Raw genomic sequence first — 72,089 nt, forward strand, 5'->3', positions numbered from 1 at the left:
TGCATCGTCTTGGAGAAAGCGGAGCCATGTAGCCGGATATTGCACCTCGCTGATCCCTACCTCGTAAGGTCCATCTAAATATATGGTCTTGGCCAGTTTTGTTCTATAGTTCCATATTTTATTGTTTGGATAGATGTGGGACGATGCGTTGCTGGGGAGCGTTATATAAAAACCACTATTTCTCTTATTCATTCTCTCTCTCTCTCGTCTTCACCCTTAGTTAGTTATGTCTCTTTTGAGAGTTTAACTCTTTCTCCCTGCTTTTTGAATCCCTCTTTTCTCACTACATTATATATCCACGACGTCTTTTGCAGCTACCCATGTATTAAATTTTTCAGGCCAGCCCACCCATTTAACCAGCATTTTTTTTCCACGTTTGGCCAATATTTTCTCTATTTTATAGGGTTTGTTTTTATTTATGATTACAGGCTGCAACTCTTTATGATAAAACGATCCTCTCACAACCTCCCCAGCCAGGTCACACAATTTCTATACAGTAGGCACCGTGGACAGTCGCTCTTTGATGGTGAAATATTCATCCGTGAAAGTTTGCTTATAGCCTTTGCTAAACAATCCTCTGTGCTTTGAAATTCTAACTGTGTCGCCCACGTTGAATCTAGCACGGGTTGTTTCAACCTGTGGCTGGTACAGCGTTTTACGCACCAGCCTCTCATTGTTTTTATCCACACTAGCGGGTGTTCTTTTTATTGACCTGTGATATGAATTATTATATGCTAGGACCATATCATCAATACAGTCAATGTATCTCTGTGAATTGACAGCTGTCAAATAACGCCACATTTTGCTCTTCAGCGTGCGGTTAAAACGTTCGACCACACTGGCTTGAGTCTCATTCATGGTAGAGAAATGTTTAATGTTATATTCTTTCATCAGCGTCTTAAAGTGTTTATTATAAAATTCTCCCCCGTAGTCCGTTTGTAGCTTTACAGGTACACGTCCTTCAGATAATATGTCCCTGAATGCCTTGGTGACAGCAAGGCCCGATTTTGTCTTAAGGCATCTGACCCATGCATACTTTGAAAACACATCGATACATGTCAAAAGATATCTAATATCATCATTTGCAGATGAGTATTCGCTCATGTCGACGATGTCTGCTTGAAACTGTTTATCAATACCGGGGACCAACACTCTTCTTCTGCTAAAATTCTTAAATGCAGGGGCATGTAGAGTATACGCGTCTTGGGAAATTAGAAATTTTTTAACATCAGATAATGCAGGACTTACTCCTGTTTGCTCCTTCACGGCTTCACGAAGCTTGTTAATACCGGCTAAGCTTCCAGGATTGGCCGGATCATAATATATTTTATCCATCAATCGTTCCATGGTGGGTGTCGATAAAACAATAATGCTTTTCTTCTCAGTACTTGATTTTTATTCATATAAACACTAGGTATACTGTCGTGCAATGATATGAATATGGAAAAACTCAGAATGATTTAATGACGAAAACATACAGCTTGTTTATAAAATTCTTGATATAGAATGAAAACATACAACTTGTTGAAGTTTTAATACAGAATGATTTAATGATGATGATGAAAAAACATACAGGTTTGATGAAGTTTATAAAACTCGATACAGAATGATGAAAACATGCAGCTTGTTGTTGAAGTTTATAAAACTCTTGATACAGAATGATGAAAACATGCAGCTTGTTGAAGTGGGTCAATCATTGATACAGAATGAATTAATCATGATGATGGTCATAATGGTGTTTTTTAAAAACAGACAAAGAATGCTGTATTATCACTCACTCACTCACTCATGACCGGGCCTCCATGTATCGACAAGTACAGCCAGCTGTTTCTGTCGGTTAGTTTTGTCGACCATCCATATTGGCTCTATGGCGCTACGGTTTTTCTCAGATTTTAAGGTGTGCAAGATGACTTCAGCTGCTCCTCGAATTCTAGCATCGTCAGCCTCGATGCCACCAGACTTGAGGAATGCAGAAAGAGCAGGAATAAAGCGCTCCGTCCACAATCTCCTCAGCAGTAGGCCGAAGCGTCTCGCCAGGAACCCCGTGGGGAATTCCCACAAACAGTCGTGGCCATCCTGAGACGGGGCATCTATCTCGCACGCGTAGCACCATTCTTCACGGTCTTCCCAGCACAGCCCAAGCGCTCGAGATGCCAGATGTTGAATGGCAGTTTGGAGCAGCTCCACAAAGGCATCGTCTGGGTTTCCGGGTTCATCGGCCATTTTTTCTGGTGTTGTGTTTCCGGGGTGAGTGGGCATGTCTTCATCAGTACTTCCGGGTTGACCATAGGTGGCTTTGTACAGTTGTAGTCGTTCTGATGCTGTCAGCGGTCCGTCGATTTCTGGTTTTTTGACAAAAATACACTCTGTCAAGTCATAGAATGGTGATTGAAAAAAAAATACCAGATACGTACATACATGCATGCATACAAGCAAACAAACACATCGTCACATACCGTAGAGCATTACAGCGTCTGTTCCGCTGCTGCTTGATTCGGAGCCATGTTGTCACCAGTTTCAGAATCATTAAAAGATAAACGCCTTCTAACACCTTCAAATTCCCTACCGACATTGTCCTGCATGATCGCATCGTCAATCTCCCTAAACACCCCCTGCATGCCCACCCAATCGCACCACTGAATGAACATCCACTCTGTGAAATACCGAGAACAGGCGATGTGAGTCACGGGGTACGGGTGGTCTGGACGTTCTGAGTTCAGGTCTTCAGCGGAGATGCGTGTACGGTCACTGCAGACTCTTAAAAATATAAACTCATCAGGCGGAGCCTCATATCGGTCTGCTAACACCCTGTACAGGCCAGGACCGTCAATGCTCGGCCATTGCATCACATAGACACAATCATCCCACACTTTACAATTCAGGTCCCTGCACACCACATCACGAAACAGCCACCAGTCTCTCACACCCATCTTGTGAGAACGCCCGAGACCCCATTCCTCCTCACTTGCAACCTCTATCGCCCACATCTGCACCACCCCCCCACTATATTTTACCTTATAGTTGTACCCCCCACCCCCTTCGTATAGACGCTCACACGGGGGCGCTTGCTCCCCCACCACACGTCTATGTTCAACGTTGTATGCAGCCGGAGCTGGAGGTGTCTGGCCCTCATAAGACATACCTAACTTCCCTCCACGACCCGCACCGCGGCAGTACAATGTGAACTCGCTGGCACTGCTGTCTCCTGAGCTGGAACCATAACCCCCCGAACCGCTACCCACGCCACTGCTGCTGCTGGTGCTGCTGCTGCTGCGGCTGCTGCTGGGGCTACTGGGGTCGCTATCACCGGACCTCGGCGTATCGTAGCTGTAGGTATCTCTTGTCACATCCATCGTCGATGTTGACACGTCTAGTGAGATTCACACTATGACCAGAGCATCAATATCCCTTATGTACTGACCCAGGTCACTCCCCTTTCACCCTATACGTCACACACACCCACTCACAGCAAAACGAACTTTTACTTATCTTTAAAAAACACTCGCATTACTGCATCGTTATAGGTAACACCCTTCAGTCCTCCCTAATATTTTTTATTTTAAAATAAAAACTACACCCATTATTATCATGGGAGGCTACTTTTATTTATTTATTATTAAGGGAACATCATTTATTAGATTGACACCCTTTATTGGGCGTAGGCTATATTTAATAGGGTATTAAATATACTCATTTTAAACTACACCCATTATTAATATGGGAGGCTACTTTTATTTATTTATTATTAAGGGAGCATCATTTATTAGGGTTGAAACCCTTTATTGGGCGTAGGCTATATTTAATAGGGTATTAAATACACTCATTTTAAACTACACCCTTTATTAATATGGGAGGCAACTTTTATTTACTTATTTATTAAGGGAGCCATCATTTATTAGGGGTAACGCCTTTAATTGGGCGTAGGCTATATTTTTAATAGGGAAACACCCTTTATTATGGGAGGGGCCCTTAATTATTAACTTCATATCAAATTATAGATCTTATCAGCAAAAGGGACCAGTATATTACTACTATCATGGACTCAAGACTTGAATTTTAACAGCCACATTAAATCGATAACATCGTCAGCATTTTACCATCTCAAAAACATTGCCAGAGTCAAAGGGATCATCTGTAAACCAGACTTGGAAAGACTCATCCATGCTTTTATCTCTAGCAGGTTAGATTACTGTAACGGCCTGTTCACGGGGCTCTCAAAACGAGCTGTAAGGCAGCTACAGTACATTCAGAACGCTGCTGCTCGGGTCCTGACTAGAACCAGGAAGTACAACCACATTACTCCTGTTCTCAGATCTCTGCACTGGCTTCCTGTCTCTCAGAGAATAGACTTCAAAACAGCACTGCTTGTGTATAAGTCTCTTCATGGCTCAGGACCACATTACATCTCTGACATGTTGATGCCATATGAACCATCTCAAACTCTGAGAACATCAGGGACATGCCTTCTGCTCATGCCCAGAGTCAGGACAAAACAGGGAGAAGCAGCGTTTCAGTTATATGCAGCTAAAACCTGGAATAGTCTTCCTGATGATGTTAGACAAGCCTCATCTCTGGCAATGTTTAAGTCCAAGCTAAAAACCTTTCTTTTTAGTGTGGCATATAACATATGACCAGACTAGCCCTGACAGTGTTTTATCCAAACCGATCTATCTGCACTCAGTTTCCTTGAATATTAATTTTTAACTTTTTATTATTATTTATTTTTTTCTTTTTTAAATCTGTCTTGTCACTACTTTTGTCCAGTTGGGGGAGACAATCGGACTCACGATCAGTACTCTAAGTTGATTAGGTTGGGAACCTTCGATCTAAAGCCAATTGGGTCAGGGACTCAAGGGTTAGGAACCCAGGCGCTTTAGTGTTATCCTTAGAGTACGGGTCTCAACAGCTGTAGACTTAAATAAGGGGTTTGGAACCTCCAGCTGTAGTCTACTCGATCCTAGACGTAAGAGTCCGGGACTCAGGATTGTCTCCGCAGATAGTCTGTGTTGAGGTACTTTTAGTCCATCAGGGATGGGACAAACTGAAAGTAGGGGACCCACAAATATGGGTCAGCGTGGTCCGATAGTCGATATCATAAGGGGCAAATATGGTGACAAAGTGGTGGCATGCCTTTTTATTTTTTATTCTTGCTTATGTATATTTAACTGTCTTTATTTAATTGTCTTTTATTTCTGTAAAGCACTTTGAATTACTCTGTGTATGAATTGTGCTATATAAATAAACTTGCCTTGCCTTTCCTTGCCTTGGAACAGGTTCCAGTTGATGTGGATGCCACAATTGTGAACTGGTAAAAAAAAAAAAAAAAAAGAATGTAAAGATGAACCTGGCAGGAACCCACGAAACTGAAATATGTAACTGAAGCAACATGCGTTATTTTTAAATACCCAGAAATGATGGACTGATTTTCATGTGTAGCTGGTGAAATTTTGGATGGAGAACAAAAGCTTGCAGGACATTTCAAATGCATGTTACGACAGAATTACCACTAAGCAGAGCTGTGTAGTGAGTAACTGTTAACTGCTGTGGTATGAAACTGTGATATGGCGATTCAGTCAAAACCAGGACTGCCAGAATGTTGGCAATGGCTTCCCTTTCTTCCTAGCTTCTCATCAGGGATTCGGTGTGTGACAGTGTGACCAATTCCTCCAAATCCTACATTAGAGCAGAGTTTCATGACACTATTTTGTGCCACTGACAGTTATTGCTGACCGTGGAAGTGACAAGATCTGACGTGAGCTCATTTCTCCAATGCCCCCCTTCAATCATTATCCAAATACAATCCATGAAAAATGTTGCTACAAGTATTGAAAAATGGGCTATCTATCATTATCATCATCATAATTATTCATTTTAGAAAATATGTTACTGAATAAATAATAGGATGTTCCATAACTATCTTCATGCCTAAAAGTGATGTTTTGATTATTATACTTGTGGTTTAGCCAGTTTTCTCACATTTACAGTATTACATTTACATTATTGCCAAGAAAGGAAACAGATTTGGTTTCAGAAAAAAGGGAAATGATGGAGACAGTGGTTTTCATTATTTTCTGTACAGTACATACAGTTTTATTTTTTATCTAGTTTATATCAATCATCAGTTATAAGTTTTTAGACTTCAATTCATACTGAGCACCACCACATGATGGTAATGGATTTTTAACAATAAATTCAGAGACCACTGTTTGATTAATTAATTCACCCTAAACATTGAATTCCATAGAATAGTCAAATTAATGGAGACCACGGCATGCCAGGAAAAAGGGAAATCATGTTTCAGGAATGCTTTAGAAAATAATTAGCTGGAATATGAGGTATACAGAAATACAAAAGGTCTCCTGTTAGGCTGGGCAGAATTGGGTTTGGTAGAGTTAGGTGATCATAGTGCTGGGTAATATGGCAAAGATATTATGATTTTCTTTCGATATTGATCAATATAGATAACTACTGATTCTGTCCTCATTCATGATAGTTTACATGTATGTTTACTAACCTCATGCTGCGCAGTTACGCAGATGGCCGCCCAAACTGAGCCCGGTTCTGCTGGAGGTTTTTTCTTCCGTTAAAGGGAGTTTCTCCTCTCCACTGTTGCCAAGTGCTTGCTCATAAGGGATTTGTTGGGTTTTTAGTTTTAGTTTTTGTAAAGTGCCTTGAGATGATTTGTGATTAGGCGCTATACAAATAAAATTGAATTGAATTGAATTGAATTGAATTATATCAGTGTAAAGCTGAACTTGGACTTGAACTTGAACAGAGTTCACGACATTCATTGACTTTAAGTCAAAAACATTTTTTCTTTACTATTCTAGGAATTTAGTAGAGAAAACTGCTAATCTAAAATTGCTCCTTCTTTTTGAGTTCACCTACGGTTAAGGTGTGAAAAATATAGAAATACAGGGATGATATAATTATATTGCAGATGTACAGTATATCAGATTGGCAGTTAACTTTGAAAATATTGTTCTGCACTTCATTAAATTTGTGAGGTCTATAAGTGCATCCATCCATTTACACTCATCTCTCTAGTGCTATTAGAAAGTCAGCAATATTAATCTCCAAAATGTGAGCCACAAGGTTGTTTACCAGTTATTTTTGGAATATGCTGAATGTTATTCTTCACTTAGTTTTTTGTCTCTGATAGCTGATACAGTTTGTTTACAGTTTATGGGCATGGTCTATGGAGTATTTGTGTGTTGGCCTGCTGGCATGGGATATTTTTAATGTTTTAAATCTGGCCAGGAATAATTAGGAGCTCTAAGGTGCTACTGTACTTTTACCTAAAGTGGGACTCAGTTAATTATTATCTCAAATCATCTCATCATAACTCCTTTTAGGCTGAAGAAGCTCATTTGCATTTGGCTAGTTCCCAGTGGTAGAAATTTAACAAATTGCCATGGCAACCCTTATACATTCTTAATGTACTGTAGCCTAAATCTGTGTCTCTTATTGGATCTTTAATCAAATTTTAATTAACAATCTACTCAATAATCTCTCTAATTAAGACTCAAAAAGTGTTTGCCATTCCTTACCTTTAATAGTGTTTTCCAAGCCTGTGTAATTTCATTGATCTAATTAAACTGAACAGGGAAACTACTATTGTTGCACTTGAAATTCAGGATTTCCCAATAGAATAACACATTTAATGCACTTATTTTAATATATTTTAAAATAATTTCAATGTAAATAGTGCACTTTATACACACACATATATATAAAAATTTCCCGTCTCACCCCTATGGGTGGTGTGTGTCTTCCTCAATCTCGGGTCCTCTACCAGAGGCCTGAGAGTTTGAGGGTTCTTCGCAGTATCTTAGCTGTTCCTAGCACTGCGCTCTTCTGGACTGAGATCTCTGATGTTGTTCCTGGGATCTGTTGGAGCCACTCTCCCAGTTTGGGGGTCACAGACCCGAGGGTGCCGATTACCACGGGGACCACTGTTGCCTTCACCTTCCACATCCTTTCTAGCTCTTCTTTAAGCCCTTGGTATTTCTCCAGCTTCTCATGTTCCTTCTTTCTGATGTTGCAGTCACTTGGGATCGCTACATCTACCACTACGGCTTTCTTCTGTTGTTTGTCCACCACTACTATGTCCGGTTGGTTAGCCATCACCTGTTTGTCGGTCTGTATCTGGAAGTCCCACAGGATCTTAGTTCGGTCATTCTCCCTCACCTTTGGAGGCGTGTCCCATTTTGACCTTGGGACCTCCAGCCCATACTCGTCACAGATGTTCCTGTACACTATGCCGGCCACTTGGTTATGGCGTTCCATGTACGCTCTGCCTGCTAGCATCTTACAACCTGCTGTTATGTGCTGGATTGTCTCAGGGGCATCTTTGCACAGCCTGCACCTGGGGTCCTGCCTGGTGCGGTAGACCCCGGCCTCTGTCGATCTTGTGCTCAGGGCCTGTTCTTGTGCTGCTACGATCAGTGCCTCTGTGCTGTCTTTCAGTCCAGCTTTTTCCAGCCACCGGTAGGACTTTTCGATATCAGCCACTTCTTGTATCTGTCGGTGGTACATGCCGTGCAGGGGTTTGTCCTGCCATGATGGTTCTTGCTCTTCTTCCTCTGCATCGGGCTTCTGTTGCCTGAGATATTCACTAAGTATTCCATCGCTTGGGGCCATCTTCCTGATGTACTCATGGATCTTGGTTGTTTCATCTTGGATGGTGGCTCTGACGCTCACCAGTCCCCGGCCTCCTTCCTTCCTCTTAGCATACAGTCTCAAGATGCTGGATTTGGGGTGAAGTCCTCCATGCATTGTGAAGAGCTTCCTTGTCTTGAAATCAGTGGCTTCTATGTCCTCTTTTGGCCAGGTTATTATGCCAGCGGGGTATCTGATGACCGGCAGGGCGTAGGTGTTGATGGCTTGGACCTTGTTCTTCCCATTTAGCTGACTTCTTAGGACTTGCGTTACTCTCTGTAGGTATTTGGCTGTGGCTGCTTTCCTTGCGGGTTTTTCTTGGTTCCCATTTGCCTGTGGGATTCCAAGGTACTTGTAGCTGTCCTCAACATCCGCTATGCTGCCTTCTGGGAGTTCAACTCCTTCAGTCCTGACAACCTTCCCTCTCTTTGTTATCATTCGACCACACTTGTCCAGTCCGAATGACATTCCAATGTCGTTGCTGTATATCCTGGTGGTGTGGATCAGTGAGTCGATGTCTCGCTCAGTCCTGGCATACAGCTTGATGTCATCCATGTACAGGAGGTGGCTGATGGTTGCCCCATTTCGCAGTCGGTATCCGAAGCCAGTCTTAGTGATGATCTGGCTGAGGGGGTTCAGGCCTATGCAGAACAGCAGCAGGGACAGAGCATCTCCTTGGTAGATGCCGCACTTGATGGAGACTTGTGCTATCGGCTTGAGGTTGGCTACTAGGGTTGTTTTCCACAGTCCCATTGAGTTCCTTATGAAGGTTCTTAGGGTCCTATTGATGTTGTACAGTTCCAGGCATTCCAGGATCCATGTGTGAGGCATTGAGTCGTAGGCTTTCTTGTAGTCAATCCAGGCAGTGCACAGGTTGGTCTGCCTGGTCTTACAGTCTCGAGCGACCGCTTTATCCACCAGTAGTTGGTGTTTTGCTCCCCTGGTGTCCTTACCCATTCCTTTCTGGGCCCCACTCATGTATTGAGCCATGTGCCTACTCATCTTAGCCGCTATGATGCCCGACAGAAGCTTCCATGTTGTGCAGAGGCAGGTTATTGGACGGTAGTTAGATGGGACTGCTCCCTTTTGGGGGTCCTTCAGGATCAGGACTGTCCTGCCTTCAGTTAGCCACTCTGGCTGGGTCATTTGAGCTGCCAGGCGCTCATGGAGGGCAGTTAGCTTCTTTAGCCAGTAGGTGTGGATCATGTCAGGCCCCGGTGCTGTCCAGCTCTTCATGTTTGAGACCCTTTCTCGGATATCTGCCGTTGCGATGGTTACTGGTTCCTGTTCAGGGAGGTTGCTGTGGTCTGCTCTCAGGTCTGCCAACCACTGGGCATTGGTGTTATGTGACGCCTCCCTCTCCCATATGTTTTTCCAGTATCGTTCAGTCTCCAGCCTTGGTGGGTCGGCCCTCGTGCTACTGCACTCCCACTGAGAGTACACCTTGGATGGTTTGGTGGAGAACATCCTGTTTATTCTCCGCGCTTCTATTTCTCTGGTGTACCTCTTCAGGCGTGTGGCCAGGGCTGTGAGTCGTTGTTTGGCAGTCTCCAGGGCCTCAGGTATGGACAGCCTGCTGTATTTCTTACCCAACTTCATCCCCCTTCTCTGCAGTTCTGATAGTTGGCTAACTTCTCTCCGTGTTGCCCTTATTTTTGCCTCTAACCTCCTTCTCCATGCAGGGTACTGCTCCTTGGTGGTGGAATGTATTTTGTGGCCAAGCATCTCAAGGATCACTGTTGCCGTGGTGTATATCAGATATATATATATATATATATATATATTTATATATATATAAAATATTATATATTTTAATATTAAATTTCCCTTCTCACCCCTATGGGTGGTGTGTGTGTGTGTGTGTCTTCCTCAATCTCGGGTCCTCTACCAGAGGCCTGGGAGTTTGAGGGTTCTTCGTAGTATCTTAGCTGTTCCTAGCACTGCGCTCTTCTGGTCTTGAGATCTCTGATGTTGTTCCTGGGATGTGTAGGAGCCACTCTCCCAGTTTGGGGGTCACAGCCCCGAGGGTGCCGACTGTTGTCTTCACCTTCCACATCTTTTCTAGCTCTTCTTTAAGCCCTTGGTATTTCTCCAGCTTCTCGTGTTCCTTCTTTCTGATGTTGCTATCACTTGGGATCGCTACATCTACCACTACGGCTTTCTTCTGCTGTTTGTCCAATTTTTTTTGGACAATTATTCCTTGGTTAGCCATCACCAGTTTGTCGGTCTGTATCTGGAAGTCCCACGGGATCTTAGCTCGGTCATTCTCCCTCACCTTTGGAGGTGTTTCCCATTTGACCTTGGGACCTCCAGCCCACACAGATGTTCCTGTACACTATGCCGGCCACTTGGTTATGGCATATATATATATATATATATATATACACAGTGGGTACGGAAAGTATTCAGACCCCTTTACATTTTTCACTCTTTGTGTCATTGCAGCCATTTGCCAAAATCAAAAAAGTTCATTTTATTTCTCATTAATGTACACTCAGCACCCCATCTTGACAGAAAAAAACAGAAATGTAGAAATTTTTGCAAATTTATTAAAAAAGAAAAACTGAAATATCACATGGTCATAAGTATTCAGACCCTTTGCAGTGACACTCATATTTAACTCACATGCTGTCCATTTCTTCTGATCCTCCTTGAGATGGTTCTGCTCCTTCATTGGTGTCCAGCTGTGTTTAATTAAACTGATTGGACTTGATTAGGAAAGGCACACACCTGTCTATATAAGACCTTACAGCTCACAATGCATGTCAGAGCAAATGAGAATCATGAGGTCGAAGGAACTGCTCTAGGAGCTCGGAGACAGAATTGTGGCAAGGCACAGATCTGGCCAAGGTTACAAAAGAATTTCTGCAGCACTCAAGGTTCCTAATAGTACAGTGGCCTCCATAATCCTCAATGGAAAAAGTTTGGGACGACCAGAACTCTTCCTAAACCTGGCCGTCCAGCCAAACTGAGCAATCGTGGGAGAAGAGCCTTGGTGAGAGAGGTAAAGAAGAACCCAAAGAGCACTGTGGCTGAGCTTCAGAGATGCAGTAGGGAGATGGGAGAAAGTTCCACAAAGTTAACTATCACTGCAGCCCTCCACCAGTCGGGGCTTTATGGCAGAGTGGCTCGACGGAAGCCTCTCCTCAGTGCAAGACACATGAAAGCCTGCATAGAGTTTGCCAAAAAACACATGAAGGACTCCCAGACTATGAGAAATAAGATTCTCTGGTCTGATGAGACCAAGATTGAACTTTTTGGCGTTAATTCTACGAGATATGTGTGGAGAAAACCAGGCACTGCTCATCACCTGCCCAATACAATCCCTACAGTGAAACATGGTGGTGGGAGCATCATGTTGTGGGGGTGTTTTTCAGCTGCAGGGACAGGACGACTGTTTGCAACTGAAGGAAAGATGAATGCGGCCAAGTCCAGAGATATCCTAGAAGAAAACCTCTTCCAGAGTGCTCAGGACCTCAGACTGGGCCGAAGGTTCACCTTTCAACAGGACAATGACCCTAAGCACACAGATAAAATAAAGGAGTGGCTTCGGAACAACTCTGTGACCGTTCTTGACTGGCCCAGCCAGAGCCCTGACCTAAACCCAATTGAGCATCTCTGGAGAGACCTGAAAATGGCTGTCCACCAACGTTCTTCTACTCAATACTGAGCACAGGGGTCTGAATACTTATGACCATGTGATATTTCAGTTTTTCTTTTTTAATAAATTTGCAAAAATTTCTACATTTCTGTTTTTTTCTGTCAAGATGGGGTGCTGATTGTACATTAATGAGAAATAAGATGAACTTTTTTGATTTTGGCAAATGGCTGCAATGACACAAAGAGTGAAAAATGTAAAAGGGTCTGAATACTTTCCGTACCCACTGTATATATATAGATAATTACATTTCTTTTTTTTTTTTTTAAAGATTATTTTTTCGGGCATTTTTGCCTTTATTGATAGGACAATGGAGAGACAGGAAATCAGGGAGAGAGCGAGGGAAGACATGCAGGTCATCTTATGACAGCCAAATGAATCCTATTCAGAAGATGATTAGTGTAGGGTGGACAAAACCACTCCTCTTACTAGCTTTTTCCAATTTGTCTTGTGTATTTTTGTTGTGCTTGAACTGAGAGGGTTGCGTCAGGAAGGGCATCTGGCATAAAAACACTTCTGCCAAATCAATCATGTGGATCAATTAATCACTGTGGTGACCTCTGACGTGAGCTGCGAAATGAAAATTTTCCGTGCTTGAACATTGGATAAATTTTGCTTGAAAATAAATTTTAAAAGTGTACCTGACAGCCTGTCTGTTAACCCTCAGGGATTGGCAAACGCGCCGGCGTATTATCTGGCTTCATCAGTAGTAATAGAATGTTTTGTTTTTTTTTTTTTTGTTTTTTTTATAGATAAGTAGTAGGTGTGGTCAAAAATGGGTGTTGTCAGATGATATCATAAACGGATAAAACAATTTTAACAACTACTCCTTTTTTTCGGCGTTATTATATGTAATTGGTTGCTGCTTACTGTGGGTGTTTCAAATGTGTGAATGACATTAAGTCTACCTTTTTAGGGTGTTGATAATTGTTATTGGTTGTAAGCAGTTGTGGTGGCATTTCTTGTTCAGTATATAAGAAATGATCTGTATGTCTGCCATAGCGAGACTCTATCTAGAGGTGTGAACGGCGGCAATGGTCGTGACAAGTGTTGCAAGCAGTGCCGGAAGTGTCATCAGAAGCGTCGACAGCTACGTTGACAGTGAGGTCAGTAGCAGCGGAGTCAGCAGTTATATTAGCACTAGCAGTAGCGGTTTGGGCAGCAGCAGCGTCTGCAGTGACGAGTGCAGGTGTGCGTGATGACATAGGCACGTTGGGTATAGACGAGTATCCAATGGTTCGCAGTTGCAGTGTCAGACGAGTGGTGCAAGGTATAGCACAGCCGTATGAAGGAGGTGGATAATTTAATTATAAGGTTAAATATTGTGATGGGACCGTGTCGATGTGTGTGGAGGAGTGTGGTTGGAAAGAGTGGGGTACTGGGGGGGCGCGCATAGGATGGCTGTGAAAGACTGGTGGCTGTTCCGTGATGTGAACTGCAATGATCTGGACTCTTGGGGATCGGATGACAGTGTTTATGTGACACAATGGGCCAGTAAGGCAAGGCAAATTTATTTATTCATACACTACGCAATTCAAAGTGCTTTACAAGGCATGTAATTACATTAAAAGCATGGAAAAGAGCATCTAAAAACAAAGACATTTAACATAAAATAAATTTAAATCAAATAAAGTAAATTAAAATAAGATGTAAAAGCATATTAAGAAAACAAGGATGAACAATTATTTGAAAGCAGCAGTAAAAAACAGTGTTTTCAGTCCTGATTTGAATGAGCTGACAGTTTGAGCAGACCTCAGGTGTTCAGGAAGTTTGTTCCACATAGTAACTGAATGCTGCTTCACTTTGTTTGGTTCTGGTTCTGGGAACACACAGTAGACCTGTCCCAGATGACCTGAGGGGTCCGGAAACCTCATAGGGAACTAATACATCTTGAATATATTTTGGTCCACAACCATTTAGCAATAAGATTTTAAAATCTATCCTTTGACTAACTGGAAGTCAGTGTAGTGTAGCATTCTGGATTAGCTGCAGCTGCCTGATTGACTTTTTACTAAGACCTGTAAACAAGCCATTACAATAACCTAACCTACTGAAGATAAATGCATGAACAAGTTTTTCTGCATCTTGTTTAGTCAGAAAACCTTTTATTCTAGCAGTGTTTTTCACATGGTAATAGGAAGATTTAGTGATGGATTTTATGTGGTTGTTAAAATTCAGGTCTGAGTCAGTGATTACACCAAGGTTTCTGGCTTGATTTGCAGTTTTCAATGACATGGAGTCAAGGTGAGCAATGACCTTTGACCTTTCATTTTTGGGCCCAAAAACAATCACTTCTGTCTTGTCTGTATTGAGCTGCAGAAAATTCTGGCACATCCATTCTTTGACTTGATTAATACACTCACATAATGAAATTAGAGGACTATAATCATGAGATGATACTGATATATAAAGTTGGGTGTCATCTGCATAGGTATGGTAGTCAGTGTTGTAGTATTCCATAATCTGAGCAAGGGGCAGCAGTAGCGGCAGTCCTGAGTTGTACACAATTGTCGCAGACCGATATGAAGCATGTCCTGATGAGTTCATATTCTTGAGAGTCTGTGAGTACCGTGAGCACATCACCGCAGAGCCCAGTCATCCCAAATGGCGCAAGCATCAGTACCCAGTGACTCATCGCGAATGCGCACCGTATATCAAAGAATGGGTCTTCATTCAATGGAGGGATTGGTTCGGGTTACAGTGGGTGTTTAGTAAGCTCGATAAAGCAATCAAGTAGTATAAAGGCAGAAATTTTGACGGTATTAGAAAACGTTTATGTTGTAACGGTATGCAAACTGATGACAATATGGCCGTGCCTCATGGCACGCATCAGAAGCCCTAACGCCAGTCGGTGTTAATTTGTGCGGATGTGTATATGAGCCATGAGTCTGTATATGTGTGTTTGGTGTATTTTAACGAGTATTCTGTGGCTTAACAATGCTTTATATTTCTGTGTATTTTTCAAAAACAAGAAATTAACAGTCCCCGTTCACTGGCCGAGCTGTGTCGCAGCATTATGACATCATCAGAGCGAGCCCGGTACGCAATCATGGACGCCCCACCCAGAGGCACAACCGAGAATACAGATGTACAACCTGAAAACAGCAGAAAATATGGATGCACAACTCAGAAGAAGTGTTTGTACAAATGATACAGATCGCCGTGGAACATCTGGCAGGCCGTGCATTAGTGCTGTGCTGGTTGGATAGAGACGATTGGTGCTACGCGTGTGCCATGGACTCACCATCCCAGGACAGGCACAGATACTTGTCGGGGTATCCATCAGACTTCCTGGCGAATCGCTTTGAGCTGCTTACTAGAAAACTTTGGACAGAGTGATTCATCCCTGCTCTTTCGTCATTCCTCCGGGCCAGCGAGATCGAGGCTGATGACGAAAAGATTCACGGGGCTGCTGAAGTGATTCTGCATTCGTTAAAATCTGTAGAAAGACACAATGCAATAGAGCCAATCTGGGCCTACGACAAAGCTGAAGAAGTGAAACGGCTCACTGTGCTGGTTGACGTGTGGAGGTCGGGGCAGGAGTAATAATGTTGCATTGTTTTTCCTGTTATTAAGAAATGTTTTACATATGTGAGGATTTTACAACAGAGCAAATGGTCACCAACTTAAACCAATGTGGGGGTTGAATGTTTGCTTGACCCTTTCATGGTATGTGGTTCTGTCTGTTTTATTGGTTTAGTGTTTTAGGGTAGAAGGTTGTAAATAACTGCCAACAATTTGTTTCTTTGATGGTAAGAAGACTGAAGATAGTACCTGAACAAACGTGGAGTCTGTTCAAGATTAGTCCACCCCTTTCTTGTCAAAATGTATATAAACTGGTCTTTTAACACAGACGGGAGAGGACTTTCTGCAAGAACGTCCTCTCCGGGCCCGTGATTAAACCTGAGATGATTCATCACACTTGTGGTTGTTTTCTGAGAATTAGCAACTCTCAAACTTAAAGAAATTTCTACCACAATTTGGCGACGAGGATGGGATGGACAGGCCACTGACCAGCGCCTGTTCTGGACCGAAGGAACCACCGGTGGTAAAATTTAAAAATGAAGGGAAAGTTCCGCTCCGACAAACGGAGGGCTGGAATCCCGCCTGAGGTCAGAACGGGTGGCGGACAGTGGATGCTCCATTCATTTGATAAGTGAGTACAGTGTTATGAATCATTTCTTGTGTATGCCTGTTAAGTGTTGATTTATGTTTTTGGTCTGTTTTTGGTCTGCGTCAAAATGAAAAATCCTAGGTGTGTGTGTTTGGTAATCACGTGATCTTTGTAATCCCTCCTGGTAGTGAGACCAGTGTGTCTGAGGACAGACGCCAGATGATGAAAAAATAATCCTAAAAAACAAAAAACGAAAAAGAAGGAAAAAAAAGAAACGAGAAAACCCCACTGGCTGAGGATTACAAACGTAAGTCTTCCTTCGGGAAGCCGTATGGTTTATTAAGGAAACGACCCGTACGTGGAAAACATAAAAAATTAAGACAGTACTGAAGAAGTAAGCTCTGATTGTTAATGAGAAGTACGATAATGTTGTTAATGTGAACTAAGCTGTTAAATGAGAAGTACACTATTGTTAATGAGAAATATGACAATGTTGTTAAATGATAAGTAAGCTATTGTTAATGAGAAGTACGCTATTGTCTATGAGGAGTAAGATGTTATTGTCTATAAGAAGTGAACTATTATTGTCTATAAGAACCACCTTAGAATTTGTCCCACATCATGAACTGGGCATATGAATGTGATGATAATGTCATACTGGTGACTCCTTCAGTGTCTTGTATGCACAATGTGTGTACAATAAGGGTACGTTGCTCGGAACGAATGTGTCATACAAACTACCTGGCTGGAGTGAGTCATCCAAAGTTAGTGTTTGCATGATAAGATCTGACCATACGATGAGATGGGAAGATCAGTGTGAATGAGAACTCTTGTGTGTGTGTTATAAGCCCAATGAAAGTGTCAGCACCAGCCCCAGTGCTAAATGATGGTAGAAAAATGGGTTAAAATGTGGTTATAGAATGTTGTTGAGAAGGAGAAGAGGAAGTGAAAGAAGGAAAACAAAGAAGGAAGAAATAAATTGGCACTCTTTTCAGGAGTGAGAAAGGGAGGCAGAAATAGAAGTAAGAAAAATCTGCTGCAGAATTAAGGGTAAAGTTAGAGAAGTGATGTCGAGGAGAATAAGAAGGACAAAAAGAAATGTAGGGTGAGAAAGTAGAAGTTATGTGTTACAGGTTCGTCAAACTCCGATGGGGACACATCAGACCCACAACACAGCACCACTGGGATCACAACAATTCACCGCTACAATGGACACCTTGGATGAAGCTGTGCGGACTGCAATTCCTCTGAGAGTCTGCTGGTTTCAGATTCATGATACTGGACAAAAGGGGGGTGAGTTTCCAGCTGATTATTGCACCCGCATGGGAACTGTATTCGCTGCACACTCCGGATAATGCGGCATACAGTCACCTGTGGAAAACTGCATTAATAAATATCTCAACCTGGCCCAAGGAGCTGTGTCATGATGTCATGTGTCGGCTGGGAAACAAAGACTGAAAAATGTATGGACACATGTCTTACACGCAGAAAGGAACCGAGAGGAGTCAGACATGGACCGGGTAAAAAAATAAAATTCTCCGCTCACCAGCAGGAAACTACACAACCTCGCAGAAGGAGCCTGCGATCTCGACAGAACAATGCAAGGAGATGTCAGGGAAATCAAGGATTTGTTCAGAATCAGCTTCAAAAAAAAGGACAGTTTCACACTTTAAAGGACATGGACACATATCCTATAACTGATGAAATACAATTGAATGATTAGACCTCAGGAAACCCATATGATGACAGTGCTATAGAAATACCCTGACTAATAATGTAATGTTTTTTTCCCTCTGATTGGTAATTATAATTGTGTTGACACTTTGTGTCAAAAGGGGGGAATGTGAGGATTTTACAACAGAGCAAATGGTCACCAACTTAAACCAATGTGGGGGTTGAATGTTTGCTTGACCCTTTCATGGTATGTGGTTCTGTCTGTTTTATTGGTTTAGTGTTTTAGGGTAGAAGGTTGTAAATAACTGCCAACAATTTGTTTCTTTGATGGTAAGAAGACTGAAGATAGTACCTGAACAAACGTGGAGTCTGTTCAAGATTAGTCCACCCCTTTCTTGTCAAAATGTATATAAACTGGTCTTTTAACACAGACGGGAGAGGACTTTCTGCAAGAACGTCCTCTCCGGGCCCGTGATTAAACCTGAGATGATTCATCACACTTGTGGTTGTTTTCTGAGAATTAGCAACTCTCAAACTTAAAGAAATTTCTACCACACATAGATGTTCTGAAGTAGCTGTATTCTTCTTTCTGTATCCATGTTAATGATTGTTTTAACTCCTCATCAAAACACTGAATGTATACATTTTTCCTGTTATTGTTATTATTATTAAACGGCATAGTATTAATAATTGTTGTTACACAGCTGTCCTGATGTAGCTGTATTTTTCTTTCTGTATTCATATTAATGATTGTTTTAAGCTCATAATCAACAAGTTGAATGCTTTCATTTTTCATACGTGCATACTAGTTTACCTAATGATCTATGTTTGTAGTTTTTGTGAATAAAAAACACGAATATTGAAAACAAAAGCACCATTGTTTTTATTGATACCCAACATGGAACACTTGATGGATAAAATATATTACGATCCAAAGATACACTTTGCATGCCCCAGCAATTAAGAATTTCATCAGGCGAAGGGTTCTGGTCTCTGGTATTAATAAACAGTTCCAAGCAGACCTCGTTGACATGAGCGAATACTCAGCGAAAACGAAAATGTCAGATACCTTTTAACATGTATTGATGTGTTTTCTAAATATGCGTGGGTCAGTGTTTTTAAGACAAGCAGTTATTGAAAGAATATAATATACATTTCTCTACACAGAACTAGACTAACTGAGTGGTTAGCACTGTTGCCTCACAGCAAGAAGGTCGTGGGTTCGCATCCCGGCCTTTCGGTGTGGAGTTTGCATGTTCTCCCTGTGCTTGCGTGGGTTTACTTCGGGTTCTCCGGTTTCCTCCCACAGTCCAAAAACATGCATGTTAGGTTGATTGGTGACTCTAAAATTGCCCGTAGGAGTGAGTGTGAGTGTGTGAGGTTGTCTGTCTTTGTGTGTCTATATGTGGCCCTGTGATGGACTGGTGACCTGTCCAGGGTGTACCCCTGCCTTCCACCTGAGAGAGAGCTGGGATAGGCTCCAGCAGATCCCCGTGACCCTGAGCCAGGAAAAGCGGGTACAGAAAATGGATGGATGGAACTAGACTAAAGCCAGCGTAGTGGAACAATTTAACCAGATGTTGAAAAGCCGGATGTGGTGTTATTTGACAGCTGTCACTTCATGTAGATGTATCGATAGTATCAATGATCTGGTCCATGCTTATAATAATTCATTTCATAGATCGATAAAGAGAACACCTATGAGCATGAATAAAAACAATGAGAAGGATATGTCTAAAACGCTGTACCAGACAGCCCCAAACCCTGGTCAGTTATAATATCAGCGACACTGTTAGGATTTCAAAGCAAATGTGTGTTTAGAAAAGGCTATAAGCAGACATATACAGATGAGGATTTCATTATAACAGAGCGGATGTTCACTATGCCTACAGTGCACAAATTTTGTGATTTAGCTGGCAAGGCTGTGAAAGGAACATTTTACCATAAAGACCTCCAGCCTGTGATTGTAGATAAAAACAAGCCATTTAAAATAGAGAAAATACTGGCCAAACGTGGGGAAAAAGTGTTGAAATGGTTAGGCTGGCCAGATAAATTTAATTCATGGGTGGCTGAAGAAAATGTTATGGATATATAATGAGCGAGTGAGAAAACAGGCGCATGCAGACTCAGGCCCACACACACGTACGCACAGGCACACACACACATACGCACACACACACAGATACAGATCAGTGTTGAAAAAAAGACGTTAAAAATTCCTGAGATAGGATTGTTAGATATATGAGAATCTAGATAGTGAGAAAGACGTTAAACCCCTGAAAAGAAAAGAGGATGAGCCGTTGGTGGACATATGAGCACATGGGCTAAAACCATGTGAGATGCAGGTCAACTGTCACACACATATGATAACAAATATAGCCAAGGTGCTGAGTCTGTTGCATCTGTGCTGAAGAAAAACATTAAATGTATGAGAGAATGAATAAGAAAAACAGATGGTTTTATATTACACTGCCCAGTAATGCGTCGGCCCACATTTATCCAAAGAATAAAATATGGAACTACAGAACACAATTAGCCAAGTCTATACATGTCGATGAGCCTTACGAGGTCAGAATCAGCAAGTTTCAGTATCCTTCTACATGGCTCAGCTTTCTACAAGTCGATGCAAAAATATGGATAAAAGACACCAGGAGTGACAAGACTGTTAAAATATCAATTCCCCTAGCCTACTATGATAGTGTGGACAGAATAGTCCAAGAATTGTGGACAACACTGTCAACACTATTTTTTCTGTGGCACATGCAGAAGAGCATTTCTTACAAACATTTTATTGACAAATATAGCTCTGATCTTACCCTCAAGGGTTTTGTGCTTTGTCAATGGAATCAGCCCTGTACTTGTACAACATCATTTTACCTGTGTCCAATAAGCAATTATGAGATACTTAAAATATTAATAATAAAAAGATATTCAGTGCATGAGTTTCATAGGGTGTTTTATTATTATTCACAATGAAAGAAAATAATCATTGTACACATTCATTATTTCAAATGAAAAATACATTCATCAGATCAAAAAATGTTTCATGCACATTCATAATGATAGACAATATCACAAAAAGCTATAAAAATTATTTCATATAAAGGCAGGGTGGTAAAACAATATTTCAAATACTATCAGTAGATTGAATACATTATTTTAAATACATTCACTAGTTTAAAAATGATTTTAAATACATTCAGTAGGTCTAAAATTATTTTAATGAAAAAAATCAGTATTGCACCCAGAATGCAGTGTTAGGGCTGTGTAGTGGTGCCCTCCTAGATCTACGTATACCTGCTGTAGGACTGATTTTCTTTACACCGGAGAAGGTAGGGTAATGTGAAGGACTAGAGTCAATGTCTACCAGATTTACAGTGGGTACGGAAAGTATTCAGACCCCTTTACATTTTTCACTCTTTGTGTCATTGCAGCCATTTGCCAAAATCAAAAAAGTTCATTTTATTTCTCATTAATGTACACTCAGCACCCCATCTTGACAGAAAAAAACAGACATGTAGAAATTTTTGGAAATTTATTAAAAAAGAAAAACTGAAATATCACATGGTCATAAGTATTCAGACCCTTTGCAGTGACACTCATATTTAACTCACATGCTGTCCATTTCTTCTGATCCTCCTTGAGATGGTTCTGCTCCTTCATTGGAGTCCAGCTGTGTTTAATTAAACTGATTGGACTTGATTAGGAAAGGCACACACCTGTCTATATAAGACCTTACAGCTCACAGTGCATGCCAGAGCAAATGAGAATCATGAGGTCGAAGGAACTGCCCAAGGAGCTCAGAGACAGAATTGTGGCAAGTCACAGATCTGGCCAAGGTTACAAAAGAATTTCTGCAGCACTCAAGGTTCCTAATAGTACAGTGGCCTCCATAATCCTCAAAGGAAAAAGTTTGGGACGACCAGAACTCTTCCTAAACCTGGCCTTCCAACCAAACTGAGCAATCGTGGGAGAAGAGCCTTGGTGAGAGAGGTAAAGAAGAACCCAAAGAGCACTGTGGCTGAGCTTCAGAGATGCAGTAGGGAGATGGGAGAAAGTTCCACAAAGTCAACTATCACTGCAGCCCTCCACCAGTCGGGGCTTTATGGCAGAGTGGCCCGACGGAAGCCTCTCCTCAGTGCAAGACACATGAAAGCCCACATAGAGTTTGCCAAAAAACACATGAAGGACTCCCAGACTATGAGAAATAAGATTCTCTGGTCTGATGAGACCAAGATTGAACTTTTTGGCGTTAATTGTAAGCCATATGTGTGGAGAAAACCAGGCACTGCTCATCACCTGCCCAATACAATCCCTACAGTGAAACATGGTGGTGGGAGCATCATGTTGTGGGGGTGTTTTTCAGCTGCAGGGACAGGACGACTGTTTGCAATTGAAGGAAAGATGAATGCGGCCAAGTACAGGGATATCCTGAAAGAAAACCTCTTCCAGAGTGCTCAGGACCTCAGACTGGGCCGAAGGTTCACCTTTCAACAGGACAATGACCCTAAGCACACAGATAAAATAAAGGAGTGGCTTCGGAACAACTCTGTGACCGTTCTTGACTGGCCCAGCCAGAGCCCTGACCTAAACCCAATTGAGCATCTCTGGAGAGACCTGAAAATGGCTGTCCACCAACGTTCACCATCCAACCTGACAGAACTGGAGAGGATCTGCAAGGAAGAATGGCAGAGGATCCCCAAATCCAGGTGTGAAAAACTTGTTGCATCATTCCCAAGAAGACTCATGGCTGTACTAGCTCAAAAGGGTGCTTCTACTCAATACTGAGCACAGGGTCTGAATACTTATGACCATGTGATATTTCAGTTTTTCTTTTTTAATAAATTTGCAAAAATTTCTACATTTCTGTTTTTTTCTGTCAAGATGGGGTGCTGAGTGTACATTAATGAGAAATAAAATGAACTTTTTTGATTTTGGCAAATGGCTGCAATGACACAAAGAGTGAAAAATTTAAAGGGGTCTGAATACTTTCCGTACCCACTGTATACTCTTCAATAACTGTACGGGCCTGAATGTTTGATACAGCCGATAATGGCACATTCAGGTTTGCCACTGTTTTTAAAAATTGAGTCCATCCCTGAGGTACCTGTCACATGGTGTGGTGCTGTAACTCTTTTAATTAAATCATACAGATGTGTATGATTGTCTGTTTGTTGATACTGATTTCACCCTGGTCCAACAATGATATCATCCCCCCAGCCCTAGACAGGGAAGACAAAATGTGTTCTGTATTTTTCCTCTGCCTTTTGGGCATATGATTCAACACATCCTCCACAAACAAATCTTTCACACTACCCTTGGCACCTGCATCAGCTGTAACCCCTGGTGAGGCCAGTAGAGACAATGTTAACACATCCTTTTCTCGCTTGCCCTGTTTCACCAGTAACAAATATGTAGAATGGCTGTGTACTTTTTAGCCTTCTCATGAACATCAATGTCTGGTAATTGTCGCACATGTGACATTGCGGAGGGGAAGATGGCGACGCGCACAGACACAGCGGCTCAGAGCTCACCTTTTCAGTGCTATGTTTGTGTGTTTTTATATGTCATTTTAATTTTTTCAACCACGGTCGGTCGGGCGAACAACTTCTACAGTTGACAAGACCTCCTGTTACTGGGATTACAGAATGAAGGGACTGTTACAACAAAGTTTCTTCACGACCACAACATACCAGCGGACAAAGCTAGAACACCAGGATCCCCGTGGTTTCTAATACCCGGAATCAATGGGAAGCGGCGGCAGCCTCATGACAGGAGGCAGAAATGAGGCCGCAGAGTGGGCCCGTGGGAGCGGCTGAGGACAACACCACACAAACCTCCGCTCCCCAGCCTTTTTCCTAAAACGCCAGATCAATTGTCAACAAAATGGACGAGCTGAGGCTTCAGCTGGTAGAAAACAGACTCAGCAGTGACTGCTGCGCTCTGATAATAACGGAGTCCTGGCTACACCCAGGAATACCTGACGCAGCCGTGGAGCTAACAGGCCGCATAATACACCGCCACGACAGAAACCAGCACTCACAAAAACAACAAGATGGGGGTCTCTGTATTTATATTAGCGAGAAATGGGCTAATAACACCAAAGCTGTAGACAGTCACTGTTCTCCAGACTTAGAATATCTGACAGTCAAATGCAGACCCTTTTTCCTTCCCCGTGAGTTTTCATCAGCTGTTTTTTTCACAGCAGTGTACATAATTCAATTCAATTCATTTCAGTTTTATTTGTATAGCGCCAAATCACAATACAAATCATTTCAAGGCACTTACTAAAACTAAACTAAAAACCCAATAAATCCCTTATGAGCAAGCACTTGGCGACAACCAACCCCACATTGGTTCAGTTTTTCCTTCTGTTAAAGGAAAAACTCCCTTTAACAGAAGAAAAAACCTCCAGCAGAACTGGGCTCAGTTTGGGCGTTCGTCTGCCTCGACCGGTTGGGGTGAGTGGATAGAGCAGAGAGAGAAGAACAGCAACAATAAACAACAAATAGACACTGCAGGTTGGTGGGGCCAGTAATTGCACATCAGCGATATACAGCTCCAGGACCAGGAACACCTGCAGAAGGTACAGAGAGAGAGAACAGAGATATATAATATGGTACTATGAGGTCTTTAAGGTATGAAGGAGCTTGATCATTTAGGGATTTGTATGTGAGAAGAAGGATTTTAAATTCTATTCTGTATTTTACAGGGAGCCAATAAAGAGAAGCTAATATAGGAGAAATATGATCTCTCTTGCTAGTTCCTGTCAGAACTCTGGCTGCAGCATTCTGGATTTACTAGAGGCTTTTTATGGAGATATTGGGACATCCAGATAGTAATGAGTTACAGTAATCTAGCCTTGAGGTAACAAATGCATGGACTAGTTTTTCTGCATCATTTTGAGACAGGATGTTCCTAATTTTGGCAATGTTGCGCAAGTGAAAGAAGGCAGTTCTAGAGATTTGTTTTATGTGTGAGTTAAAGGACATGTCCTGGTCAAAAATAACTCCAAGGTTTTTCACAGTAGTGCTGGAGGCCAGGGCTATGCCATCTAATGTAGCTATAATTTTAGAAAAGTTATTTCTGAGGTTTTTAGGCCCAAATACAATAACTTCTGTTTTCTCTGAATTTAAAAGTAGAAAGTTACTGGTCATCCAGGCCTTTATGTCAGTTAAGTATGCTTGAAGTCTGGTGAACTGGTTTATGTTAACAGGTTTAATAGATAGATACAACTGAGTGTCATCTGCATAGCAGTGGTAATTAATAGAGTGCTTCCTAATAATATTGCCTAAAGGAAGCATGTACAGGGTGAACAGAAATGGTCCTAGCACAGAGCTTTGTGGAACTCCATAAGTAACTTTTGTTCGTGTGGAAGGTTCATCATGGACATGAACAAACTGGAATCTGTCCGATAAGTAGGATTGGAACCATTTTAACGCTGTTCCTCTGATACAGTCACATCTCTCTGTAATAAGATGTTGTGGTCAATGGTGTCGAATGCAGCACTAAGGTCTAGGAGGACAAGCATAGAAAGGAGTCCATTATCTGAGGCTAAGAGAAGATCGTTAGTGACTTTGGATTGATTACTGCTGTCTTAAAGGCCTGTGGTACATAACCTGATACTAGAGATAAATTTACTAAGTCTAATAAAGATGAGTTAATTAATGGCAGAGTGTCTTTAAGCAGTCTAGTCGGGATGGGGTCTAAGAGACACGTTGATGATTTAGATGAAGCAACTACTGATGTAAATTCTGAAAGATCTATGGGAGAGAAGCAGTCTAAACATAACTGAGGTCTTACAGATGATTCAAGAGCTATTGTAGTAGAAGTTTAATTTAATAGTTGTGATTTTATTTGTAAAGAAACTCATAAATTCATCACTGCTGAGAGCTAAGGGAATACTGGGCTCGACAGAGCTGTGACTTTTTGTCAGCCTGGCTACAGTGCTGAAAAGAAACCTGGGATTGTTCTTATTTTCCTCTATTAACTCCAACAGTGTTCTCTGTCATTTCACGAAGTCTGACGCCTCACTCTCCCTCCCCCAGTATTCTATACATTAAGAATGGGATGCAGGGTCCCAAGTTTCTCCTTTGCTGATTGGTCCATGCTGAGGAATTTCCCAACTGCTGTCGTGTGTCTGCCAGCGACCCCCACTCCTTTGGCTAGAAACCCCCATTCCTTGGGTGTTGTCCCTGTATGTAAACAAACACTCACACAACACAAACAAAATCCTGCTGCCTATACAACTACTACTCTATAATATTCTACTTTTCTAAATTCCCTTTGATAGTATAACTTTAATCATCATACTATAATCTAAACTGATTCATTTATATTGCAACTAATTCATTCGTGTTGTAATCATCACAAAGGCCTTCATTAAATTCCAACAGTCCCCCTTTTGGTCTCCTGAGAGGAGACCAACTCTCTTGTCACAGGGTGCTCCAAATGCCGTGACCTCCTCGTCATCTGTCCTCCTTTGGGGTCAGCAGCGGCATATGAACTGCCGGGGTGTGGCTCTCTCCCCTGGTCTCTGATGACGTCCGTCTACACTCTGTTATCAAAACTTCCGGCTGCTGCAGTGTCTCTTTTTACACGGTGTGGACTGTCTAGGGAAGAACCAGACAGAGGTAACACATAAAATGGCATCCCCGATTGTATAAGAGCACAGGTTCCCCGCCAATCAGGTTGTGGCACTGGTCTCAATTGGTTTCCCCCACAATACCACCACAGGTCAGCATGTGCAGTAAAATGGTCAGTGAACCAGGAAGGGTCATAGCCTGCCCAGGAGTGGTCACATTGGTGGTAGAGTTGCACCAGTGGAGATCACCGACCTTTCTCCCTGAAGTGGAATTTCTCAAAAACAGGTATAATTAGTACTATAAAGTGTAAAGAAAGCTGGAGTAAGAGCAGTAATAGGTGGCATCAAATAATGTAAAGACATTGTTTACTGGCTGGAGGGCAGGTGGAAGTAAACAGCTGCCTGTTGGATCATTTTGTGTATTGAGTCTTATCAGTGTAACCTACATGTTTTAGTGACATAAATATACTCGTCTGCCCATGTTAGCTATTCCTGTCACACATTACCACAGTTAACCACTTTACAAAACATCAAACTGGACACTTTAAGTGTCATTGGCCCAAAAGATAAAAGTGGGCACATCATTAGCTCTCTTTGTCCTAGGTTTTGTTTTGGTGTTGTTCATTGCTTTACCTGGCTGTAGTAATTCCTTCTCAAGGGAGGAAAGGATACCAGGTCTTATCTCCATGGAGTTAAAAGCATTCTCCAGCTGTTGCAAACCCTTCTCAAAGAGAAACAAAATCAACATAACTGTGGTCAGCAATATGACAGTCAATATGCTTATTGTCAGTTCCACCCCACAAAATAATCTAGAGGGGTGCCAGGGTCGATATATTAGACCCTCCGTGGCAAAACGTACTTCTGAGCAGTCTTCTCCCCAGGTCACTCTACTCCTCACTCACTTAATTCCCCTGGGTGTGGTTGGTTTCTTCACTGGTTTGAGACGAGTGGTCCCTTTTGGTCCCACCCCCCTTTGTAGCCAGTCTTCACCACAGGTTCAGTTGGAGTTTAGAGTGAGTCCCTGCTGGTTTAACAGAATTACTCAGACAGTACTTTTACCTCTTTACAGTGTGTTAAATGAATCCAGGAAGGTCTTTTAACAATTCTCACAACCATGAGTGTAGACTGCAGTACTTGGTAAGGTCCTTCCCAGCACAGAGAACACCAATACTTCCTCTTGATGATTTTTACAAAGACCCATTCTCCTGGTTTCACTCTAGAGTCAGGTGCAGGCTCAGAACCCTCCTGTTGTGCATTAATACAACATTTATATTTTTCTTATTCAACATTTTGCCATGTGATCAGCAATGGTCTCAGTCATGTGAGCATCCTCCCTAATGAATGATTTTAACTCAGGAAGATGATAACACTGTTAGTGCATGTTGAATCCGAACTGAGTTCCTTAATTGAGAAAGAACACGCTGAATCAGAGACTAAATTAACCGGTTTATTATAAACAGAGATATCTCTGGAGATCAGCACTCTACAGTGAGTCTGTTCCTCAGCCTGTGCCTAGTGAGATCTACATAAAACAGGAAAAACAGTGGTTTACACAGACAAGAGCTGCTCCCTGGTTGAACTCTCCGTTCCCGCACTGGTTAAGGTCACTTCCTTATAAGGTAAAACTGACCAATTCCCTTAACAACAGCTATGCAGCAGGCGCACCCTATATCTGGGGGTCACAGTGTCTTACACAAAAAGGAGGTTACAGGGCGCGGCTGTTGTCTCTACATACCATACTTAATTCATACTAGCAGGACCTATACAACTTTATGCCTTAAATCCTATGTTCTATGAACCCCTTTTCTCAGGTAGTTGCTGCATTCCCACAAATCCCTCTTTTGGTCTCTACTAGAGACCAACTTTAGAAGAGGTACCTGGTAGAGGAACTTTGCTATCCCTCTTTTGATCTCTCCTAAGAGATCACAATCCCACGTAAAACAACTTAAACACCACAATGGCATATAAGTGCACTTCCGCTCGTTGGTTGGAGGCTTGGCACGCCCCTTGGTGGAGAGGAGCGCTAGTTCACCTCCTCCCTTGTCGATCTGTGGTAGCTTGTCGTTCCTCTCCTTTTCTTCGGGCTGAGGGTAGACTACCTCAGCACCTGACCCGCTCCTCGGGGATTATTCTGCCCCTTTGTGAGGAGAGTCCTTCTCTGCCTCGTCCAAGTCAGAGGTGTCTGTCAACAGATCCGTCCGGACCTGTTCCAGTGATCTTGTCGGCTCCTCTGTGGCCGCCCACTGCGACCAATGGAACCACGTATCACCTTTCCCTTGTAGTCTCACGGCATGTGACGTCCTTTCTGTGACCCTGAATGGTCCTGTCCACCTTGGCTCCGACCACTTCCGTTTGATGACCTTCAGCAAGACCCAGTCTGTCGGTGGTGGCGCAGGTTGATTGATCTCCATGCCCTCTCCAACCTGTCTGGCGAAAGCTGAAATGAGAGCTTGTAGGAAGTTAAAAGTTAGACTCTGATCGTCCCCTGGCTCCCTAGGTAGACGAGTAAATGGACCGGAAAAGGGTCTCCCTGTCTGGAGTTCATGAGGAGTGAAACCTGTGGATTGGTTAACAGAGCATCTAATTGACATAAGTGCAAGAGGTAAGGCATCAACCCAGTTCAATTTAGTCTGTGCACAGATTTTAGCCAATTTGGATTTCACCGTTTGGTACATTCTTTCCACTTTGCCCTGTGACTGTGGATGATACACAGTGCCAAATGAATTTTTCAGCCCCATTAGTGCCTCCACCTTCTGGAGGTCCTGATTTTTAAAATGTGTACCATTGTCAGACCTTATTTTTTCTGGAAAACCATGATTAGGAATGTAATGATTAATCAAACACTTGATAATAATTATAATAATAATACATTTTATTTCATGGCGCCTTTCAAAGTCTCAAGGTCACCTTACAGAGAGAAAAGGAAGCATACAGCATGAAGTACATAGAGTGCATTAAAACAACAGTAACAACAATGCATAAACAGAGGGCGAGAATGTAAAGGCAAAAGTGTGGAGTATCTAGGAAGTGGGCGAAGTACAGTAAAAGTAAATTGAAATACAGAAACCCAGATGACAGAACAACAAATATGAAACAGTATGAGACAATATGAAATAGGCAGAGGGTGGTAGAACATCACGGGCTGCTTTGAGAAGTTAAGAGTTAGGTGGAAAACGCTATACGGAACAGATATGTTTTGAGTGATGATTTAAAAGTTGATAAGTCCAGAGACGACCGGATGCAATGAGGGAGAATGTTCCAAAGGCGGGGCGCAGTGTGGCTGAAGGATCTAGCGCCCATGGTGGACAGGAGCGCTGTAGGGGTGCAGAGGAGAGTGGAACTGGAGGAGCGGAGAGTACGAGGCGGAGAATAGATATGAAGTAGTTCAGTGATGTATGGTGGGGCAATAGAGTGGAGGGCTTTGTAGGTGAGAAGGAGAATTTTATAGTTTATACAGAAGGACACAGGGAGCCAGTGAAGTTGTTTAAGGACAGGGGTGATATGATGTGAGGATGGAGTTCTGGTGATGATTCGGGCAGCAGAGTTCTGGACAAGTTGAAGTTTGCGAAGTGATTTGAGAGGTAGACCAGTGAGGAATGAGTTACAGTAATCCAAACAAGAGGTGACAAAGGCATTAATGAGTATGGCCGTGCTATCGGTGGTGAGTGAGGAACGGATGCGGTTTATGTTACGGAGATGGGAGTAGGCCGACCGGGTAGTGGTATTGATATGCTGAGTGAAGGAGAGAGTACCGTCTAGGATGACACCCAGGCTTTTAACTTCTGCATAACAGTGGAAATTGATGTTATGTTGCCTAAAGATATTTCTGAGAGGAAGGAGATAAATAATAAAGAGGAGGGGCCCCAGGACAGAGCCCTGAGGGACGCCACAACTGACAGTAGAGGGCTGGGAGTGGAAGTTCTGGAGATGGACGGACTGGTGCGGTCAGAGAGGTAGGAGGTGAACCATGAGAGGACCGATGGAGGCAAGGCGATGGAGGAGAATATTGTGTGAGATGGTGTCAAAAGCTGCAGTTAGGTCAAGGAGGATGAGGATGGAGACAAGGCCAGAGTCTGCGGCTACTAGAAGGTCGTTGGTGATTTTGACCAGGGAAGTTTCAGTGCTGTGAAGTTGGCGGAAGCCAGATTGAAAGTGTTCGTATAGGCTATTGGCGGAAAGGTGGGTATGGACCTGGTGGTGAACAACTTTTTCCAGAATTTTGGAGAGGAACGGGAGATTGGAGATAGGGCGGAAATTGTTAACCCTCTGGGGTCGACGAATGTGCCGGCGCGTTTTGACGCATCTTTTCCTGATAAGGCCGAAACAAACTTAAATTACTCCGTCAATTATGATCGTACAGATAAAAGAACTATATCATTCAAATCTGTAAAGGGTCTAGTTTTAGTGGTATACCATCATAATAACAACAAAACGTTGTGCTTTTTTTAAATAAAGAAAGCCAACAGGGTGCGCTCTCGGACTTTTCTGTCTCTGCCATTTCTCTTCACAGACGCGTAAATAAAACAACCAGAATCTCAGCGAATACTTGGCTCATAAAAATAAGAATTATATGGCCAGAAAGCTTGAAATGTTTTCTTTTGAGTGAAACAATTCAAGTCAAAAACAAATCATCACTTTTGATTTAATCCGTATGAACGTAAGGAGAAGTCCGTTTTTTCCTGTCTCACCTCATTACAGGTAATGCGGTCCCGCCTTGTACACTGTCCACTGTTCACATGTAAATAATCTCAGGTGAACCAGGTAAATATGTGCACACCCCTGAGAAATGACACAAAATATCAAACTTCATCATAGAATTTACTCACTTTTTCTGCGCATTTGGATGATGGCGCATTACGCACGTGAAGCGGAGCTCCTTACATTCCACACAGAGACAAATAGTTTAGCTTGTCCTCAGAGTAAAAACACTGATTTTAACTCAAATGAGGATCGTTTGGCTCCTCATTGTGTTGTATTGTGCTGCACTAATCCGTCCCATCAACATTGACTGAAAGGCTCATTATGCGCGTCTTTGTCTGGTCGTTCAGTGCGTCTTTTGTGTTCTCAGGTAAATCACATGACTATTAATCCTCAGACACACCCCCTTGCATATGGCCTTTCTGGACAAAAAGTGTCTTAGAAAATTTAAATCAGTGTATTGTTTACTGTGAATGTGTGAACAAGATGACTTTCACAACACTGTGAAGTAAACACTTTAGCCTACAACATGCAGGTCTCCAAAGTCTTGTGAACCAATGTTCTGTTTGTGTTTTATGGTCTTATTTCAGTGAGTAAAAAATAGTAGTTTTCACAAACCATGCATAAACACTTTTTTCTCAAAAACACAATCATGTATAAACTTGCTGCTCACATATTATTGTAGCCAATTTTGTGCTGATTACAGTGTTATCAGACTTTAGACATTAATATGTTTAAAAAACACTGAAAAAAGCACAAATGTCAGGACATGTCAAAATTTGTCCAGGCCCCAAAAAACCCCTCAGACCCCAGAGGGTTAAGGTCGGCAGGATTGAGACCAGGTTTTTTTCGAATTGGTGTGATGATGGCTGTCTTGAGTGATGGGAGTACGATGCCAGAACTTAGGGAAGTGTGAATAATGTGGGTAAGATGAGGAAGGAGAGAGGGGAGACAGAGCTTGATGAGGTTGGTTGGTAGGGGGTCAAGTTTGCAGGTTGAGGGTTTGGATTTGAGGATCAGGGAAGAGATAACCGTGGTGGGTGGAATGATAAAACTCGAAAGCAGGGAGGATACTGATAGACAGGGAAGGGTACAGTGGTGGCAGATGGGGGGAAATTGCTGGTGTATATTTTCGATTTTTGATGAGAAGAAATCCAGGAAGATATTGCACAAGGTGGTGGAGAGTGAGGGGAAGAGAGGAGTATCGGGAGAGCCCAGTAAATTTTTGACAGTGGAGAAGAGGGAACGCGTGGAGCCAGAGGCGAATACAATAAGAGAGGCATAGAAGTCAGATTTTGTTTGAGTAATGGTTTGCTTGTACTTCAGTATGTGGTTTAGGTATAAGTCCATGTGGGTGGATGAACCGGTTTTTTTGAAGAGACGTTCAAGGCGACGGGCTTGGGTTTTGAGGAGGCGGAGTTCGGGTGTGTACCATGGAGCAGAGTGCGTAAAGGATACAGATCTAGTTTTGAGTGGGACGGAGGTGTTGAGTAGATTTCGTAGCTAACGGTTGAAATTGGATAACATGTTGGAGAGGGACGGTGTGTAATTAGTACATGAAAGGTTGTTGAGAGCAGCAGTGAAGGAGGGGAGGGCGATGTTGTTTAAGTTACGGAAGGTGATGGTGCGGGAGAGGTGGGTTTTGAAGAGAGGTAGTTTGGAGTTAAAGCAGACTAGTTTGTGGTCGGAGAAGAAGGTGTCGAGGGTAGAACATGACTGAGCTGTGATGCCAGAGCAGCAGACTAAGTCGAGGGTGTGGCCTAGAGAATGTGTTGGGGAGGTGATGTATTGTTGGAGCCCAAAGCTGTCCAGACAGGAAATTAAGTCTTTTGTTGTGGTGTTGTTGGGATTGTCAAAGTGGATGTTAAAATAACCAAGAAGAATTATGTTGGCTGACAGAGAGATGAGGTCAGCTAAGAGGTCAGACAATTCGTCCAGGAAGGTCGGGTTAGGTTTTGGTGGGCGGTAGATAGTGGCCAAGAAGGTTGGTGTGTGACCATGAATACGTGCTATGAGAGCTTCAAAGGACTGGAAAGTGACAGTGGGGTGGATGGATATTTTGTATTTAAGGTTGTACAGTATGGCGAGGGCGCCACCGCGTCCCGAGAGGCGTGGATGGGTGAGATATGTGAAACCAGGAGGAATAGATTGATTAAGTTCAGTGAAGTCGTTGGGCTGCTGCCAGGTTTCAGTTAAGCACAGGATGTCGAGATTGTGTTTAAGAATAATGTCAAAGATGAGGGATGCTTTTTGAGAGAGGGAGCAAACATTAAGTAGCCCAAAATGAGTGTTATGGAAAGATGTAGAGTCCATGTATCTGGGGATGTTAGCTATCACAGCTGATCACAGATTTACTGTCTTCTTTCTTAGTAGGCCACGCCTCTGGCCACCCAGAGAATGCATCCACACATGTTAATATGTACCTGTATCCTATCCTATCCTGACAGAGGTTCCCATGTCTGTGAAGTCAATTATGATTTCCTTACCTGGTTTGCTAATTAGTGGATACCGACCTAGTTCTGGTCGCAGAGTAGGTCTGGGGTTGTACTTAGTACAGATCTCACAGCTCCTTAGCCAATCACGAGCCATGTCTTTCAGAAAGGGATGCCACCAATTTTCCAAATTTTTCATCATCTGTGCCACCCCCACATGTCCAACCCCATGTGCCTCCATCAGCGCTGTTCTCCTGACCCCCGGTGGAATTATGGGCCTCCCATCTGGCCCTCTCCACAGTCCACTTACCTCTGTTGCGCCCCTGGCCTTACAGAGAGTTCTCTCCTGTGGAGAGGCCCCCTTTTGGAGTCTGTGAATCTCTGACATGTCTATAGGCTCTCCTAGCTCTTTCTCTGCACTCAACACCATCAATTTCTCATGATAACCTGATTTTTCCTTCGCTGCTTGGTCCGCTGCCTGATTACCTTTGGCTGTCGGGCTGTGAGTGCTGTCATGTCCCCTGCATTTGATGATGGCAACTTCCTCTGGCTCTAGCAGTGCCGCTGCGAGCTCTCTCATTTCCTTCTCATGCTTGATGGGTTTGTTGGTGGCGGTGAGGAATCCTGCTCGTAGCCACTTTCCAAGTTCCACATGTACTGCTCCTGCTGCATAGGCCGAATCTGTGTAGATGTTGACTTTCTGTCCTTTACCAAATTTCAGGGCTTCTATCACTGCCACCACCTCAGCTCTTTGAGCGGACTGTTGTTCTTCCAGTCTTTCTGAGATTCTGGTTTCGTAGTTGCCCTCTACTTCCTCTATTACTGCATACGCCGCCTTCAGTCCTTCCTTCTCATCCCTGAAACAGCACCCATCTGTATATAGTTGTCGTGCTCCTGGAATTGGCGTTGCCCTCAGATCTGGTCTCACCTTTTCTTCCTTGGTAACCCTATCTGTGCATAGGTGTGGTTCCCCTATTCCTATGCTATCTGCCATGTTAATCCCTTCATGTGTGAATGTGATGTTAGGTGCTTCCAGGATTCTGCTCAGTCTCTGCTGCCTCAGTGAGGTAAAGGTGAATGTCTGTGAATTTACATACGCCACTATACTATGAGTGGTCAGCACCTGTAACGGATGCCCCATGACTATGTGTGCAGTTTTCTGTAGGATTTTTGCTACCCCTGCTGCGTGTCGAGTGCATGTGTGGTGTCTTTTCTCCATGCTGTCTAGCATTACGCTGATGTACATCAATACCTTCCTAGTCTCCCCCTTTTTTCTGAAACAGGACGCCGTTCGCAACTGCGTCCGTGAAAGAAACGTCGAGGAAGAATGGGAGGGTGACGTGGGGAGGGTCTGCCAACAATTTGTTTCTTTGATGGTAAGAAGACTGAAGATAGTACCTGAACAAACAATGTGGGGGTCTGTTCAGGATTAGTCCAAAGTACGGTATATAAACTGCTCTTGTAACACAGATGGCAGAGGACTTCTGCAAGGACGTCCTCTCCGGGCCCGTGATTAAACCTGAGATGATTCATCACACTTGTGGTTGTTTTCTGAGAATTAGCAACTCTCAAACTTAAAGAAATTTCTACCACATGGTCCGGCTCCCTCAGGGTTCCAGCTGCTCCCTCTATTTCCCTAACATCCATACTAGTAAGGCATCGCTGTATAACAGCCCTCAAATCTCCAAGAGCCAGTCTCTGGCCGGCCGTCTGACTGTCTAACTTACCCAGCTATAGGCCTCCCCCCTCAGCCACTGGGGGAAGCTGATCCACCAGGGCCTGGACGTCTCCTAGCCCATAAGGCCTGTACTTGTAGCCTCCACCTCCCGCCAAGAGAGGTGCTTGGAAGTGAGTACCCCCCACTGCTCCTTCTTCAGGGGGCTCGGGCTGATCACTCAACAGGTTAACCAAATCATCTGGACCCTCAAACTCATCCTCCCGGTTCCGCTTCGAGTAGGATCTTAACTTCGTCACATACTTCTCTCAGATCCCAAACTATCTCTCCTTACCATCTGTCTGCTCTCACCTGTTTGTCCTGGTGTCGACTTTTGCCCAGGCCTAGAGGACATATGCAGCTGTCCCTGTTCTATGACCAGGGTGGGATAGATACCTGGCGGGGGTGCCGATGGGGAAGGACACATGTAGGGAGGTGGACTACATGAGGATGGCCTTACCTTATTTTCTACCTCCTCCAACTTGGCTTTGTCTTTCTTTCTGTGTAAGTGGTCCGTACTCTGCCACCAGATGGCCATATTGGCCCACTGATCGGCCTTCGCCTCCAAACCCTTGGCTGCTTTCCTACGTTTACTTTTGTGTACAATGGAGGCCTTTTCGGCTGCTTCATGCGCCTCTCCCGCCAATTGGCGACATGCGGCCACTTTGTCCCACAGCCAGGTCGCCATCGATACCTGATCAGTGGATATCTTACCTTTCCTCCAGATCCAACAATATAGTTTTGTATTTATCCAATTCACCTTCAACATTCTTTTCTTTCACAAACAATTTCCCAGCCTTCAACATATTATCAATTTGCATAGCCAATGGTTGCCACTTGTTTTCCGGTCCCCACCTGTCATCTTTAATCTCTCTGTCATACTCCCCTTCCATGATGCCTTTCAAAGCCAGCCGATTTGTATGGAATACACCTGAGCAATCGGCCTGTGCAATGTAAGGTCTCAACAGCCAGTTAGCTGGTATGGAATTCACCCGAGTAACAGACCTCTGACGTTAACGGTCGCTTGTGTTATCACCGTTAGGTATCCGCAACCCGCCAAGACACTGTCGAGTTCCTTAATTGGGGACACTCTTCCAGGCACCGTATACCAATTATCAATAATAACCTGTTATTAAATTTATTCCTCCCCGACCTTATCACATATTATTCCCACAGGGACCTAGTTATCATTTATAATTAAGTTTACCACTGTGTTCTATAACCAAAGTATATTAAAATACTATCCCTAAGAATATGCTATAAAAAGCAGATATTAGTTTACTCTAGTTTCTGTTATTGCTGTAGGATATCGTGCTGATATCCTATATTCACCAGTGACCTCTACCCGGTCTCTGTTTTACACTCTGCGGTTCCCTTCACTCTTTTCGGGGGTCCTAAATTCCCCGGGACTGTGAACCCAGCTGCCACCCTGGCTCTGTCTCCCGTCGGTGATCGGTGGGGTTTGCCAACACCTAGGACAGTTCCTTATATTTACCCTTACAGTGCTTAATTTATATACCGCAGTCCAAGACTTAAAGTCCGTTTTAACCTCTTTTATCTCTGATTCAGGCAATATTGTGCTGAGACAGGTACATTTAACCAGTCCAGGGCAGTAATTTAGTCGTCTTAATTTTTTTCATGTTTTCCATGTATGGGTCGTTTCCTTAATAAACCATATGGCTTCCGCGAAGGAAGACTTACGTTTGTAAGGATTGTATGGATTATTTTTTGTCATCTGGCATCTGTCCCTCTAACTCACTGGTCTCATCACCAGGAGGGATTACAAAGATCACGTGATTACTACACACACACCTAGGCTTTTCTCTTCGACGCAGACCAAAAACATACCAAAAACATAAATTAACACTTAACAGACATACACAAGAAATGATTCATAACACTGTACCTATTAAATGAATGGAGCATCCACTGTCCGCCACCCGTTCTGACCTCAGGCAGGATCCAGACCTTCATTTGTCGGAGTGGAATTTTCCCTTCATTTTTAAATTTTACCACCCGCGGTTCCTTCGGTCTGTTGTAATCATCACACAGGCCTTAAATTCCGACAAAACGCTGCATGATCCATCATCTTAAATTCAAAAGTTATTAAAGAATGATCTGACAAAATAGGATGTTGGGGAAGAACTATTAAATGTTCAGTTTCGATGCCATAGGTCAGAACAAGATCAAGGGTGTGATTGAAACGGTGGGTTTGTTAACATTTTGAGTGAAACCAGTTGAATCTAATATTAAATTAAATGCAGTGCTGAAACTATTATTTTCAACATCTACATGAATGTTAAAATCTCCCACTATAATGACTTGATCTGAACTAAGCACTAAATCAGACAGGAAGTTAGGGAATTCAGTTAAAAACTCTGAGTTAGGGACAGGTGCACGGTACACAATGACAAGTAGAACTGGTTTTTGTGTTTTCCAGTTTGGATGTGAGAGACTAAGAGTGAGGCTCTCAAATGATTTATTATTAAACGTTCATTCTCAGAACAGTTGTAAGTTTGAGTGGAAGATTGCAACTACTCCTCCACCTCCAGCAAATTTTATGACTGAGGGGGGTTAATTCATTCGGACTGACATATTCATTCTGCTGTAGCCAGGTTTCAGTAAGACAGAGTAAGTCAATTTGGTGATCAGTTATCAAATCATTTACTAACAGAGCTTTAGATGAAAGTCTGACTGTTCTGTTTTTCTGTTTAATAAGAGGAGTGGTCTTAATTTTTATTAGGTTTTTATGAATAACTCCTCTTGTGTTAACTTCTGATTTATTTGATTTATATGTTCAAGGGGCAGACACAATCTCTATGTGTCTTGAGAGGGGCGACGGCTCTAAGGAAACTGCAGAGAGGCATTTTAGAGTCTCTGCGTCCCGGTCGCGCTCTGGATTGTCAGGCTTTAGGTTGGCTAATAAACTCGGCCAAATTTCTAGAGAGGAGAGCTGCACCTTTCAAAGAGGGATGGATGCCGTCTCTCGCTACCGGGTTTTCCCCAGAAAGTGGCCCAATTGTCTATGAAGCCCACAACGTTTGCTGGACACCACCTAAACAGCCAGGGACGGAACGACGACATGCGGCTAAACATGTCATCGCTGGAGAGATGGCATCCATCCCACTTTGAATGGTGCAGCTCTCATCTCTAGGAATTTGGCCGAGTTTCTTAGCCGACCTAAAGCCTGACAATCCAGGGTGGGGACCGGGATGCAGAGACTCAGTCTAAAACGCTTCTCTGCAGTTTCCTTAGAGCCGCCGCCCCCTTCAAACCACATAGAGACTGTGTCTGCCCCTCGAACATATAAATCAAACAAATCAGAAGTTAACAGAAGAGGAGTTATTCATAAAAACTTAATAGAAATTAAGACCACTCCTCTTATTGAACAGAAAAACAGAACTGTCAAATGTGGATTATTAAATATTAGGTCCCTTTCTTCTAAATCTCTGTTAGTAAATGATTTGATAACTGATCACCAAATTGACCTACTTTATCTTACTGAAACCTGGTTACAGCAGGATGAATATGTCAGTCTGAATGAATCAACCCCCCTCAGTCATAAAAATTATCATGTTCCTCGAAGCACAGGTCGAGGTGGAGGAGTAGCTGCAATCTTCCAGTCAAACTTATTAAACTTTCATCCTCAGAACAATTATAACTCATTTGAGAGCCTCACTCTTCGTCTCTCACATACAAACTGGAAAACACAAAAACCAGTTCTACTTGTCATTTTGTACCGTCCACCTGTTCCTTACTCAGAGTTTTTAACTGAATTCCCTGACTTCCTGTCTGATTTAGTGCTTAGATCAGATAAAGTCATTATAGTGGGAGATTTTAACATTCATGTAGATGTTGAAAATAACAGCCTCAGCATTGCATTTAATTCTATATTAGATTCAATTGGTTTCATTCAAAACGTTAATAAACCCACCCACTGTTTCAGTCACACCCTTGATCTTGTTCTGACCTATGGCATCGAAATTGAACATCTAATAATTTTTCCCCCAAATCCTGTTTCGTCAGATCATTCTTTAATAACTTTCGAATTTAAAATGATGGATCATGCAGCGTCTGGAAGAAAATTCCACTACAGCAGATGTTTATCCGACAACGCTGTTAATAAATTTAAGAAAATGATTCCATCTTTATTTGCATCTATGCCAAGTATAAACATAGTGGAGGGCAGCTGCCTTAATCCTACTCCCTACCAAATTGATCATGTTGTTGACAGCGCTGTAACCTCACTGCGTGAAACGCTTGATTCTGTAGCCCCTCTGAAAAAGAAGTTAGTGATTCAGAGAAGACTAGCCCCATGGTATAATTTACATGTTCGTACCTTAAAGCAGGCATCACGAAGGCTGGAAAGGAAGTGGCGTTCCACAAACTTAGAGGAAATTTTTCTAGCCTGGAAAAACAGTCTACTAACATATAAAAAAGCTCTCCGTAAAGCCAGAACTGCATACTATTCATCACTAATAGAGGAAAATAAGAACAATCCCAGGTTTCTTTTCAGCACTGTAGCCAGGCTGACAAAAAGTCACAGCTCCGTTGAGCCCAGTGTTCCCTTAGCTCTCAGCAGGGATGAATTTATGAGTTTCTTTACAAATAAAATCACAACTATTAGAGATAAAATTCAGCAGATGCTTCCTATACCTGCAATAAATGAATCTTTTACTACAGTAGCTCTTGAATCATCTGTAGGACCTCAGTTATGTTTAGACTGCTTCTCTCCTATAGATCTCTCTGAATTTACATCAGTAGTTGCTTCATCGAAATCATCAACGTGTCTCTTGGACCCCATCCCGACTAGACTGCTTAAAGGCACCCTGCCATTAATGAACTCATCTTTATTGGACTTGGTAAATTTATCTCTAGTATCAGGCTACGTACCACAGGCCTTTAAGACTGCAGTAATCAAACCTTTACTCAAAAAGCCCAGTCTTGATCCAGGAGCCTTGGCTAATTATAGACAAATATCCAACCTGCCATTTATTTCTAAAATCCTAGAAAAAGCTGTTGCTAAGCAGCTATCAGACCACTTACACAGGAATGAACTATTTGAAGATTTCCAATCAGGATTTAGAGCACATCATAGTACAGAAACAGCACTGTTGAAAGTTACCAACGATCTTCTCTTAGCCTCAGATAATGGACTTGTTTCGATACTTGTCCTCCTAGACCTTAGTGCAGCATTCGACACCATTGACCACAACATCTTATTACAGAGACTGGAGCATGTGATTGGTATCAGAGGAACAGCGTTAAAGTGGTTCCAATCCTATTTATCGGACAGATTCCAGTTTGTTCATGTCCATGATGAACCTTCCACACGAACAAAAGTTACTTATGGAGTTCCACAAGGTTCTGTGCTAGGACCGATTCTGTTCACCCTGTACATGCTTCCTTTAGGATATATCATTAGGAAGCACTCTATTAATTACCACTGCTATGCGGATGACACTCAGTTATATCTATCTATTAAACCTGTTAACACAAACCAGTTAACCAGACTTCAAGCCTGTCTAACTGACATAAAGGCTTGGATGACCAGTAACTTTTTACTTTTAAACTCGGAGAAAACAGAAGTCATTATATTTGGGCCTAAAAATCTCAGAAATAACTTTTCTAAAATTATAGCTACTCTAGATGGCATAGCCCTGGCCTCCAGCACTACTGTAAAAAACCTTGGAGTTATTTTTGACCAGGACATGTCCTTTAACTCACACATAAAACAAATTTCTAGAACTGCATTCTTTCACCTGCGCAACATTTCCAAAATTAGGAACATCCTGTCTCAAAATGATGCAGAAAAACTAGTCCATGCATTTGTTTCCTCAAGGCTAGATTACTGTAACTCATTACTATCTGGATGTTCTAATATCTTAATAAAAAGCCTCCAATTAATCCAGAATGCCGCAGCCAGAGTCCTGACAGGAACTAGCAAGAGAGATCATATTTCTCCTATATTGGCTTCTCTTCATTGGCTCCCTGTAAAATATAGAATAGAATTTAAAATCCTTCTTCTCACATACAAATCCCTTCATAATCAAGCTCCTTCATACCTTAAAGACCTCATAGTACCATATTATCCCAATAGACCACTTCGCTCTCAGAGTGCAGGCCTACTTGTGGTTCCCAGAGTTCTCAAAAGCAGAATGGGAGGCAGAGCCTTTAGCTATCAAGCTCCTCTCCTGTGGAACCAGCTCTCAGCCTGGGTTCAGGAGGCAGACACTCTCTGTACTTTTAAGGCTAGACTTAAAACCTTCCTCTTTGACAAAGCATATAGTTAGGGCTGGCTTCAGGCAACCCTGAACCATCCCTTAGTTAGTTATACTGCTATAGGCCTAGACTGCCCGAGGACCATCGGTGCCCCCCCCCCCTCTTCTCTCCCACCTCATGTATATTCCACCATTGAATGTTACTAACCTTGTGCTCTCTCTCTCCCCTAGTTTGTGCTCTCTCCCTCCCTCTCTCTCTCTCTTTCTCTCTGTACCTTCTGCAGGTGTCCCTGGTCCTGGAGCTGTTTATCGCTGATGTGCAGTTACTGGCCCCACCAACTTGCAGTGTCTATTTGTTGTTTATTGTTGCTGTTCTTTTCTCTCTGCTCTATCCACTCACCCCAACCGGTCGAGGCAGATGGCCGCCCAAACTGAGCCCGGTTCTGCTGGAGGTTTTTTTCTTCCGTTAAAGGGAGTTTTTTCCTCTCCACTGTCGCCAAGTGCTTGCTCATAAGGGAATTGTTGGGTTTTTAGTTTTAGTTTTTGTAAAGTGCCTTGAGATGATTTGTATTGTGATTTGGCGCTATACAAATAAAATTGAATTGAATTGAATTGAATTGAATTGAATTGGTCAGATTGCGGAGGGGTCCAGAGAAAACTACGGAGTCCAACATTAATTTAGCAAAGTTACACACCGACTCAACATTAATTTTAGTGACCTCCGATTGGCGTAATTAGGTGTTATTGCTGCCAACGTGAATAACAAATTTTCCATATTTACGATTAGCCTTAGCCAGCAGCTTTAAATTTGACTCAGTGTCGCCCGCTCTGGCCCCAGGAATACATTTGACTATGGTCGCTGGTGTCTCTAGCTTCACATTTCTGACTGTGGAATCACCATGGAATCATGGAATTATCAGAGTCGGTTTCTCAGCAGGTGTGTCGCTGAGCGGCGAAAATCTATTAGAAAGGTGAACAGTCAGATGATGAGCCGTGGGCTTCCGCTTAGGAGTATGCTTCCGTCGGACCGTCACCCAGGCTAATTTTCCTGGGCTGCTCCGGAGCTGCCCTTGGACCGCTAACAGACCCTGAGCTTACAAATCAGTGATCCTCGCCTCCAAAGCTACCAGAACCTTGCAGGTATCATTATCGCTAAAGGAGGCAGAACATGTGGTACACCGAGCAGGAAAGAGAGAGAGAGGGAGAAGCCATGTTACTAGCTAGCTAAGCTAACTGGTAGGCTAACGAGCGCTAAGTCAGGAAATAGCAATAAATACTGGTCAAAATAGAAAGGTACTTGACTAGTACCGGAATGCAGCGGTTAATGAATTGTTTAGAGAGTGTGAGGGGTCAAAAATAAAAGATTGAATTATTGTAATCACTGGTGTAAAGACCATATATGGGAAGTGAAATATTACTGAGCATATGCTGGTGTAGAGACCATATATAGGAGGTGAAATATTATTGAGCATATGCTGATGTAAAGGCCATCAGCATATGCATAAGAACGAGCTGAACAGCAAGAGTTACAGTTGAGAAGGGCGTAATCAGACTATATAACCACTGTGTGTTTCCTTGTTTTCAGTTCTGTGGCTACATGCATTAGAAATAGTGTCACAGAACTCCAGATATATCTGACTGTATTTGTTGATGTAATCTGTTTTGCTGTGGAAACAATAAAAGTTAGAATCTTCAATAGGCTACTGACTGATCTCTTCAAATAAACCAACTCGGGGGGACACAGGTGTAGTTCTTGTCCCAACAAGAGTTTAGTTAGTTTTTAGGTGTGTTAGACTATAGCTAGTCTGTTGCTAATCTGTAGACGAACTATACAACACACACAGCACAACACGCTTACAATAGGAAGTGATTCACTTACCCAGAAACGGTAGCATCACATCACTGTATATAGCTCCCGATGCTAAAGCTAACTTGGCCCTCAGCCTCCTCCACAATGCCATTAGCTCCCAACTAAACAAATACTGTGGAATGCAGACTCACCTATGGGGGCTTCACATAAGATAAAGGAAGTAACTGGCCTTAGTTTGCTCAAGCGACCCCCACTCAGAACACATAGAAGACAGTTGGCGATAACAACTCCATATAAGGTAATATCATAAATTCCTTTTGGTGGGGCGCTGCCCAACAGTTTAAACATTGTATAGTTTCGATCTATTGTTTAGATCTCTCTGCCTGCGTGTGTGAGTGGATCTCCGGCGACGTCTCTGTACTTTTACAATAAACCGGTGTGTCGATTCCTAACTTACATTCCGTCTTCTTTTATCCCTACATTAATGAACCCGGGGAAAGTCATAAGGTAAGATTTTCCAACAATACCCAGAGGCAGCACATATAATAGCTGGAGATTTCAATCATGTAGACCTTAAAGTAGTGTTTCTCAAACTCCACCAGCACGTAAACTGTGCCACACTTGGGAGTAACCTACTAGACAAAGTATACTGCAACATCAAACAAGGCCACAAAGCTATACCAGCATCTCATATAGGATAGTCAGACCATATATCCCTTCTTATGCTGCCAAATTACACTCCCCTCAGGAAAAGAGAACCCCCCCCCCCTTCAAGAACTGTTCAAACATGGCCCGATGGTGCCTCCTCACAGCTATAGGACTGTTTTAATCACACAGACTGGAGTGTGTTTGAACCTGGAGGAGTACACTACATCTGTAGTCTCCTACATCAAGCACTGCACACTGTCAGCACTGAGAAACGTATCAGGGTGTATGCCAACCAAAAACCCTGGATGACAGGAGAGGTTAGGATCCTGCTGAAGGAAAGGAACATCGCCTGCAAGTCTGGTGACACAGAGCTCTACAGTGCAGCCAGAGCAAACCTGAAAAGGGGCATCAGAGGGGCCAAGTTGAAATACAAAAACAAAATTGAACAACAAACACCAGAAGAAGCTCCATTACATCCACCATCAAACACCAGCCATATCTTCACAGTGGAAGAGGAGGATGTGAGGCAAGTGCTGAGGACAGTAAACCCCAGAAAAGCAGCAGGACCTGATGGCGTCACAGAGAGGGTGCTGAAAGACTGTACGGATCAACTCAGGGGTTTATACTAAAATATTCAACCTGTCCTTAGCACAGGCCAGTGTCCCACCCTGCCTCAAGGCCTCAATGATCATCCCTGTCCCAAAGAAGACCATCATCAGCAGTCTTAATGAATACCGACCAATGGCCCTAACCCCAGTTGTGATAAAGTGTTTTGAGAAGCTCCTCAGAAGTCACATCATCCAAAGACTTCCTCCCACATTCGATCACCACCAGTTTGCATACAGGGAAAACAAATCAACAGAGGATGCCATAGCCACAGCCTTCCACACAACCCTGACCCACCTGGAACACAAAGACAGCTACGCCAAGCTTCATTGACTTTAGCTCTGCGTTTAACACAATCATCCCAAACAGGTCTCCAAACTAAATCACCTCGGCTTCCCTCTCCCCACCTGCCTTTGCGGACGGTTGCTGACGAAGTCTTGAATCCAGAGTCAAGGTAGGGCATCACCTCTCCCCAGCATTCAGTCTCAGCACTGTCTCCCCACAGGGATGTGTGCTGAGTCCCCTACTGTACACTCTCTACACACACGATTGCACCCCCACTCATTCAAGCAATTCCATCATGAAGTTTGCAGATGACACGACAGTGGTTGGGCTCATCACAGGAGGAGATGACTACACTACATTTAACACACTGCCCTGTCGTGATACTTCAATAGCTCTATTTATTACGTCAACCAGCCTCTCCTTGATTAGTGCAGGCACCTGGTGTCTATGTTAATGTTGCTAAAATTAATAGGCTGCCTTAGCTCCAGTGCATCATAGGTAGGTATGTCCCTAACAGTGATGCACCTGCTCCATACAAACGGGTGCCAGCTGTGGACACCTGTTCATCTTCAACACTAGTAGATGGAGGGTTCTGTGGGTGAAGCAGGGGGTCTGTACCCTCTGTACCAACCAACCCACCAGGCATGCTCTGCCCAGCAGTATGTTCAAAGACCAGTTCATCCAGGCCCTGTACAGTATCTTCTAAGGCACCTCGTTTAGACATGGTGCCCCTCTGGAGAAGATTGATTTTTCTTTTGAGCTGTTCTGTTTTCATATGTGTATTTTCAGACCATCTGAGAAAATTAGCTGGGGAAAGGGCTACATTGATATATTCAGAGTTTGGTAATGGTGGAGTGTTCAACATATGCCTGAAATGTGCATTTTCTCACGCATCTCTTTAGCCCAACGTAGCAAAGTATTGTGTGACATGGCAGGCCTAGGGTGGTCGTTATCAACCCCTTTGTTGTTGTTCTGATTGGTATGCCCTTCCATTTTTTAAAATTATTGTATTTTGTTTAAAATTATGCTAATTAGCTGTTGGGTATCCGTTATGTGTGATGAACAGGCTGCTGTTGTGTCTACAACATACGACTCTAGCTGTGTATGAGATGTGAGAAACTGGTTTACCCTGCTGTTCAAACACTCATACTTTTCATACAAACACTCATACTTTTCATCTAACCCTCTGAGACTAGACCAGATGTTTTAATAACAGCTCTGTAATGTTTTGCAGCACAGAGAAAGATGCCAGATAATTATCTATAATTGCATCAAAGTCTGCAGAAATGTATCTCCCTCCATCACTACCATCACAACCACCACTACCAACGCTACCAGCAGCTGGTGCAAGAGTGTATACCGTTGCCCTACACCCCTCAGATCAGTGTGTGGTGTTACGCAGGGTGTATGCAAGAGGGGACTCTCAGACTGATGTATCAGACCCTGGCTTGAGCCACACTCACTGACCAACAAAGTTTAGGGTTGAAAATAATGAATTCACATCACCTTGATATGTAAGCGGAGAAAAGATGTCTTGTTGTTCATAAGCTTGTACTGCATTCAGATTCTCCAGGAGTTGCGTCGCATAGGATGCCCACAGTTCGTGTTCGGTCACCCGGGAGGAGCTCGGAGTAGAACCGCTGCTCCTCCACATCGAGAGGAGTCAGCTGAGGTGGCTCGAACATCTGTTTCAGATGCCTCCTGGGCGCCTCCTTGGGGAGGTGTTCCGGGCATGTCCCACCGGGAGGAGGCCCCGGGGAAGACCCAGGACACGCTGGAGTGACTATGTCTCCCGGCTGGCCTGGGAATGCCTCGGTAACCTCAGGTAACCCTGAACCATCCCTTAGTTATGCTGCTATAGGCCTAGACTGTCCGAGGACCATCGGTGCACTGAGCTCCCCTACCCTATCTCTAACACTCCCTTCCCCTCTCTTCCTCTCCTCCCCCCTCACATGTATATTCCACTATTGAATGTCACTAACCTTGTGCTCTCTCTCTCCTCTAGTTTGTGCTCTCTCTCTCTCTCTCTCTCTCTCTCTGTACCTTCTGCAGGTGTCTCCAGTCCTGGAGCTGTATATCGCTGATGTGCAGTTACTGGCTCCACCAACCTGCAGTGTCTATTTGTTGTTTATTGGTGCTGTTCTTTTCTTTCTCCTCTATCTACTCTCCAACCAGTCAAGGCAGATGGCCGCCCAAACTGAATATGGTTCTGTTGGAGGTTTTTTCTTCCGTTAAAGGGGGTTTTTCCTCTCCACTGTCACCAAGTGCTGCTCATAAGTTATTTGTTGGGTTTTTTTGTTTTGTTTTTTTGTAAAGTGTCTTGAGATGATTGTATTGTGATTTGGCACTATACAAATAAAATTGAATTGAATTGAAGTGCTTCTACAGAAGTAATCCCAGTGAGAGGGGTTACATGCAGCGAATGTGGAACCTATGGAAACTTCAAAACCCAATATCTATGTTATGGGTCCCAAAATGGTGACAACGCAACAAAGATCTGAGTCTGGAAAACACAGGTAAAGTGCAGCAGCAATGAGGAAACGAAGCGTTCAGTTCACTTTCCAGATTGTCTATATCTCTTGTAATTTCACATTCAAATAATGTATTCAAAATAACACAATTTCTCAGTTATAACTTTCCATCGCTACACACTCTTATCTCTTTATGTTCAGCACTAAAAAAGACTAATTCAGTTTTCTTACATTAATTACTATTTTTCTGGCAATACAGCACGTATATAGAGCATTTAACATATTACTTCAATAACCATAAAAATCCATGACCACATATTTTTAAGTGATTTGGTTCACACTATAATAGTGTAGTTTTAGTGTTACTTTCTGTATTTCAAACATGCCACTTTCAGCTGTATGAGACTACTGAACCCGAGTGTTTGTAATAGATTTCAGACTTACTCAGAGAAATATATTCATTTGTAAAACAAATCTTAAATAGTAACAGCTGCATTTCTAACTCAATATATTTCAATTTAATTTCACATATGAAGTACTATGAAGTACATTGTGACTATATCTGCAATTGTTTTCAAGAATGCCAAAAATAATAATACAATGCCCCATAACCAAATTTAACGAATTGTCTACCAAAGAACATTTAGTGACAACCCACACACACACACTCAGCCACGGGGTGGCGCATGCTTGTTTATAGTGCCTAAACCCCTCCCTACTGCTGTGGCACATGCTGTCCAGCACGCTCTGACTAACACGCAGTGCAACGGTTTTGATAACTTTTACCGTTCTACATAAAAGTTTAACATTAGTCTTGGGATAACTTACCAACACTCATACTACACTAAATATGATCTATGGTTTTGGTTTTGATCATTTTATATCAAGGTACAATACAAATTCTATGGCAAAGGGGAGCCAGGATGACAGGTCAGACGGTGGATATCATCATCAAGACCCTATAATAAGCTGCAAGCCCAACACAAGAGCAGTTGAAATGAGACTGAAGGTGAGAAGGTAAGCAGCTATCAGAACTGCATAAAGGTGTGATGAACAAAGGCTTTGTTACTACAACAACCTCCCTGCACAAGATCCAGTAACCACCACAGCATCAAGACAATGAAGCTCATCACAATGCACACTGGAGTTTCACCCCACATGCAGCATCCTGAGAGTAGGATACCATAAAGATTGTACTTTGTTTCAATGTTGTTTTCAGTTTCAGACTGATGGGTGCAGCAAGGTATATTGTAATTATAGTATATGAAGTATATGCACCCATCATGCCCACTCCCCACCATTCAAGCCTCTGGAGCAGTGCTATGATTGGGGGTTGCTGGGACTAAACTTAGAAATGTTATGTGGTAATGCAGTGAAGCCAGTGGACTACCTGAATGCACTGAACTACCAGATCCAGTAATGGACTGTCTCTTTCCTGAAGATTCATCAGACTCAATCTGTGAAAGAATGTTTCTGGGAGCATGAGGAATCATTTTCACACATGAGCTGGCCACCAGAGTGCTGATCTTAACTCCACTAAAAGTCTTTATGATGTGCTAAAGAAGATTTTATAGAACGGTTGAACTCGCACTTCATCAATACAAATAATACAAATTCTCTGCTCAAAATTCATGTAAATCTGCATGGCAATAAATGTGATATTGCATGAGGATGACAAAGCAATGCCACAGTGAATGTGTGCGCTAATCAAATATGAATATTAAAGTGTTGAGCTTTACAGTTACCACATGATTGTATGCATTCTTTTCTCTAAAGTAGGTTTTATAACACATCCAGCACTTTGGCTCTTGAGCCTCAAAATAAAAGTTGGATTCTCCCTGTTGTCTCAGCTCAGCGCCTGTTTTCTATCTGCATGGTTTTGTTGCCCTAAACTTTAATAATGCAGCAGGCAAGATTACATAAATTGCTGCACTACATCAGCATAAATGTGCATCTGTTATTACTCTCTGCCTAGTGTTTCCCTAATACAAAACATGACACTAACAACACTTTTCCAAAACTCCATGTCACAACATAAAACCTGAAAGTATACAATGCCAATCAAAAATTTGGACACTCGTTCTCATTCAGTTCAGTAGAAAAGTGTCCAAACGTTTGACTGGTAATGTATGGTTATTCTCGAAATTGAAAGCAAATTTAATATTTATACTTACTAAATAGAAAACCTATAATGTGTGTAATTTCTAGTTTGTAAAACCTCACTAACTGAACAACTCAGAGCAGAACATCTGGTATTGTCAGTTTCATGTTAGTGTGAATCAAAATTTAGACCTTGTGTGTTCTTGTGGCTTTACTCTGGTATACACTGCATGTACAAACATGTAAACTACATACTCGCCACACTATTATCTTAGTTTACATAATCATTTATTCAATTTGTGTATTTCATTTTTCTGTTGTTTAGTGCCTGACTTTTCATATTCATACTGTGTTTTTACTGGAAGTCTCTGTAAAAGGTGTTCATCGTTATAATGCTAATAGTAGATTATTTGCTATGCGTTTCAGTCATTTACAAATTCTAAAACTGTTCCTTTAACTGTTCACCTTTAACAGTGGTAATGGTAATTTAACAGCCACTTTTTGGAAATTTTCTTTTTAATTTTCATGTTTATGGCTGTAGAAAATATAACATCTAGGTAGAAGCTGAGTTCAAATTTCTTCTACAGCTGTTTGATTACACCAGCTTCAGACTTAGTCGCCCTCTTTCAAGCTCTCCAAGAAGTCGTTCCTTATGTGGTTGCCCATAAAGAGCATTTTGCATGCATTACAGACACATGCAGAGGCAAAGTAATAAAGAATGTTAAAAATGCCAAAACTTTTTTTTTTAATACCAACATTAAAGCTTCTTCCAAAGTACAGAGTGTGTTTCCCAAAATGTAAACAATCGCCCAGCCACTGAACAAATTGAAAGCAAATCGTTTTGTGGTGGAAGTTGTAAATCATGTTGTTGCTGTTTGCTGCCGCTCGTATTCCCTGAATATCTGTGCACATAGGATGCTTAGCATCGAGAGATTTCACTAAAATCTTTCTGGTGCATTAATCAACACAAAATCCTTGTGTGGATAAAATGTAAACTCCTGCAGTGTCATGCAATATGCAGGGATATATGGTGGAAATATGGAAGGGTGCGCTACAATATAAACACATCTACTCTGCATGTGTATTACTTAAAGCAACAAATGAAAATAAAATATATCAATTCCTTCTGACCTTTAGTAATTACATAACATCACCACCAATATAACTAGCCTCTCCCTGAAATTTGTAAAAATGCACTTATCCCATGCTGTATTATGGGCAGTCTGCATGATTCTGTATTTAGAAAAAAATGCATTATCCAGCTGTGAGTGTGTGTATGCTCGTACAAGTATACACTAGTATGCTGAAGATGAGGTCAACACTGAATGTGTGTATATGTTTACAAGAGAGATCTGAAGCGTTACAAGCACTATCTGGTTTCTCACAGTTGGGGTACTTACCACTGCAGCTGTGTGGGTGGAGCAAGTGTTAAATACTACATGTCCAATCTTCCGCCCACTCTGTGCGATGATTTTCTTAAAGCATAAATTCACTGTATCCTCCAAAGAAGGCTATCATGTGCTAGAGAGAACTAATGAAAAGTAAATAAAAGTTAATATGTAACAATAAAGTTTCAGTAGTGAGCGCTCCATGGCAGACATACTGTATTACTAAATACAAAAGCAGTAGTCTTTTTTATGAGTTTTATTATTATTTGTTTTTATTCTGACTACAGATATGAAGAATACTTAATAAGCCACAAAGGACCAAATAACAACAACCATTATGTGAGGACCATAACAACCAAAACTAACTCCAAGTCCACCAGTTATTAAATTAGGTTAGGTTAAAGGTTAATTAGGTTAAAGATCCAACACATTCCATAAAAATATAACTTTAATTAACAGAGTTCATGACAGACTAATGAGGCTTCCCCTATGTAAGAATTTTTAACATCTTTATACGTTGGGACTGCTATTCATACAGGCTCCAGGTATTATTTAAACTCACAGCAAGTTTGTGGGTTGAAAATCTAAAACAAAAGGCCAAACGATGCTAAAATTGGCTAAGACACTTGGTTAGGGTTTAGACAGATTCAGGTAATAATTTTCTTGTCACTATTAGTGAACCCTTTAACTTTATTCAAAGAAGTATGTATACCATATTTTTCTGGACTATAAGTTGCTTTTAGCAAAAACAGTATTGTTGAAGAGAAAAAGACATATAAATCACTTCAGTGTATAGGTCGCATTTCTAATTATACTAATTATAGTGTAAATTAGCCTATGAAGAACATAGGTTAGACATAACAACAAGCATAAATATATTACTGAATTCATTGACTTCATGTCTGTGTAAGGTAATCAACTTCACTAAAGGTGAAGTGGTGTGTCCTCCAAGTTGCCTGAATGCTGGAGACAGCTGGAGAGGTTAAATCAAGTCAAGGCTGCAGACCTTGATGGCATCAGCTTCAGGCAGCCAGCTATCTGCAGTTCTCCAGCATCTGTACAACCTGAGCCTCAGCCTGGAGAAGGTGCTGCTTCTCTGAAAGACCTCTTGTTTGGTTCCTGTACCCAAGAAATTGTCTTCATCTGGCCTCAGCGATTATCCTCCAGTTGCAATAACATCCCATGGAGAGGTTGGTCTTGGCCCACCTTGGACTGCAGGTGAGAACATCTCTTGACCCTCTACAGTTTGCCTATCGGCCACGTCTGGAGGTGGGTGATGCTGTCATCTATCTGCTGCAGCGAGCTTTGTCACACCTGGATGATGGTGGTGGCACAGTGAGAATCATATTCTTTGATTTCTCCAGTGCCTTCACACCATCCAGCCTCCATTACTGGGAGAGAAGCTGCGGCTGATGGGTGTTGGCGGGTCCACTGTCTCCTGGATCACTGATTACCTGACAGACAGGCCACAATTCGTATGGCTGGGTGGTGTCCTGTCTGATGTGGTGATGAGTGGTGTAGGAGCCCCACAGGGCACTGTGCTTTCTCCCTTCATGTTCACCTTGGGGGGCAGTCGTGGCCTAATGGATAGGGAGTTGGACTTGTAACCTGAAAATTGCAGGTTTGAGTCTCAGGTCTGGCAGGAAATTGCCGGTGGTACAAAGCGAACAACCAGCGCCTTGTCCACCTTCAATACCAGAGACCCTTGGGCAAGGCAAGGCAAGGCCCGGTGCGGGGGTCCGGTACCCCCCAACTGCTCCCTGGGCACCGCAGCACTGGCTGCCCACTGCCCCAGGTGTTTGTGCACGGTGTGTGTGTGTGTTCACTTGCTGTGTGTGTGCACTTGGGATTGGGTTAAATGCAGAGCACAAATTCCGAGTATGGGTCACTTTCACTTTCACTTTCACCTTGTACAACTCAGACTTTCAGTACAACTCAGAGTCATGTCATTTACAGAAGTTTCTGATGACTCTGCAGTTGTTGGGTGTATACGAGGTGAACAGGAGGAGGAGTACAGGGGGCTGGTGGACAGATTTGTGGAGTGGGCTGGAGGGTATCACCTGCTGCTTAATCTGGACAAGACCAAAGAAATGGTGATTGACTTTAGGAGGAAGGGAACTGCTTCATTCCATCCTAGGAAGGGATGTGGAGGTATTGGATGAGTACAAATACCTGGGAGTGACCATCGACAGCAGTCTAAACTGGAATACTAACAGCACAGTTGTGTACAAGAAGGGATGCAGCAGACTCTACTTCCTGAGGAAGCTGACGTCCTTCAATGTATGCAGCAAGATGCTGGAGATCCTTTTTGAGATCCAAACCAGTTTGTTGTGGCCAGTACTTTGTTCTCCTCTGTGGTCTGCTCTTGGGGGGGGGGGCAGCATTGCAGCCAGTGAGTCTAACAGACTGAATAAACTGATAATTAAGGCTGGCTCTGTCATTGGCTGCAGACAGGAGACTTTTGAGGCAGTGGTGGAGAGGAAGACACTAAACAAATTGTTAGCAATCATGGACAACCCTGACCACCCACTCCATCCTGTGCTGGACAGACAATGGAGCGCCTTCTCCAAAAGGCTCAGACAGCTTCGTTGTCTTAAGGACCGCTACAGGAAATCCTTCCTGCCTCATGCCACAACTCTGTACAACACATCATCTCTGTGTGTCAGATAACACCCTGGACTGATTGTTTGGACTGGCAATATTTGCACATAGGTTCTCTCTTTAAATTTGCACACTTATTGTATATAGTATTTTGTATATAATTAATATATTCCTTTATCTTTTAAAATAATTCTTATATTGTTTTCTTTTTCTGGTGAAATTTGTGTTTATGTCGAGTGCCCGTAAATTGCTGCTGCAACAGTGGAATTTCCCAGTTTGGGATGAATACGGGAGTGTTGACAGGTATAAGTCACTAGTAGTATAAAAAAATATATAGAAAGACAATTAGGGATTAAACTCATAAGAGCTCATTTCAAACAGAAAGTAAGAACTTTGTTTAACCTACTTCAAATAGGTTAAGAGCCAAGAGTTCTAACATCAAATTTGTACATTTTTATGAGTATGCAAATTTTGGGAAACAGTTTTCAGACTGTTCTTAAAAAGGAACAAAAATAATTTAAATGCATCCTTTCCCAATTACTGGATCCAATTACATTAATGCTTTGCATGTGAAAACCTTGCTTTTACTTGTAAAAAGCTGGGCATGAATACTTCATCAGGCCTATTTGTACTATAACAATGCTGCCAAAAAGACAGCATCAATTTCCACCTCTGAAAAATGAAAACGCGGCATGTTCAGAAAAACAATCAAAACCCAATCAGCTGAATTTCCAGTGCAGCAAATTAAGTGTGGATGGGAAATTATACTATTGTCATGCAAAGTATGCCAGTAATCACTAAAATAGAGCAGGAAAACAGAAATCAACAACAAACGGCCTTTAGACAGTCTGTGTGGTTGATTAGATGTGAGCATATGTGCCTTCACTCATCAGTGGAACATTATGAGTGAGCTCTGCAGTCATACAATAAATAGTTTTTGGTGCAATGTCTAAAAGGAAGAAAGCTATAGCTTCATTAGTTTCTTTCCCTCTTTTGTGTATTTTACATTGTCTACTACAATCTACCCCTCCAATCATCAGCATTCTTCTTGTTTTCACAGCTACCATCCATGTTCCAAATCAATACAAGCTCAAGCTGGGAATTGGAGACCACTTGAAGCAAAGAGATGTAAAGAGAAGGAAGTACCCCAATTAAAGCCCTGTGATGAAAGAGGAGGAAAGTTGGGTAAAGTAAATCAGAGACAGACTACAAAAATTAAAAAGGGAGCAAAAATAAAGAAAAAAAAGCAAGAACAAAAAAGCAAAAAGGAGACTGAGCAGAGAAGAGCAAAAAGAGAAGAGCAGAAATAATTCAGAAAAATGTGTTTTTGCCAGCCACTGGGCTGGTCCAACCTTGAGTCTCTGAGACTCTACAGACTAAAATTACATTCAAAAAGTCATCATTATTAGGAAAAAAGTGACATGTTGATTCTGGAAGAGAACACTAGGTCCCCTCACAAGAGTATCCAGATTTTGCCTTCATATTTTAGCTTTTTTTATCTTTAATGTTTTTTTTTTTTTCAGTTCAATTATTCAGTCAACCTCATTAATAGATATGACTGCAGCTCATGTAATCTCTGTGCCAGACATTTGATCTGTTCTGGCTCTGGGCGGTGGGGGGCTTTAGCGGGTATTGTTTTTCTTCTTTTATGATGGCCGGTCCTTTAGATCAGATGCTGCTGACCTCATTATTTTATCACAGAGGGGGATTTGAGGCGAGCTTGTGTTGCCTACTTTTCACTTTATTACCTCACTTTTTTGTTTCAGAGGCCGACTTAATCAAAAGTTGAAATAGTTTGGTGGATTTTGCATGCCTAGAAAAGCTGACGTGTGGTTACATAAGGCCTTTTTTATTTCACTGTTGCATGATGTATCACATCAGGAGCAGCATAAATAAAGGAAGCTTAAAAATGTCACATTGCCTTTAATGTTGTAAGTCATTATTACACAACACTTTCTACTGTCAGTTCATGATCAAATGCATAATACTTATGTAATTGCTACAATGTACCATAGATACAATACAATGCACCATAGATAGAAAGCAAAAAATAAATCACTTATTTGCCTCATATCTTTCTTTCTCTCTCTCACACACACACAGACTTGTTTTTTATAACTGGTGGGGTCATTACATTGACATTCAATTTCCTGGAGACTTATCCTAACCTTTACCATAACCACAACTAGCCCACCCCTATTCTTAACCTAAATCTAACCTCAGTCTAACTCTAAAACAAGTTCTCTTTTTAAAATTGAATGATTTACATGGTAAATGGTTACGTATTGTAACCAAAAATCCTGTGAACTGGGCACAGCCCTCTGAGCTACCACTACGGGTTTTATCCCTTTCCTCACATTATGCACTGAAGAGAAAATTGTCTACCTCTCCCTCTGTCCGAACCAAGTGACCTCATTGCATCCATGTTACCCACAAATAAGTGGCAGTTCAGGCAGGATCTGGCCAAAAAACAGAAACAGTGTTTTGTACAGCTAGTTCAAGGGACCACTGGGGCCCACAACCCAGAGAGCTGTGCCCAATTCACAGAATCTTGGGTTACAATACATAACCAACTTTCTGTCTCATTGGGGCGCAGCCCTCTGGGCTATCACTATAGCCAGAAATGCTCCATGTCTGACTGGGCCTAACAATCCAAAGGTAAAAAAAAAAAAAAACAAAGCCTGACACAACAACAGCATGTGGTGGCACACATAACCAGACAGCTGGGCAATTAACGACAACAGCCTAGATCAGTGAGCCACATTCCTGAACCATCATCAGTTTCAGCTCAGTCATGCCCTGGCAGCAACACGGATGACAGCACAGCATGTGAAAAGGAGTAACAACGTCCTTAACAAAGTCCTTAACCCTCTGGGGTCTGAGGGGGTTTTTGGGGCCTGGACAAATTTTGACATGTCCTGACATTTGTGCTTTTTTCAGTGTTTTTTAAACATATTAATGTCTAAAGTCTAATAACACTGTGTTTTTGAGAAAAAAGTGTTTATGCATGGTTAGTGAAAAACTCATTACCTGTAATGAGGTGAGACAGGAAAAAACGGACTTCTCCTTACGTTCATACGGATTAAATCAAAAGTGATGATTTGTTTTCGACTTGAATTGTTTCATTCAAAAGAAAACATTTCAAGCTTTCTAGCCATATAATTCTTATTTTTATGAGGCAAGTATTCGCTGAGATTCTGGTTGTTTTATTTACGCGTCTGTGAGGAGAAATGACAGAGACAGAAAAGGCCGAGAGAGCACCCTGTCGGCTTTCTTTATTTAAAAAAAGCACAACGTTTTGTTGTTATTATGATGGTATACCACTAAAATGACCCTTTACAGATTTGAATGATATAGTTCTTTTATCTGTACGATCAGAATTGACGGAGTTATTTAACCCTCTGGGGTCTTAGGGGGTTTTTGGGGCCTGGACAAATTTTGACATGTCCTGACATTTGTGCTTTTTTCAGTGTTTTTTAAACATATTAATGTCTAAAGTCTAATAACACTGTAATCAGCACAAAATTGGCTACAATAATATGTGAGCTTCAAGTTTATACATTATTGTGTTTTTGAGAAAAAAGTGTTTATGCATGGCTAGTGAAAAACTACAATTTTTTACTCACTGAAATAAGACCATAAAACACAAACAGAACATTGGTTCACAAGACTTTGGAGACCAGCATGTTGTAGGCTAAAGTGTTTACTTCAGAGTGCTGTGAATGTCATCTTGTTCACACATTCACAGTAAACAATACACTGATTTAAATTTTCTAAGACACTTTTTGTCCAGAAAGGCCATATGCAAGAGGGTGTGTCTGAGGATGAATAGTCATGTGATTTACCTGAGAAAACAAAATACGCACTGAACGACCAGACAAAGGCGCGCATAATGAGCCTTTCAGTCAATGTAGATGGGACGGATTAGTGCTGTACAATACAACACAATGAGGAGCCAAACGATCCTCATTTGAGTTAAAATCAGTGTTTTTACTCTGAGGACAAGCTAAACTATTTGTCTCTGTGTGGAATGTAAGGAGCGCCGCTTCACGTGCGTAACGCGCCATCATCCAAACGCGCCGAAAAAGTGAGTAAATTCTATGATGAAGTTTGATATTTTGTGTCATTTCTCGGGGGCGTGCACATATTTACCTGGTTCACCTGAGATTATTTACATGTGAACAGTGGACAGTGTACAAGGCGGGACCGCATTACCTGTAATGAGGTGAGACGGGAAAAAACGGACTTCTCCTTACGTTCATACGGATTAAATAAAAAGTGATGATTTGTTTTTGACTTGAATTGTTTCACTCAAAAGAAAACATTTCAAGCTTTCTAGCCATATAATTCTTATTTTTATGAGCCAAGTATTCGCTGAGATTCTGGTTGTTTTATTTACGCGTCTGTGAAGAGAAATGGCAGAGACAGAAAAGTCCGAGAGCGCACCCTGTCGGCTTTCTTTATTTAAAAAAAGCACAACGTTTTGTTGTTATTATGATGGTATACCACTAAAACTAGACCCTTTACAGATTTGAATGATATACTTCTTTTATCTGTACGATCAGAATTGACGGAGTAATTTAAGTTTGTTTCGGCCTTATCAGGAAATGATGCGTCAAAACGCGCCGGCGCGTGCGTCGACCCCAGAGGGTTAAAGGCCTCCTCAACAAGAAGAAGAAGGCGTTCATGGCAAGAGACAAGGAGGAACTCAGAGCCGCACAGAAGGAACTCAAGAGGAAGCTGAGGGAGGCAAAGCAGCTCTATAGAGACAGAGTAGAGCACAAGTTGAGACTTAACAATATCAAAGAGGTGTGGAATGGGATGAAAATAATGACTGGTTATAAGTAGTCGCACACTGCTGTGGAAGGAGACTCAAAGTTTGCTAATGAACTTAACCTGTTCTTTAATAGATTTGACACCACCTCTGCTTCTTACTCTGATCCATTGTCCTCACACACCATTCCTCCTCCCTACACCACCTTAGCTGATGCCTTGGGGTCTCTTCACATCACCCCACCCAGCATCTCTGCCAATGCTGCCTCCCCATTGCCCACTGATACTATCTCCTCTATCAGCACCCATACAACATTGAAGTATACCTCAACTCCAATAACTCCTCCCCTGCCCTCATCATCTGACTCCTCATCAACACAAGACACAGGCCCAGCCTTTGCCACAGAACAGGTGAGGAAGGAACTAGCTAAACTAAAGGCCAACAAAGCAAAAGGACCACATGAGATCAGTCCCAGAGTACTAAAGGTGTGTGCTGGACAGCTTGCAGAGGTTTTTCAGAAACTCTTCAACCTCTCTCTGAGGCTCAAAAAGGTGCCTAAGTTATGGAAAACCTCCTGTATTGTCCCATTACCAAAAAGAACCCGTCCCAGTACCCTTAGTGATTTCAGACCAGTAGCGCTAACATCACATGTCATAAAAGTGTTTGAGAGACTGGTCCTGCAACACCTGAGGTCCCAAGTGTCTGAATTTCTGGACCCTCTGTAGTTTGCATATCAAGAACACATCAGAGTGAAAGATGCCATCATCTTCTTAATGCACAGAGCATACTCCCATCTGGAGAGGCAGGGCAAGACTGTGAGAGTCATGTTTTTTGACTTTTCAAGTGCTTTCAACACTATTCAGCCCCACCTGCTAAGTGCAAAGATGCAGGATATGGAAGTTCCCGCAGATATGGTGGAGTGGATCAAAGACTACCTCACTGGGCGGCCACAGTTTGTTCGCTTAGATGGCTGCATATCTGATGTGGTGATGAGCAGCACCGGTGCACCTCAACGAACTGTACTAGCACCATTCCTGTTTACACTCTACACCTCAGACTTCCGCTACAACTCAGGAACCTGTCACCTCCAAAAGTTCTCTGATGACTCTTCAATCATTGGATGCATCAACAATAATAACAATGAGGAATACAGACACTTGATAAAAAGCTTTGTTGATTGGTGTAACAACAACTGTCTAAAGCTCAATATCAAGAAAACCAGAGAACTGGTGGTGGACTTTAGGAGGAACAAGAAGACCCCAGTCCCTGTCTCCATCCTTGGAGACGAAGTAGAGATTGTGGACTCCTACAAATACCTTGGAGTCCACATTAACAACAAACTAGACTGGTCAAACAATACATATGCACTCTTCAAGAAAGGACAGAGCAGACTGTTCTTTCTCAGAAGACTCCGTTCTTTTGGTGTGTGCAACAAGCTACTGAAGATGTTCTATCAGTCTGTAGTAGCGAGTGCACTGTTCTTTGCAGTTGTGTGCTGGGGAGGTGGCATCAAGGCTGGTGAGGCCAACAGACTAAACAAGTTGATCAGGAAGGCAAAATCTGTTGTTGGACTGGAACTGGACAGTCTGGAGGCTGTGGCAGAGAGGAGGATGGTGGACAAAATAAACTCCATATTGGACAATCCTGCCCACCCACTTCATGAGGAACTGTGGCGAATGGGAAGTTCATTCAGCCACAGACTAATTCCCCCTAAAGCCAAGACTGAAAGATTGTGTGTCACAAGTCTTTTGTGTCCACGGCCATAAGACTCTATAATTCCTCAATATAAACAATAACACACACACACACACACACACACGCATGTACGCACACACACATACCCACACACACACACAAACCCCCCCAAATAAATAGTTAATTACTTTATTACTTTATGAATTACTTTATGAATTACTATTAATCAATATAATTTAAATAATCTCAAATTTAATAACTGTTGTTACAAATGAATTTCCCCTTGGGGATTAATAAAGTACTTCTTCTTCTTCTTCTTATAAAAGCGGGCGTGACCAAAATAATAATAAAAAAAAAAGTCGGTTAGGGTGGAGTGAAGGGCGTTTCCCTATCACGACTCAGCAGTAACAGTAAGGTCTGTTTTTAAAGATAAGAAATTTGTTTTGTTTGTTTTTCAAGATAAGGTTATGGTTTATGTCGTGATGCATAGGGCATGAGGGGAGGGCCCGTGTTCAGTACATAAGGTGAGGGGATTTGCCGGAAGTGATGTGAGCAGCGTGAGCAGCATCTGTGACAGTGATGCAAGTAGCAGTGACGTGAGCAGTTACAGTATGTTAGTACAGACAGTAGCGGTTATGGGAGCGGTTTCAGCAGCCACAATGGTCGCAGCAGAAGCAGAAACAGCAGTCGCCATAGCTACGCCATTGACGTGTGCGGAAGTGTGGGCATGCTCAATGACATAGGTACGTTGAATATGGCCGACTCGCTTCTAGCCCCGTTAGATAACAATAGAAATTTTAGACGAGTTGTGGGTGATCTAGCACCCCCGTGTGAACAGTTATATGAAGGAGGTGGGGGATATAATTATAAGGTCAGATATAGTGATGGGGGCTTGTATATGTGGGTTGTGGAGGTGGGTAGTGATGAGGAATGTGGTATTGGTCGGGCTCAGAGGATGTCTGTGAAAGACTCGTGGTTGTTTCGTGTTGTTGTATGCAACGATTTAAATTGTAGAGGGCCAAACGACCGTGTTTATGTGGTTCAATGGGCCAGTAGTGACGGTCCCGAGTTGTACAGAGTAGTAGCAGATAGATATGAAGCACGTCCTAATGAGTATACATTTTTAAGAGTTTGTGATGACCGTGATCACATCACCGCTGAACACACCGACTCGAACTGCACCCATACCATAGGGCCAGCGGGGTGGAGGCTGACGATGCTAGGATTCATGGGGCTGCTGAAGTCATCCTGTACGCCTTAATATCTGAGAAAAATCACAGTGCCATAGAGCCGATCTGGACCAGCGACAAAAGTGAACGACAGAAACAGCTGGCTGTACTTGTGGATGTCTGGATGTCTGGGCTAGAGTGATGATGAAGCATTCTTTGCCTGTTATTATGACAGTTTTTTACACATCTTTTCTGAAGTAGTGGTATTTTTTTCATTATTCATATTAACGGTTGTTTTATGCGCATCAACAAGCTGTATGTTTTCATCATTATTATTATTAAATGACCCTGTATTAAGATAGTTTTTCTTTCTATATTCATATTAATGATTGTTTTATGTACATCTGAATGTTTTCATCCTTTTTATGTTTGCATAATAGTCTACCTGGTGTTATATGTTTATGGTTTTGTGAAAAGATAATATTATTATAAGTTAAAGAAAATTAAAATTAAAATATTATTATAATTCATTATTAATTATTGTTTTATTGACACTCGACATGGAACGATTGATGGATAAAATATATTACGATCCGGCCAATCCCGGAGGTTTAGCAGGTATTAATAAACTACGTGAGGCCGTGAAGAAGCACACAGGAGTAAACCCTGCATTATCCGATGTTAAAGAATTTCTACCGGCTCAAGATGCTTAGACTCTACATGCCCCAGCAATTAAGAATTTCGGCAGGCGAGGGGTGTTGGTCTCTGGTACTGATAAAAGGTTTCAAGCAGACATCGTGGACATGAGCGAATACTCAGCTGCAAATGACAATGTTAGATACCTTTTAATATGTATCGCCATGTTTTCTAAGTATGCGTGGGTCAGATGTCTTAAGACAAAATCGTCCTTGCTGTCACTAAGGTATGCAAGCACATCTTGTCTGAGGATCGTGTGCCGGTGAAGCTACAAACGGATTGTGGGGGAGAAATTTATAATAAGCTCTTCAAGGAGCTAATGAAAGAATATAACATAATACATTTCTCTCCTCTGAACGAGACTAAAGCCAGTGTGGTGGAACGTTCGGTCGCTGAAGGGTAAGATTTTTCGTTATTTGACAGGAGTCAATTCGCATAGATACGCTGACTGTATTGATGACATGGTGCTAGCATATAATAATTCATATCATAGATCGATAAAGAGAACACCTGCGAGTGTGAATAAAAACAATGAGAAGGAGATGCGTAAAGCGCAGTACCAGCCACAGGTTGAAACAACCCCTGTTAGATTCAATGTGGGCGATACTGTTAGGATTTCAAAACACTGCGGGCTGTTTAGAAAAGGTTATAAGCAGACGTTCACGGAGTATTTCACTATAACAGAGCAACTGTCCACTGTACCTACTGTGTACAAATTGTGTGACCTAGCTGGCGAGGCTGTGAAAGGAACATTTTTTCATAAAGAACGTCAACCTGTAATCATAAATAAAACAAGCCATATAAAATAGAGAAAATATTGGCCAAACGTGGGAAAAAAGTGCTAGTTAAATGGCTAGGATGGTCAGAAAAATGTAATACATCAGTGGCTGCAGAAGATGGCATGGATATATAATGAAGATGTATGTCAGGGCGTGAGAAAAGAGGTTCAGACACGCACACACATGCGCACACAGGTCCAGAGACAGATAAGGGATTAAAAAAAACAGGGAGAAAGAGTTAAACTCTCAACAGAGAGAGGGTTGGCAGGTGTTGAACATATGTCAGCATAGATAACTAACGTGGGGAAGGTCGGGCTGCTGTCACAGAGCCACACACACACCTATGATAGCAAAGACCGGTAAGGTACTGAAGATAAAACGGTCAAGATAAGAGAGAGAGAGAGAATGAATAAGAGAAACAGGTGTTTTTATATCACGCTCCCCAGCAATGCATCAGCCCACATCTATCCAAAGAATAAAATATGGAATTACAGAACACAACTAGCCAAGGTTATACATGTAGATGAACCTTACGAAGTAGGGATCTGCTAAAGACATATTTTAAACATGTCACTCGTCCACAAACAATCCGCCAAGTGTGTAAAAGCTCGACCTGTTCACCGTTCCATGCACCCAGATATCCATAAAGAAATCTACGTATATTAAAATACCACCGGTGTCTGCCCTCACAGACACACGGCCCTTGGAATTTTTCATCTCTGTGAGCGGCGAAGACTACCTAGATCTGAATGATACTCATCTGTATCTATGGATAAAGATTACAAATCCTGACAGAACCAATATTGCAAACGGAGCGGATGTGGTGTTGGTTAATTATCCAGGCTGTACATTATTCTCCCAGGTCGATGTAATGCTCGGAGATAGATTAATTACCCAGCCGTCTAATACTTACCCATATAGAGGAATTTTAGAATGATTAATTAATTATGTACCGGATAGTCTTGACACACCGTTCAGTACTTCACTATTTGCCATGGACACACCAGGCCACATGAATAGCGTGGTGCTGGACGGAAACAATAAGGGGCTGAATACTAGGGGCACATATACAGAAAACAGCACGATTGTGGAATTAATAGCTCCTATACATGCAGATCTGTTCTTTCAGGAGAAATTGTTGCTTAATGGTATCGACACCTCTATGAAATTTATACGAGCAAAAGATGAATTCTGTTTAATGGCAGCGCCTAATACACAATATGCTGTGAAAATCCTGTCAGCCAGCCTTTTTGTGAAGAAAGTCTCAATCTCACCAGCACAGCAACATAAAATATGCTGTGGACAGAGTGGCCTTGAAAACATTCTCAGTCCCTGCAGGAACAAAACTGCAATCAGGAGAATCTCTACATAGGGCAGGTGCCTAAATTTATCATAGTGGCATTTGTCGACAATGAGGCATACACAGGAAGCTATGGCAGAAATCAGTTTAATTTTGAACATTTTGGATGCCGAGTTCATCAAGTCTCTATGCTGATAGATACACTCACCCTGCAAAGGCACTGCAGCCACATTTTCCCATAGGTCAGTATATCAGGGAATATTATCAGATGATCCAATCCACAGGAAGACATCTTAAAGACCGACTGTTGGCCATTTCAAGAGAAGCATTTGGCAATGGTTACACCCTATACAGTTTCAACCTTGAACCAGACGGAGGCGGGGGGGGGGGGGGGGGGGTAATGTGTGGGCTATTCGGTCTCTGAACGAGAACACCACTTAGACCTACCTGCACTCTCGTACAACACAATCCCCACTCACACACCACAACACCTGCATATTTGCACATGAGACTGGACATTGCACATTGCACTTTTGCACACTCAAGCACATAATACTGGACTCATTGTACATTTGCACACTACAACAGAGGAACACTGGACATTGCATCATTCCCATTCTTTCCAATACTGTACATACTGCACACTGTAAATTGTTTTTTATTTTCAATTTTTTATTATAAATTGTTTTTTATTCCACATTGCAAATCTGTATAGTTTTATTTTTATCTTATCTTATTGTATATTTGCAAAGTTATAAATGAACTTGCAAATTCATTGTTTATTTTATCTTATGTATGTGGCACATTTGTTATTGTTATTATTTTTATGTATTTATTTATTTAATTATTTGTGTTTCTTTCTTATGCTTATTCTTGTGCTCTTATTTATTTATGTGTACGTCAACTGAGGTCATGGGCAGTTGTGCAAGCATTTCACTGCATATCATACTGTGTATGTGACAAATAAAAATTTGAATTTGAATTTGAGCCTGGTTTTTCGACAGCTACGGTAACCCCCCAGATAGATTTCAGCCATATATACCCAACTTTCTCCTTAAAAATGCCAGCAGGGTGTTATATTCCCACACCCAGGTACAGTCTCCCCTCTTGATAACATGCAGACAACACTGTTTATTTTTTCTCTGGCATGTGCAAAAGTGGATTTCTTACAAAACCTTTATTGACAAATATAGCTCTGATCTCACCCTCAATGATGCCCGGGTCTTACGCTTTGTCGATAGAATCAGTCCTATACCTGTGCAGCAACACTTTACCTGTGTCCAATGTGCAATTATGACGCATATAAAATATTAATAAAAAGACATTCAATACATATGTTTTCATTGTGTGTTTTATTATTCATAATGAAAGAAAATAATCATTGTACAAAGTCAAATAAATTCATCAGACAATGTTTCATGTCAAACATATACATTCATAATAACATAAAATTATTTCACATTAAAAATACAATATCAGTAATATCAAAACAGTGTCAGCAAATTGAATACAATATTTTAATTACATCCACTAGTTTTAAAAATTATTCCAATGAAAAATCAGTATTGTACCCAGAATACAGTTAGGTTTGTGTTGAGCTCCCCTCCTAGATCTACAGTGGGTACGGAAAGTATTCAGACCCCTTTAAATTTTTCACTCTTTGTGTCATTGCAGCCATTTGCCAAAATCAAAAAAGTTCATTTTATTTCTCATTAATGTTCACTCAGCACCCCATCTTGACAGAAAAAAGCAGAAATGTAGAAATTTTTGCAAATTTATTAAAAAAGAAAAACTGAAATATCACATGGTCATAAGTATTCAGACCCTTTGCAGTGACACTCATATTTAACTCACATGCTGTCCATTTCTTCTGATCCTCCTTGAGATGGTTCTGCTCCTTCATTGGAGTCCAGCTGTGTTTAATTAAACTGACTGGACTTGATTAGGAAAGGCACACACCTGTCTATATAAGACCTTACAGCTCACAGTGCATGTCAGAGCAAATGAGAATCATGAGGTCAAAGGAACTGCCCAAGGAGCTCAGAGACCGAATTGTGGCAAGGCACAGGTCTGGCCAAGGTTACAAAAGAATTTCTGCAGCACTCAAGGTTCCTAAGAGCACAGTGGCCTCCATAATCCTCAAATGGAAAAAGTTTGGGACGACCAGAACTCTTCCTAGACTTGGCCGTCCAGCCAAACTGAGCAATCGTGGGAGAAGAGCCTTGGTGAGACAAGTAAAGAAGAACCCAAAGATCACTGTGGCTGAGCTCCAGAGATGCAGTAGGGAGATGGGAGAAAGTTCCACAAAGTCAACTATCACTGCAGCCCTCCACCAGTCGGGGCTTTATGGCAGAGTGGCCCGACGAAAGCCTCTCCTCAGTGCAAGACACATGAAAGCCTGCACAGAGTTTGCCAAAAAACACATGAAGGACTCCCAGACTATGAGAAATAAGATTCTCTGGTCTGATGAGACCAAGATTGAACTTTTTGGCGTTAATTCTAAGCGGTATGTGTGGAGAAAACCAGGCACTGCTCATCACCTGCCCAATACAATCCCTACAGTGAAACATGGTGGTGGGAGCATCATGTTGTGGGGGTGTTTTTCAGCTGCAGGGACAGGACAACTGGTTGCAATTGAAGGAAAGATGAATGCGGCCAAGTACAGAGATATCCTGGAAGAAAACTTCTTCCCGAGTGGTCAGGACCTCAGACTGGGCCGAAGGTTCACCTTTTAACAGGACAATGACCCTAAGCACACAGCTAAAATAACAAAGGAGTGGCTTCGGAACAACTCTGTGACCGTTCTTGACTGGCCCAGCCAGAGCCCTGACCTAAACCCTATTGAGCATCTCTGGAGAGACCTGAAAATGGCTGTCCACCAACGTTCACCATCCAACCTGACAGAACTGGAGAGGATCTGCAAGGAAGAATGGCAGAGGATCCCCAAATCCAGGTGTGAAAAACTTGTGGCATCATTCCCAAGAAGACTCATGGCTGTACTAGCTCAAAAGGGTGCTTCTACTCAATACTGAGCACAGGGTCTGAATACTTATGACCATGTGATATTTCAGTTTTTCTTTTTTAATAAATTTGCAAAAATTTCTACATTTCTGTTTTTTTCTGTCAAGATGGGGTGCTGAGTGTACATTAATGAGAAATAAAATGAACTTTTTTGATTTTGGCAAATGGCTGCAATGACACAAAGAGTGAAAAATTTAAAGGGGTCTGAATACTTTCCGTACCCACTGTATGTACATGCGTGGCAGGGCTGCTTTTCTTTCCACTGTACAAAGCTGGGTAATGCGGGTGTTGGTGTATACGCTGCATACGGAGCGACATTGTTACTTTAGCTTTCTAGGGATGTAGAAAACCAGCTGTGTGGAGAGCAGATTTGATGTAAGTCTCAGATAATCGGGTGTTTTGGCTCTATAATCAATGAGTAAGTAGCCGTAAGGAGTACTTGTGGCATCGTTGAAAGCCTCTAAAAAGTATTTGGTATTACCGGGAAACATCTGGCGGGCTATCAACATTATCTGAAATTTATCTCGGGTTTTAAATTTTGTTTGGAGGCAAAAGGGTATCGTCACACAACGATTCTGGCAGACCATTGACAAAGTTTATATCTCTAATCTTTAGGAGTTGATTATACAGAGGCTGCCAGCATGAATATACATATACAACATTATCAATTCTATGTGAAATAAGCCGCTGTGCATTTTCAGTGATGGTTTTGACAAAAAAAGTTTTTCCGCTATTTGACGGCCCACTCATAATCATGCTGAATGGGTGTAATAGATGGCTGTCTCTATTTCAGAAGCCATAAGGTAATGTATTAAAATCAGACAAGACCCTACGCTGGTTGTACACAACCCTGACCTTCTGCACGACACTATTGTTCTTCAAATGAAGCTTGATTTTATTCCTTTTGATTGTGTCTGCTACAGCTGTGAGGTGTATGTTTTTTTTCTGGTCAACTACAAATGACTTGGCAAGACTCACTAGTGACTCATGAGTCACAACGGCCGCATTAGTAGAATTCAATGTAACCCCTTTACATTTTACCTGTCTCTTCCCTCTATGTGTGTGGTAAGCATAACACTTGGGGCCCCCTGATACAAAGTCTGTGATAAAATCATCCTCCTCACCGCACAGCTCATCTATTAACTCCCCTAGGTAAGGTCCTAAGGGAGGCATCCACTCCCTGTGTCTAGATGTAAAAATTACAGAATTTTTGTCACAATACAATACCCTCTGTTGTAGTTTATCCAGTAATTTGTACAACATGAGCCTTGCATGAGCGGTCGTCACTGCACCTATGAAAACATTCACATTATCTCACCCATCGGGATGTCTCAACTGAACCATTGCAATTTCATCAGAAATGAAGCAGAACTGTCTGACATCAATACAATCATTAAACATCAGCTCTGTGAATCTCTCAGGCTCTGTAATTAACTCACACGACCCTTGATTGGTTCTCATACTAAACCTCCCACGCAGGGAGTTCAAAAGTAGCTTGTTACAGCTCCTGACTGCCTTGTTGACTGCTATCTTGTCAGGATCGAGCCTGATGTCTTCATGAATGAACACATTGAACACATTTCTGCTTTTCCTCCTCGGTTCTGACATGTTTTAGATAACCAGATGCTTCTTGCTTGCACTTCAGGAATGCCTTTTTAGGAAAATGCCAGACTTCATCGATGCAGAGAATCTGACACCCCTTTTCAACCGCTTTTTCAAGCTCAAAAGAGACCCAGGTACCTGAGACAGCTGCCTCTCACAATCATTGTGCTTACACAATGCATTGTGACCTGATTCAGGTCCTTGGCACATGTTCGGCAGAGGAGGAAACATCAGTTTGTGATGACACTTGTAGGGCAAAACAGGATGGGAGAGCCCTCTAAGCGGCAAAACTGTACATTTGACAAGGCCGAAATAATTCTCAATACTGTCAAAATTACCCACTACGTCCGGGTGGCCTATAGGGTAATCTTTCTTGGACTGGACGGTAGGATAAAGACTCATAGCAGTGGACTTTTTCCCCTACTGCACAATCTAGTCACATGCAGGAGCTTCATGGCATTTGTCCTACCACCAAAAAGGGCATCCTTAGGATCCTCAGGTTTCTTGTAATTGGCTAGAAAGGCCTGAACAGCTGGATCTGATTGTTTTAACTTGTTCCACTCACACTCCAACCGTGCCACCTCCTGAGAGCTTCAATCTCATTGATAAACTGTGCATAAGGCCCTGTATTATCGGCAGAGGACTGTGGATAGCACTTTACACAATTGTGGTAGTAACACCCGGCAAATTCAAAACATGTTTGAAGCCTCATCAAATCCATTCACACAGTAAAACCCTACTTTGTGTTCGCCGCCTCTGAGTGCGTGTCTAATGACACGCTTTTCAGAATGAGCCACAAATTCCAGCCACTGGACAGGCAGGAACAGCGTCTTAAACACTCCCATACAGCTTGATGCCAGTGTGGTGAAGGCGAAAGGGTCTACCTGTGTAGACCTGTGCATGAATGCAGAATAGATCACGCAGGCCTTGTACAGCACATTAATGTCATTGCGACAATAATGCGCCAGCTCAGCCTGCATATCAAAGCATGTATTTTTAACAACATTGCACCATCTCATGAATTTCACCTGTTCACTCTGGGACATTTGTTCATAGCCGTAGAATTCCGGCTCAGGGTAAGGTCCTACATAAAATTCATTCTCATCCATCCATCCATCTTCTTCCGCTTATCCAGGACCGGGTCGCAGGGGCAGTAGCCGTATCAGGGATACCCAGACTTCTTTCTCCCTGGACACTTCCTCCAGCTCTTCCGGAGGGACACTGAGGCACTCCCAGGCCAGCCAGGAGACATAGTCCCTTCAGCGTGTCCTGGGTCTTCCCCGGGGCCTCCTCCTGGTGGGACATGCCTGGAACACCTCCCCAGGGTGCCCGAGCCACCTCAACTGACTCCTCTCGATGCGGAAGAGCAGCCGCTCTACTCCGAGCTCCTCCCGTGTGGCCGAGCTCCTCACTCTATCTCTAAGGGAGTGCCTGGCCACCCTGCGGAGGAAGCTCATTTCAGCCACTTGTATCTGCGATCTTGTCCTTTCGGTCATGACCCAAAGCTCATGACCATAGGTGAGAGTAGGAACGAGTACTAAATAGCTGTCAAAACCTGAGGCATTATGAGCTATAAAAGTATATCCTTTATATCTTTTATGGCAATAAGCTCTAACAAAACCTGCCACACAATCAATACCTCTGAAACAAGACGGAGTCAGCTCCTCCCTCTCATCCATCACTGTGGCACATGCCATATTGGCCTCATGTTTGATGTCTAGTTTTAAAGTCATACAGAATATAATTAGGAGGGGATTCCTCAGCATCTTCTTTAAGCGGTGTAGGTTATATGAAACACCGGTGTACCCCGTCTCTTATGAGGGCCCTACAGTGCTCACACCGGTGTTCAGCACATTCACGATTTAGGGGTGCTTGCTTGCGGCATCTGTAAATTTTACCACACTCCTCACAGTAATGCATAGTCTCACATGTTACACATACATAGTGTCATACCATGTTTTGGGTCCTGTAATTTATGGTTCTGAAAACAGTGTTGGGATTTACAGATTCTTTTATAGTCATCGCATTTAACCCTCTGGGGTCGACGCACGCGCCGGCGTGTTTTGACGCATCTTTTTCTGATAAGGCCGAAACAAACTTAAATTACTCCGTCAATTCTGATCGTACAAATAAAAGAAGTATATCATTCAAATCTGTAAAGGGTCTAGTTTTAGTGGTATACCATCACAATAACAACAAAACCTTGTGCTTTTTTTAAATAAAGAAAGCCGACAGGGTGCGCTCTCGGCCTTTTCTGTCTCTGCCATTTCTCTTCACAGACGCATAAATAAAACAACCAGAATCTCAGCGAATACTTGGCTCATAAAAATAAGAATTATATGGCTAGAAAGCTTGAAATGTTTTCTTTTAAGTGAAACAATTCATCACTTTTGATTTAATCCGTATGAACGTAAGGAGAAGTCCGTTTTTTCCTGTCTCACCTCATTACAGGTAATGCGGTCCCGCCTTGTACACTGTCCACTGTTCACATGTGAATAATCTCAGGTGAACCAGGTAAATATGTGCACACCCCCGAGAAATGACACAAAATATCAAATTTCATCATAGAATTTACTCACTTTTTCTGCGCGTTTGGATGATGGCGCGTTACGCACGTGAAGCGGCGCTCCTTGTATTCCACACAGACACAGTTTAGCTTGTCCTCAGCGTAAAAACACTGATTTTAACTCAAATGATGATCGTTTGGCTCCTCATTGTGTTGTATTGTGCTGCACTAATCCGTCCCATCAACATTGACTGAAAGGCTCATTATGCGCGTCTTTGTCTGGTCGTTCAGTGCGTCTTTTGTGTTCTCAGGTAAATCACATGACTATGGCCTTTCTGGACAAAAAGTGTCTTAGAAAATTTAAATCAGTGTATTGTTTACTGTGAATGTGTGAACAAGATGACATCCACAGCACTCTGAAGTAAACACTTTAGCCTACAACATGCAGGTCTCCAAAGTCTTGTGAACCAATGTTCTGTTTGTGTTTTATGGTCTTATTTCAGTGATAAAAAAGTTTTATCACTAACCATGCATAAACACTTTTTTCTCAAAAACACAGTCATGTATAAACTTGCTGCTCACATATTATTGTAGCCAATTTTGTGCTGATTACAGTGTTATCAGACTTTAGACATTAATATGTTTAAAAAACACTGAAAAAAGCACAAATGTCAGGACATGTCAAAATTTGTCCAGGCCCCAAAAACCCCCTCAGACCCCAGAGGGTTAAAATAACTAACTTGACCACGTCACTAACCAGTGATGGGCCCCTCAATACAACATTTAATACACTGCTCTCTCGCAATACCTCGATAGCTCTATCTATCACCTCAACCAACCTCTCCCTGATTAATGCAAACACACCCTGTGGGTTGTTGTCTA

The sequence above is a fragment of the Mastacembelus armatus genome, chromosome 10 (genome assembly GCF_900324485.2).
Source record: "Mastacembelus armatus chromosome 10, fMasArm1.2, whole genome shotgun sequence".
NCBI lineage: Eukaryota > Metazoa > Chordata > Actinopteri > Synbranchiformes > Mastacembelidae > Mastacembelus > Mastacembelus armatus.